This window comes from Adiantum capillus-veneris, chromosome 9, assembly GCF_014529385.1.
Source record: "Adiantum capillus-veneris isolate H3 chromosome 9, ASM1452938v2, whole genome shotgun sequence".
NCBI lineage: Eukaryota > Viridiplantae > Streptophyta > Polypodiopsida > Polypodiales > Pteridaceae > Adiantum > Adiantum capillus-veneris.
Genome location: NC_140939.1, coordinates 44,030,366 through 44,102,454, shown reverse-complemented (window position 1 = coordinate 44,102,454; position 72,089 = coordinate 44,030,366).

Below are 72,089 nucleotides of genomic sequence, written 5' to 3'. Positions count from 1 at the left end.
AAATTCGAGCCAATAAACATGTATTCTCCACATCCCAAAAGTCTGTTTGGTGGACCATATGACATTACCTTTCCTTATGCTTCCAAAGATGACTCATTGATGCCTTGTTTTAGCATGATGTATACCCATGACTCACCTTGCAACCATCCAAGAGAAGATGATGATAGAGATATGCAAATATAACAAAAATAGAAAATAGGAAATAACATATAGAAAAATGAAGGGAAAATAATTAGTGATGAGATAATAAATAGTAAAAATACTAGAAAAATAGATAATGATGTGGAAAGTGTTCCTCACTTTTATTAAGATAAATATGATGGGTTTTATTTATTTTTGAAAGATAAAATAGGAAAAACAAGCCAAATCTACTAGTAGGAAAAAAATGCTAAAGATAGAAATGCTAGAGGTGGTTCCGTACACTAAAAGCATTTGGCTTCTTTGGAGAGGATACACATGAAAAATACCGAGTGGGGGGTGTATGCAAAAAGCCACCATCACCAGCAGGATTCATCTATCCTGTAGAAAACTCAAAGTGGGTGTCACCCGTAGTAATGACGGCTAAAAAGAATGGTAAGTGGAGGGTCTGCGTTGACTACAAGCCCCTAAATGTAGCTACAAAGAGAGATCACTTTCCTCTCCCGTTCTTGGATGAAATTTTGAATGAAGTAGCGGGTTTTGAATTCTACACCGTGTATGATGGTTATTCTGGATATTTCTAAATACGCATAGCCTTGGAAGACCAGCTAAAAACCACTTTTATCACGCCATGGGGTTGTTTTTCATATAGAGTTATGCCATTTGGTCTCACAAATGCACCTGCGACATTCCAAAGATATGTCACATATGTTTTTCAACCGTTCTTTGGAACATTCATAAGAGTGTTCATCGATGATTTTTGTATATATAGCTCTCGCATTTCACACTTAGAAAAGGTAATTGAAGGTTTGGCTAGGTTGCAAAGCCTAGGCGGGTAATTAAATGTGGATAAGTGCCACATTGGGGAGAGTAACATCATTTTACTAGGCCATGAAATCTTAGCAAAAGGTATCAACGCCGATCCAAGTAAGATATATGTACTCATAGCCCTACCTTCACCAACAACCGCACGTTAACTGGTCTCTTTTCTACAAAAAGTGAGGTACTTGAGTAGATTCATACATCTACTATCACAACTTGTTCTACCGCTGCAACAGCTCATTCCAAAATCAACTTTCATTTGGGACGAGGAAAGTGAACATCACTACAACAAGGTAAAGGAGGTCTTAGCCACCCTGCCAACCATCTCACCACCTAAGTGGGATGAAAAATTCTATGTCACCTCAAGTGTGGGTGATGAATCATTCGGGGATGTGCTACTCCAAAAGGATACAACGACATCTTTCATGAAGCCAATCTATTTCTCTAGTTGAATGATGACAGCAGTAGAGAAAGGTTTCACCCATGTGAAACACTTAGTCCTAGCTCTTAGATTTGCAACAACAAAGTTTAGGTCATATTTGCTGCCTAAGAAATTTGTGATTCTAACCATGGATGAGATGTTTCCTTATGTTGCACAACACATGGATGTGTCTGCTAGGATTACTAAATGGCTAATTCTTCTGCAAGAATTTGACTACACGGTACAAGTGGAAGCACGACAAGGGCAAGCCTAGGAGGACTCATGACCTACCAAGGCTTTGAGAGGAACGAGAAGCAATCTAAGAAGGAAGAGATTCGATCACTTCCAATACCACCGATGTAGGAGCACACTCTCTCTACTTTGATGGAGCTTACAAGCAAGCATCCGACAAGGCAGCTCCAGGCATAGTGGTCTTTGATGACAAAGGGGTAAAGGTATTTTTTCTTGGCCATTTGTTAGATTCACATTCTAACAATGAAGTTGAGTATGCAGCACCATCCAAGGGTCTACAATGGTGCGTCTCGCAAGGGGTACAATGCCTTAATGTATTTGGGGATGCTCTACATTTGGTAAGGCAAGTAAATGGAGTATGGACATGAAAGAATCCTAGCTTGAGGACTCATTTAAGTGGTGTAAAAACCTTGTTGGGTAAGTTTGAAGAAGTTCAAATACACCATATCCCAAGGGTTCAAAACCATGAAGCAGATGCTCTAGCGAGTGAAAGATTGCAGGAAGTGTTGGTTGGGGCCATAAAGCTAAAGCTCCCTCTATTTCAAGGTAGTGATGCCTTACCTGACATCATGTATTTTTTGGAAACAGGGGAATGTCCATCGGATTTAACAAAGGGACAGAAGCAATGGTTGGCGCGGAAGGACACAAAGTATCGGCTCATCAATGACGGTGTCGGGGGACAATTGTGCGAAAGGTGAGCCGGGAAGGCACCGGGCCCCTGGCTGTGAGAGGTGTGGGGAAAAGAGGTGCAGCAGACACAATTAACAACAACAGTGTTCAAAACAAATAGTTTGCCTAATTCTAGTTAATCAGCAGAATCCATGGTTAATCAATCACTAATGGAGGCTTCATGCTCCTTACAAGATGGAACCTGGCTTAATCCAGGTGTTAATCAAGAAAAGTGATAATGACCTGCTTAAATCTGCCTTCTGCTTCTTCTCGTTATGGCTTAGGAACTTCCTCTTCCAATGGCCATCTGATTTGTCTTCCAGAATTGAATGGGTTTAGGCTTGGCTAATGGTTTTAGCCAGGTTTCATCTTGTAAGGAGCATTACTTCATTGGCGGCCATACGTACTGTAAGAGAATAATATTTGGCATAAATGCTGAGCAAGCATTGTCAAGAACAACATCTTTCTCTAGTTGTCATTGATTAGCAATATCATCGTGAATTTTGATGTCGTAAAATCTTCAATATTGCCACATACCCGCAAGAAGCAAGTGTAAGTGATTGCTTTTGGAGAGTTTTCCCATCAAGGCTAGACATATTATAAAAAATGCTTCCGCATCGGCCCTCATTTTTCATACACATCTGGCACCACACTCCATTAAGCCAGATGAATGTGACTGATCAGGGTGACCAGGGCGGTTCGAACCGGGCCCCCGGTGATACTTAAACTGACCATATCTTGCCAACCAAAACCCCGATTGACGAACTGGAAAGACCGACATGCTCCTGGGAGTGAGCACTTCGGACCCATGCATTTCTTTGATCTTTGACCTTTTATTAGCAGGTGCTCAATCCGGTACAGATTTTCTACATACTCAACTTAAAATTGTCATAACTTCTTATCCGTAGCTCCGATGGACGAGCCGTAAAAATAGGCATGTAGAGATTTTTGAGTACTTCAACTTGGATTAATAAAATCCCAGCTATGACCACTACAAGAATACTCATTGTTTAGCATTACCAAGACATCTTCTGGTCCTTAGAGCCGCATTTGGCACACTTTTAGCTTATAAATTGGCTTGTTAGCAATCCCTTATAGCTATTGATTAACCATGCAGGATTCAAATACTTTTGATCAGCATTCCTTTGCTCATTTTTTTGTCATGGGAGCGGAGCGGCACGACATTCACCCCCTCTGAACTTGCAGAGCCTTCGGTCTGTGACAACCGGTCTTCAAGCTGCATCTTCTATAAATACCTTAAGCTACTTGTCATCAAGCTCACGTAGTTGATAAAGCTATGTAAAACAAAAAGAAGGTGTAAATCATAACATCAATAGTCTAGATCAATTATCTAGTAGCTGTCCCATCACAAATCTTTGAACCGTAGTGGTCGTATCTCCAAAGCATGCAATTATGAAAACCTGGATAGTGAACCCCGCCAGACTCAAGTGCTCCAATTACTTAGGCACACGGCTTGACCATCAGCTCTCTTTAGGGAACCCTGTCAAGCTCAAGTATGCCTTACTCTATCTGCACACAAAATGGCCATCAAGTCCTTTACTTCAAGTTCTGGTAGCAGAACCATCTCAAAAAATGTGAAGATAGGATACCAATTATCCAAGATGTCAACTGGAAGCTAGCCATGTAATCTTACTGATCATATAACCAAAAATACGCCTGTCTTAGCATACATCGAAAAACAAATCTACTGCCAAGTAACCTGCTACAGGAAAATAAATCAAGTCTTTGAATCTGCCAGTTGCTCTTCAATAGCTCCCACGATCAAATGGGATAATAAGGAATTAGTGGAGCAACATAATATCCACATATGCACACACATTCTGAATCCATCAACTTCAATAATTTCTGCTCCAAATATGCTATGCCAGCATCTGGCAGAAAGAAACCACAATGTAGACCCAAAAACATAATGAACCTACTTTTGAAGATCTTTCGAATCACTTGGATCAAATACCATTAAAATCACATAGCATTGATGGCCTCCGCAATATACTAGAGCTTCACCTAAAGCATAGTGCAACAGCCACATCTCATAAACTTTTGGTAACTTAAGGTCGTTACCAGCAAGAATTAAAGAATTTTGACTCCCTTTTACTGGTAGCCAGGACATCACTGACATAAGAATTAGGAATAATATCCAAATCCAACCACATTTGGCACATCGTCCAAGAAAATGAAAAATCCAATGCACTTTATGTAGTATCAGGGATGCTAAAAAGGGATGATTTAGCATCATCACCCCCTCTAGCTTCACAGCCATTACAAAAAATCTTACGACTTTCAGGACCTCTATCATCAGAGAAATTTTTACCTAGCTCTTCAATTTAATAATGAATAATAGCATTGTCCTAAAAATATTCATCCATAACATCCTTGGGAAAATCACCCTTGGAAGTCTCATCATTCAACAAAGCTATAGGAGTCGGCTCCTCTTGTAGCCCGTATATAGATGTACAATCTATGTCAATATCCTGTTCGCGATCAACATGATCTAGGAAATCTTCAATATCGTCCTCTGCTTCCTCATTTGCATCCATGATACTGAGCAAGCCATTATAACTTGAAAAATTTTCATCAGGCACCCCTTCTGAAGGGGTACATGCATCACAAAGCTCTCCCAAACTGTTATAACCTTCTCCTTCAGATTGGGCCAAAAACCCATCAAGTATGGAATCTGCTTCTGTGATAATTGAATCGGCAAACATATTGCCAGAAGCAACCATAAGCTCCTTGACATTATCAGGTACATCCTGTGTCAGGTTCATGGTCTCGGACACTTCATCAGCTATTGTATATATAATAGATTTGTTTCTGCAATTATCTGTAATAAATCTGTTGCCCTGCTCAGCTATAGTGCCGATAGAACCACTAGAAGCCTGTAGTGGCTCATCTTCTTGATAAACTTGTTGAGAGCATCCCATGCCAAGGTCAATAGCTTGAAAAAATTTTATTGCACAGTCTAGCTCTTCACTAGAACCATTATTCGAGGTAACTTCCATACGAGCAATCTTCGAAAAAAAATCATAAATTTGTGTTTCAGCAGTAAATTCATTATGTACCTTTGCTTGGTTGCTCAAAATATGGTCCTTTGTCATTGAATCTGCTATTTCCAAAGCTGTATTTGCCTTGGCTTGACTTCTTGCATAAATATGGTCCCAAAATTGATCATAATTAAGGAACTGCATATGATCCCCTTCTTTATAGAAAACAATCTGGCTTTGTTCATTAATCTCCTTCATTGATAACTCGATAATTTTTTAGCTTTGATGAACAAAACCATCTGCAAAATAGTCCTACTGTGTGGGGTATGTCTCTGCCCGTTTTCGGACCGTATCTTTAAACTCAAAGGTTACCACTTCTTCAAAGGTTGAAATCATCCGATCTTTTGGAATTCCTCGGCTCTTCATCTCCGCTTGATAGCATGCAAGGAGTCCATCTGGATCATGCCCTTGAAAAATCCCGTACTACTCATGCATGGCATCAAGTGCCATCTCCACTGCATCATCAAGCTGCTTTTTCATCTTCATAGCTTTTACTTCTTGCAAGCATCCCTGAACTAAGCCCAACATTTTTGGCAAATCTGCTGCTGCTAGATTTTTGTCAAATTTATTGAGGTTGTAATCTTCAATAAAATGCTTCAAATCTCCATCCTGACCTCCCACCCCGGCTCGTTTCGCGTCGGGTTCACCAAGAATGTCGGGGGATAATTGTGCAAATGGTGAGCCGGGAAGGCACCGGGCGCCTGGCTGTGAGAGGTGCGTGAAAAGAGGTGCAGCAGGCACAATTAACGACAACATTGCTCAAAACAAATGGTTCTCTTAATTCTAGTTAATCAACCGTAATCATCATTCACCAATCATTAATGGAGGCTTAATGCTCCTTACAAGATGAATCCTGGCTTAAACCAGGTGCCAATGAAGAAAATTATCAAAGACCTGATTTGTCCCGTCTTCTGCTTCTTCCCATTAAAGCACAAGAGTTTTTCCTTCTAATGGCCGTCCGATTTGGCTTCTGCTACCCAATTCAAATGGCTAATGATGGCTTAGAAGCTCGGCTTAGGTTAGGCTCCGCTAATGGTTTGAGATTAGGCTTGATTTAGAGAGCTTTTGATTCATGAATTTGAGAGATTAGGCTTGGGATTAGATTTGATAATCCGGGCTTAATCGTCTCGCTTGAGTTAAGCATGCCAATCACCTCCGGAGAGAAGAGGCTTTCATAAGATGAGGAGAGGTTAGCTTAGAGCTTAAGAAATTGGCTTGGCCTAAAGAGCAATATTAGAGTTCAAGCTCTCTTATCAGAGCAAGGGCCTTCGCCTATGTTGATTCCGGAGAGAGATAGATAGAGAGCTCCCTTAGATGAGGAGGATTCCCCATTTCAAAATCACACGAGTCCCTTTTTGTTTAGTTTGCATGCCCCCTTGGTATTTTTGGCCTACCCATTAGCGACGTCGCTAATGGGTAGCCACCCTTATAGCGTGGCAAGCCGAGTTTCGGGCTGCTTCAAATGCAGTGTGGATGGTACCAAATCAGGTCGCCGGGAGTCGCGTGTCATATCCTGCTTCATGGCCGACCTCAACCATCCATCCCTTTGCGCGCTAGGAGCTCAAACAGCGCTGCACATTTTCTTCCTCGCTGCCGCCACGCCTGGCTTCCCCCATTTTCCATTAGCTTTCACACCTTTTACAATTAGGGTGCCCCTTAATTGACTGGGCGGCCCTTTTTTAATTGCTTATGGCCTTGGGCGGCCGGCCTTCGGGCTCCACATTAGGTATACATATTGGCCAAGGCACCACCAAACTTATATATTGGGCGGCCACTGCATTTGTAACGGCACCACGTTTAGTATATACATCGGTCGTAGCCTTGCCAAACACAACATTTTCCCCCGCCAAAGCTTCCTTCATTGGCGGCCATAAGTACTGTAAGAGCATAATGTTTGGCATAAATGATGGGCAAGCATTGTCAAGCACTACATCTTTCTCTAGTCGTCATCGATTCGCATTATCATCATGAATTTTGATGTCGTAAAATCTTCAATATTGCCACATACCTGCAAGAAGCAAGTGTAAGTGATTGCTTTTGGAGAGTTGTCCCATCAAGGCTAGACATATTATAAAAAATGCTTCCGCATCGGCCCTCATTTGTCATACACATCGGGCACCGCACTCCATTAAGCCAGATGAATGTGACTGATCACGGCGACCAAGGCGGTTCAAACCCCGCCCCCAGTGATACTTAAACTAGCCATATCTTGCCAACCAAAACCCCGATTGATGAACTGGAAAGGCCGACATGCTCTTGGGAGTGAGAACTTTGGACCCATGCATTCCTTTCATCTTTGACCTTTTATCAGCAGGTGCTCAATCCGGTATGGATCTGCTACAGACTCAACTTAAAATTGTCATAACTTCTTATTCGTAGCTCTGATTGACGAGCCGTAAAGACAGTCATGTAGAGGCTTTTGATTACTTCAACTTGGATTAATAAAATCCTAGCTGTGACCACTCCAAGAATACTCACTATTTAGAATTACCAAGACATCTTCTGGCCCTTAGAGCCGCATCTGGCACACTTTTAGCTTATAAATTGGCTTGTTAGCAAGCCCTTGAAACTGTTGATTAACCATGTAGGATTCAAATACTCTTGATCAACATTCATTTACTCATTTTCTGTCATGGGAGCGGAGCGGCACGACAACGGTCTGTACTGTAAGGGTAAGGACCAAATACTCAAGAAGGTCCCCCTCTCTCATGAAATCACGGGAGTAATTGCTAGCTGTCATGATGGGGTCTGTGATGGTCACTTTGCCCTAGACATAACAAGTAGGAAAATCTTGCAGGCTGGCTTTATATGGCCTAGCCGCAACCCAGATGTACACCGCTGGTGCAAGACGTGCAAGCTGTGCCAAAAGGCAGGCACTAGGTCACCTATGCCTGAACCACAGGCACCTATTCTTTCATATGGACCATTTGAAAAGTGGGGTATCGATCCCATAGGACCATTTCCTAGGGCCAACTCAGGAAAATTTTACATCATCATGGGAGTCCACTATATGACTAGATGGGCGGAAGCTGTAGCCACCACTAGAATCACAACAGTAGAGGTAGCTAAGTTCATCTACAAGCACATATGTTGTAGGTTTGGCACACCATTAGAGATAAGAAACCTAGTATTACAAGGAGGCACTCATCACCATATTACCCTCAATGTAATGGCCTAGTTAAAAAGGTGAATGGAATGGTTTCTAAAATTATTACCAAGCAGGTAAACAATCATCCTAGAGACTGGGACAAGTACCTACTACTAGCTTTGTGGGCCTACAGAACCTCATTCCGTACATCCTTGGGATTCACACCGTATCATCTGGTATTTGGTAAAGAAATAATCTTGACCATTGAAGTGCAACTACAAAGTCTCAGAGTAATGGCAAGCCAACTTCAACAACCTAACCTGCATTTGAGAGATCACATCATCAACTAGGAAAGACTACAGCTGGACAGAGAAGAAGCAATAAACTATTATGCGGCACAATCAGAGCACAAACGGCTTAGCTTCAACCAGCATCTGCGACAAAAATAATTGAAGAAAGGAATGTTGGTACTCCACTACAGCAATCGCTTTGACACGCGCAAAGATAAGGAATGTTGTTGCTCCGCTATGACAATCGCTTCGACACGCGCAAAGATAAGAGACTCCTACTCCGATGGGAAGGCCCGTTGATCATCAGGAATAAGTATGCCAATGGAAGCTACCAGCTTATGGAAGCTGATGGAAAACTGCATAAAACCAGGGTAAATGGTTGGTAGATCAAACCTTATTTTCTTTGATTCGACCAGACTCCACCTATCGAAATTTCAGTCGGAGGATACACCATCAACCGCCACCTCCGACGACAATAATCAAACAGATGACTTAGAGGCATGAATGCCCCTAGCCTAAGGGAGTGGGCTAATGATGTCGGGTTGTCTGCACCGCACTCTAGCCTGGCCAGAGAGATGCCATTCTAGGGAACAAATGGCGAACACTTTTTTTTTTTAAAAAGTCTCCCTCTCTTTCATCATGATTTGTACTCTCTCTCTTATTCCCCCCCTTTTTCTTCTTTACCCCACACACCTCTCTCTCTCTCCTTCCCCTTGTTTTCTTTCCACCAGCGGGCCGAGCTCGACACCCCCCCCCCCCCCTCCCCCCCATTTTCCCATTTTCCCCCTCTCTCTATCACCTCTTTCCCTTCCCCCTTCTTTCTCTTTTTTTGTTCCTCTCCCTCGTTGTCTCTTACAGTGTGTGAAAAACCCATAAGGGGAGCCTAATAATACATCCTTTTTTTACATATATATTCCACCTTTGACTACATTAAGAACCCCCCCCCCCCCCCCCCCCCCCCCCTTCCTTGCTCAAGCGGCCAAAAGCTAGCCTACCCCCCTCACCATCTCACCCCCCTTGCGCGTCCTCTCGGACCAGGCCATAGGCCACACGGGATGACCCCTCTCCCTCAACCCCCTCACCCTCTCCCTCACCTTCTCAAGCCCACCATCGCTCACTCTCTCACACTCTCTCTCTCGCTCTTGGCGTCGGCGCAGATAGGACAGCAGGCGTAGCCATAGGGCGCTCACACACACTCAAACACACACACACACACTCTCTCCCCCCACACCCCCCCCTTCAGCGTTGCCGCCGCTCGTCCCTCCCATCTCCCTACATAGTAAAACTGTATATATATATATACATATATTATTCACTTAATTAAAAAAACCCCACCTCCTACTCCCGTTCCCACACACTCATACAAACACACCATTTATTCACACACATTCACCCGCATACACACACAGAAAACTATACATACACATACACATACACCATGCATACACCCATACATGTACACATGTACACATACACCATGCATACACCCATACATGTACACATGCATATACACACTCACAACAAAGAAGGAAAGGAGACTATCGACACCAACATGAAAGGAAAGAAGGAGGCCAACTCGTGCGTCGCCAACAACAAAGCAAGAACTGGCACCGAAGGCATGCCCCGGCCAGGACCAAAAGGAGGTAACTCAAGACATCTCGGCTTCTCACGACAAAAAACGACTCTGGCAACACTAAAACCTCACATCAACCACCCGAACCATCGACAAAACCCTTGTAAATACCCTAAGACTCCACTCTTCCCTAATAACCTAGACATGGATAGTGGATTATTTAAAAAATCTACCCATCCCACTCTTTCCTATCTCTATCTCTACCTTCTCTTGCTATCTCTCTCACTAGAGAGGCATCTAGGCCTTCTACAGAAACCACAGGTTATTTGCAATGACCAATGGGTAAGGACCACCTCTCAAGCCTATATAAAGAGGCCTCCGCTTAGCAAAAAACAAGGATACACAGGGAAGAGGAGACACCCAAGAGAGAACACTCAAGTGTAGGAGGAGCATGCTAGCTCCATGCACTCTACATTGTAAGCACCACTAAGCACGTTGCTGCATCCAAAGTTGGTCCGAGCTACGAGATGGTCAATGCCAGGCAAAGGCGGCATGTGAGTGCAGTGTATAAGGCTAGGGCAGGTACCAAATCCCTAGGCAGCGAAGGGATAGCGGAGGTGTCTGTTCGAAGTGGTTTTTTAAGCCAAAGGTGTGCTGCAAAGAGCCAAGCAGTATGGTGGCCTACTGTGCCCGAGATGTGGGTTTTATGTGCGAGAATTTAGTGTTCAGTGTGCTTTCCAAGCCGGTCCAGACAGCTCGTCAAAAGGAGCCCTGATGCTGCCCCGATGAACAGGGCAGTTGGGCACAGGTGGCCCAGGCTGGTGTCAGTGTATATGTGTGTGTTGCTCAAGTTGTGGAGAATGCCTGTCTTTTCGGATCGTAAAACGGAGCTCTGGTTAGCAAGATATGATCAGTTGAAGATTTTCAGGGGGCCGGGTCTGAGGCCATCTGATTGCATTGGAAAATGCGCCATCTGGCGTCTTTTGAGCCTCGCCAAGGTTCTCAGTAGAAGTGTGTGTTGTGTGGAGTCAGCACAAATCGACGGCATGTCAAACGAACACTTGGTCAACAGGATACGGTAATATTAAGTTGGGAGCATTTGGGCAGTGAACAGTTGCAGATGGTTTTTCTTCGTTTTCGAGGCCTTAGTTCGAGGGCGCCGAGGGATCGAAATGCAGAGACGGCAGGTGAAGACGGGGCCGGGAATGTGGAGTTTGAGCGGGTTTCTTCTGCTTAGAGATCAGGTTAGTAGGCTACTGGTGGTAGCTTGACCAAGGTAGACCAAAACCTGGCAAGGTAAGGAGGTTTTTTTACAAAGGGTAATGAGGTTTTTGGAGGCAGCTCACGGATGGCTGCCATGTGGCAGTATAACCATCCCACATGTGAACGTGCAGGTAAAGAATCCAGAGTATATAAGCTGGGACGAGCTGCCCTCATTGACATCACAAAGTGGAGAGGGAGCTTGGAGCTCCGTGGTCTGGTGGATATGGCGCAAGGCGCAGGCGGCGCCAGTGGCGCTGCGCTGGGCGGAATGCCGGCATTTTTGGCGACAGTTGACGAGTGGCGGTAGCGCAGGTGGCGCGCCCGTGCATGAGGCAGTTGACAGTGACGATGACGTGGCGCCCGCGTCGGTGTGGTGTCGACGTATGATGTGGCATGCGGCAGTTCACATGGCCCTAGGGGCCACAAAGGTTTGAGAAGGAGGGAGAGGGCAATAGCGATATCGCTATTGCCTCCCCCCCTTAGGTAAGGGGAAGGTCCCACAATAGCAAGCAAGGGTCAAAGAGATAGAGTCGGAGCTCGAGGACGCCAAGTGGGCCAAGTGGACAAATCAAAGCCGGGCAAAGGCATGGACCAAAGAGCAAAAGGAGCTAGAGAAGAGTCGGATAGAGAAAAATGGGAGTCAATGTCAAGCATGTGGAGTAGTGTAAGGTTGAGGCCATAAGGGCAAAAAATGAAGAAGATAAAAAAAATAAAGAATGACTAGGGGGCAATAGCGACGTCGCTAATGCCCCCCCTCCCCCCCCCCCCCCCTCCAAGAGCAAAAGAGATAAGGAGAGCAAATGAAAAAAGGCAGTGCCCCCTTCCCAAGAGATACCAAAAAAAGGTGCCCCATGCACCAATCAAATGGCAGTTTCCCAAATTGAACCCCCCACCCTATTAAAGTCAAAAAATGATCAAATTAGGGGCTTCTTCTTGGCTTTTGCTTGGCTTAAGGAGCCCGTTTGAAGCGTGAAAAGGGGAGCTGTTGGACAGAGGAGTGTGCCTGTCAAGCCCTTTGCATTTTTCTTGAGTAAATGGCCAAAGAGATGGCAGTGTGAGTTTGTACAGGTGTTGGGTGGAGTGTAATCGAGTCGTTGTTGTCTCCTATGCTGTTGTTTCCCATTTCCCCCTTGTCTTTCTCTTGCTTTCATGTTTCTCCTCGGTGCCGTCTGTGTGGAAGTGTGTGCCCCCCCAGACTGACGGTGTTTGGTGTGAGAGAGTGAGATTGAGTGGTTGTGTGCGTGTGTAAGGGTGGAGACAGGCAGTGGTAACAGATGTGCGTCGTGCGGTGTGTTTGTGGAGTGTGTGAGCAGGGCTAATCGAGCAGGCGGTGGTATGCTAGTGTGATTTGTGTGTTTGAAGGTGTTTTCCAAGAGGATATGGGTGTCGTGAATACCCTGAGCTATAGAGAGGCCCTTGTGTTTGTGCTGGGCGTGTTCCCCCATTCCCCCTCTCCATCTTCTGGTGCCCCCACTGAGGAGTATGCTGATGCTCTTAGTTGAAGTCGAAGCGGTGATTTTTGTGATGCCAAAGGTGTGGCCTTTGAAGAGCAGGTGCTGCTAGTGATGGCTTGGGCAGGATTTCCGATTTTCACTAGGGTTGAAGATGCGGAAACTTGGCTTCAAGACTACGGGTTTCTCGTGTTGGAAAGCGGTTTATCGAGAGAAGATGGTGCGGTATAGGTGTTTCCGCTCTTGGTTCATGGTAAAGCAAAGCTATGGTTCGATAGCCTTGGTGAAGAAGTAAATACAGATTGCGAAGCCCTGGAGGCGGCTTTTCGAAGCAGATTTGTAGCAGATGCACAGCTAGATGAAGTAAAGCGGAAGCTGGATGGTTTGAAGCAGAGCTTGGTGGGAGATTTTCAAACGTTCGAGTGGGAGTTCGAAGCCCTATGGGGGAAGTTAATCAAGGTAACTGCTGCAGAAAATGCCAGTTTTTTGAAATTGTGTAAGTTCATGGATTGCCTGCATGAGGAAGTGTGAGATAAGGTGGATTTAGATGGACCAACGTCGTATGAAGAAGCGGTAGCTCTAGCGAGAGGGCGAACCAAAAATATTTTAAAGAAACACGAGGCTAGGCGGTGTTTGCAAGGTGCAATGATGCCAAAGCAGTGTGATGCGGTGATAGCCGAGCCAAAGGTGGTGCAAAGAGAAGTGCAGGTGCGAGAAGAACCAAGGGTTCTTTGGCTACAAAGAGACAGAATGGTTCCTATGCCGAAGATGTCGGCTAGAGCAGTTTAAATTATGGAGGAAGTGCAGGTGGTTCCAGAGTGGACAAAGGAAGTGCTACGAAATTCGAGTGAAGCTGTTGAATCTCCATTAAAGTGCGGTAAAGAGCAAGGAGTGCGGTTTGCAGACAAGGTTGGAGCGGTGAAGCTAAAGGAGATTCTTGAGCTTGAAACCTAGGTGGAGACTCGGTCGAGTGACAGTAGCTCTATGGACACAGATACGAGTTGGGAGACCGAATCATCCCAATCCAGGTATGATGAGTTCGACCTCTTACATGTGAGTGGAGAGGCAGTGAATGTGTGTGAGGAGCATCATGAAGTGCAAGCCAAAATGTTTGGTGAGGACCAAGTGGAGCTGTCTAGGCCTACATGTGATGAAGAGCAGGTAAAACTGGTGTGCAGTGCCATGCTAATGGCCATGTTGATGAAGGTAGCAGTAGAGTATGCCATGGTGGTGCAGCAGGTGCAAATTTTTTCCAAGAGGGTTAGAGAACCGGTACCTATGGAAGAAGATGAAGAGGATGCGGTAGAGAACGAGTTTCTCTCTTCCTTGGCAGAGCTTGAGGATGCGGTGGTAGAAGAGCAAGTAATCGCAGTGGATAAGAAAGCGGTGCTTATTGACCTTGAAGGGACAATTGACGAGGAGGAGCTCGACGATGCTGGAATTGAGTTCATGGGAGGTGATAAGGACGATGTGGAGTCAAAGTTAGAGGTGCTTCCTATGCAGTTGGTGCCCTCTATGACAGGTGATGTGGATTCTAAGGCGGTGTCCAAGCTTTGTAAGGAGGTCTGTGAGTGGTGGCTGCAAGGAATGGTGGTAAAAGCGGCTGTGCAGTATGCTGTTGAGCAAGTACAAGATCTGCTAGATGAGGATCTAGCTTTACATGGATGGGAGGGCAGGTCAAATGTGTTAGGTTTTCTTGGTGCGAGTGATGGTACAAGCAGGTCTTTGGATGGTGAGCACGAGGATGCTCTATTTGGTGTTCCTGGAGGAGCTTTGTTGCGAGAGGACAGGTTGCCAACGAGGGCTTGGGGTGGTAGAACCATGTGGATGGCAGTTTGGTTATGCAATTGGGTATGTGCCTTGGTGTGGCACTATGCAAGAGTGTTACAGGTGGATGGAGAAGACCAATGCAAGGTGTTTGACCCAGGCAGTTGGTGACTGGAAAAGCAAGGGGTTGGGCAACCCGCATGAGCAAAGACAGTGGGTAGCAGGTGTTGGTTTTGTACATATGGTGGGTGTTTTTGCAGTGTACAGAGAGTCAGTTTTTGGTGTGCAGGTTTTTAGTGCAATAAGGCCATGTGTGGTTGAACATAAATTTTCAACAAGGGGGTGGGCAATGATGGTGCAGCCAAAGTTGGTCCGAGCTAGGAGATGGTCAATGCTAGGCAAAGGCGGCATGTGAGTACAGTGTAGAAGGCTAGGGCAGCTACCAAAGCCTTAGACAGCCCAGGGATAGCGGAGGTGTATGTTCAAAGTGGTTTTTTAGGCCAAAGGTGTGTTGCAAAGAGCCAAGCAGGATGGTGGCCTACTGTGCCCGAGATGTGGGTTTTATGTCCGAGAATGTAGTGTTCAGTGAGCTTTCCAAGCCGGTCCAGATGGCTCGTCACAAACGGAGCCCTGATGCTCAAGATATTGCAGTTTAAAGTTGAAGAGTGTAGCAGAGCCCCGCCGAACAGGGCAGCTGGGGACAGGTGTCCCGGGCTGATGTTAGTGTATATGTGTGTGTTTCTTGAGTTGTGGAGCTTGCCTGTCTTTTCGGATCGTAAAACGAAGCTCTGGTTAGCAAGATATGATCAGTTGAAGATTTTCAGGGGGTCGGGTCTGAGGCCATCTGACCGCATTGGAAAATGCGCCATCTGGTTTCTTTTGAGCCTTGCCAGGGTTCTCCGTAGAAGTGTGTGTTGTGTGGAGTAAGCACAAATTGACAGCATGTCAAACGAACACTTGGTCAACAGGATACGATAATATTAAGTTGGGAGCATTTGGGCGGTGAACAGTTGCAGAAGGTTTTTCTTCGTTTTGGAGGCCTTAGTTCGAGGGCGCCGAGGGATCGACATGCAGAGACGGCAGGTGAAGACGAGGCCGGAAATGTGGAGTTTCAGGGGGTTTCTTTTTCTTGGAGATCGGGCTAGTAGGCTACTGGTGTTAGCTTCACCAAGGGAGACCAAAAACTGGCAAGGTAAGGAGGTTTTTTTACAAAGGGTAATGAGGTTTTTGGAGGCAGCTCACGGATGGCTGCCACGTGGCAGTATAACCATCCCACATGCGGACGCGCGGGTAAAGAATCCGGAGTATATAAGCTAGGACGAGCTGCCCTCATTGACATCACAAGGTGGAGAGGGAGCTTGGAGCTCCGTGGTTTGGTGGATATGGCGCAAGGCCTAGGCGGCGCTAGTGGCGCTGCGCTGGGCGTAATGCCAGCGTTTTTGGCGACAGCACAGGTGGCGTGCCCGCGCATGAGGCAGTTGACAGTGACGATGACGTGGCACCCGCGTGGGTGTGGTGTCGGCGTATGACGTGGCATGCGGCAGTTCACACGGCCCTAGGGGCCACAAAGTTTTGAGAAGGAGGGAGAGGGCAATAGCGATATCGCCATTGCCCCCCCCCCCCCCCTCAGGTAAGGGGAAGGTCCCACAACAGCAGACAAGGGTGAGAGAGAGAGAGTCGGAGCTCGAGGACGCCAAGTGGGCCAAGTGGACGGGCAAAGGCATGGACCAAAGACCAAAAGGAGCTAGAGAAGAGTCGGATAGAGAAAAATGGGAGTCAAAGTCAAGCATGTGGAGTAGTGTAAGGTTGATTCCATAAGGGTAAAAAATGAAGAAGATAAAAAAAAAAAAAGAATAACTAGGGGGCAATAGCGACGTTGCTACTCCCCCCCCCCCCAAGAGCAAAAGAGAGAAGGAGAGCAGATGAAAAAAGGCGGTGTCACCTTCCCAAGAGATACCAAAAAAAGGTGCCCCATGGACCAATCAAATGGCAGTTTCCCAAATTGAACCCCCCACCCTATTAAAGTCAAAAAATGATCAAATTAGGGGCTTCTTCTTGGCTTTTTCTTGGCTTAAGGAGCCCATTTGAAGCGTGCAAAGGGGAGCTATTGGATAGAGGAGTGTGCCTGTCAAGCCCTTTGCATTTTTTTTGTGTAAATGGTCATAGAGATGGCAGTGTGAGTTTGTACAGGTGTTGGGTGGAGTGTAATCGAGTCGTTGTTGTCTCCCCTGCTGTTCTTTCCCATTTCCCCCTTCTCTTTCTCCTGGTTTCATGGTTCTCCTTGGTGCCGGCTGTGTGGAAGTGTGTGCCCCCCCGGACTGACGGTATTTTTTGTGAGAGAGTGAGATTGAGTGGTTGTGTGCGTGTGTAAGGTTGGAGACAAGTAGTGGTAACAGGTGTGCATCGTGCGGTGTTTTTGTGGAGTGTGTGATCAGGGCTAATCGAGTAGGAGGTGGTCTGCTAGTGTGAGTTGTGTGTTTGAAGGTATTTTCCGAGAGGAAAAGGGTGCCGTGAATACCCTGAGCTATAGAGAGTCCCTTGTGTTTGTGTTGGGCGTGTTCCCTCATTCCCCCTCTCGAACGTAGTGCACCCATGCTTTAGAGCTAACGGCTCATGTTTTGTTGCAATCTTTGGGCATTTTAGTATTGGCAACATCACCATTCCCCCCCATGATTCACCACACCACGTTGAGTCACTAATCACAATCACTCTATGCACATGAAGTAGTCCCTACTCTCCACCAAGCAACATGAGCATGCTTGGATTGAAGGCATCGCTCCCAATGTTGGTGATTGATGTCGCTAGTGGATGCATCATCTCGTTATTTTCCCTCAACTAACCCTCCCGCTAACTCAAAACCTCGACATGCACCATATGGCGCTCGTATTCCACATTACATCCCTAATGCCAAGAGCCAGGTTTTTAGTCATCAAGACCATCATTTGTAAGTATCTCCATTGCCAATAAAGGGTGTAATGTTTTCTTGATCTTTTGAGTCCATTCTTGATTTTGGTTTCCTAGGACTACGGGATGTTTCGCTTCTTGTACATCACCCTACTCGTGCTCCATCATGTGCAATCTCTCCCACCCATCAGTGTGCTCTGTTCCAATCTCTTCACATACCTCTCTTGTGCACACACTAATGATTAATGATTAGGCATCTTTTTCTACACGTCAACGGCTACCACACCACCATTTCATGTTGATTACCTAGAGGGCATTTCACATTTGCTACCCTAGGGCATGTATGTTTGCGTCATAGCCACATTTACGCTAGGTGGTGCCCCTTCCTATCCATAGGATCACTCCCACCTCGAGATGATGCTTGGGGATGTTCAGGCTATGTGTGGTGTAGAGACCACCCCATATGGCATGTCATTTCTGGCCATCAATAGACGTCTGTATCGATGACCTGTTGCTTTATAATACCCAAGAGCTCATTTTCTGTGTTTTCTTTCTTCTCCACACCGCGAATGCCTCCCTAGCTCCTCCCTAGCTCCTCCCCATCTCCTCCTCCCTCCTTGTAGACCTTCATGGAAATGCCTCTCTCGACTTCTCATCTATGCTTCCACATATTTCTACACAAAGAAGGTACATTTTTTTGTTGTATTTGTGTGAGAAAATTTGTGTTTGGGTGTGTTGATAACAAAAGCTTATGCTTTGTTTTTGTAGGTATTTGCTTGACTCTTCGTATATCTTGCACACTCACATTCTTTGAGTGTAAGTGCTCCTTCTTTTTGTTTCATGCACACACACATACACATAAATATTTGTGTTTCTATGTGTGGGTAAAAATGTTTATGCTTTGTTTTTGTAGGTATTTGCTTGACTCTTTGTTCATCTCGCACACTCACACTCTTTATCATGCACACACATAAGCACACACGTGCATGCGCATAAATATACACACATAACTACACACACATAAACTATTTATGATTATGATTAAGCTTATGATGCACATAATGAAAATCTTTACGGTTCTAACAATACCTTTATTGTTATGCTTATGCTTATGATAATGCTTATGGTCATGGTTTTTTTTTTGCTATGTCACTAAAAATGGTTATTGTTTATTGTTTACTATGCTACCAACAATGGTTATTGTTTTGATAACTCTTTTATGGTTATGGTTATGGTTATGTTTATGCTTATACGTATGATAGTGGAAATGATTATGGTGTTAACAACGGTTTTGGATATGTATTTATATATTATGTCAGTGGCAATGGTTATGGTTTTGATACCCTTTTATGGTCATGCTTATGGTTATGATAGTGGCAATGGTCATGATTTTGTTTATGATTATGTCATTGGCATTGGTTAAGGTTATTTGTTGTTTATGGTTAAGGTAACCAATATGTTTTAATGCAAGGTTATGGTTTATCTTACGGTTATCATTATGGTTATACTTATAGTTTTGTGTTTATTTATGGCAATGGGAATAGCTATGGTTACCATGGTTTTGATTATTGCAATTTCTAATTTTGTATTAATGGTTGATTTCTTAACAGTTCTTTATTTTTTTATGATGCACTATCAATCTATCTTAATAAAAAGTGCGATTCCATTTTCCTTCTTGTTTTGAGTAGAGAGGTTGTGCCTTTGTTACTGCAGCACATGTAGTGAGGCGGTCCGGCACGGGGCAACAAGAAGAGTGGCCTCTAAGCACCCTTCTAGGCTCCCGTGCTGCTCAATTGGGTTGGGGTTGGAAAAAAAAACAAACACACACACAAACCCACAACCTAACCCTACACAAATTTGGGGCACCACCTAGTTTTGGATGCGAACTAGGATGCGTAGAGAGAGAGAGAGAGAGAGAGAGAGAGAGAGAGAGAGAGAGAGAGAGAGAGAGAGAGAGAGAGAGAGAGAGAGAGTGCTCGGGCTACTTTGAAATGTATCGGTCGTGATCAAGCAAACACAATTATATATGTAAGAAAGAGAGAGAAGGGGGAGGGGGTGATTATTGCATTAATACCTTCTTACAAATCTGTCATGACCAATCAAAGTGAGATTAGTATTTGTTCAACATAGCTTGAGTAAATTACACCACAACACATCACAAGAAAAGCCACCCCAATCACTGTCTTAAGGCCAGGGGAGTCCATTCCACCATGTCGCCCTCTTACAGTATGTGAGATTTATGGCTAAATTGATGACAACACCCAGAGACAAGCTATCAAGAACTTAAAGAAAACACCAAGACACTTACACATCATTGTTGTCCATTACTTCACGTTGGAAGAGAGACAAAGTATCCAAGCTTAGTCCAAATCCACCCTCCTTGATTCAACTAATGTTGGGCTTACACTAGTAGGAGAAATGATAGATTTCCTACTCTCAATTGAATGATCACTCTCTCTTACAATCGCATAGAGTTCCCTTGCTAATCACCCCTAATAAAACACATGCATATGCATAAGACAATGAGCTTCCACTCAAGAGCTCCTTCTAGAGAGGTTGAGCTTGGCTTCTCAAGCTATAGCATAGTGCTCTTGCTTATGGCTCCCCCCCTTCTGTGCTAGTACACCCTCTTTTTATAGCAATTTTGAGGGCTAGGGTTACTCCTCGAACCATGGTTGGGTTAGATTTTCAGCACTTATCTAATTTCTTTTTCTTGGAATTATCAAGAAGTTGGTGGGGATAGATGAAGAAGAGAGAGAGGAGAGAAGTGGAGGTGATAGGACTTTTCATAGTAGGTTAGTGTTAGTAAACTAGTAGAGTTAGTATTTTTATTGATTTACAAATGGAATTGGATATTTACAATGGGAGTATCCATGTAGGGTACAAATAAGGAAGAAAAAAATCTTAATAGGTAAGAAATTATGGATTTATTACAATGTTGATGCTCCAAGTGTCTTGAGTAGGGCCAATTTTGACGCTTGTTGACGGTCCACTAGCTTTGACGGTACGTTTTTCCTCCACTCTTGACCTTCCTTGAGAGCCAAGGTGATTGAATATGAGTAATCAATCAACATGGTGTTGTCTTTCAAGAGAAGAGGCTGAATTTTGTGGTTTTCTTGATAGATATGGGTAATATGGAAGAGGAAAAATGAGACTAGGTGGTCAATTTTGGAATGGAAGTGTGTGTAGGAGACATGAGTTCACCATGGTTTCTCTTATTCTTCAAGGTTGAGAAGAAGGTGAGTAGGGTGCAGAGAGGAGTGGTGAGAGAGGTGGGGATGATGAGTGGAGAAGTGTGTGTAAAAGAGGAAAATGATAAAGTGGAAGTGGGAGTGTGGCTGCATAGCATGGGCAAGCTGGGGTCCACCAATAAAATCATAGCTCACAGCTCGTAGCTCAAAAAAATATGAAAACATTTGAGGTAAAAGTTCAGCCCACGAGCTACAACGTTTGTATGTATAACCTTTTCAAATTCGGAGAGCATGTGATCTTTAAAAATTCAGTAAAACCGACTATTTTTTTCCACTGCACAAAGTCCTTGTGAGGTCCTTCTTTGGATGATTCTTTTGAATACCTATAAGAGTGAGCCCCCCATAGTGCATGCATGCATGCCACATATCCTTGACCTTATTTGGTAGGTCTATAATTGAAGATATTGTTGAGATCTTGATATAAGTGAATAGTACAACTAAGAAAATCAAATATTGAGGGGTCTAAAAAAATATGTACATGTCAAATATAAATAATATAGGTGGAAAAAATATAAAGGGGTCAAAATAAATCTCTCTCATTATAAGTCTACCATAAAAAGATGAATATTTTTGGTGGTCTAATTTATGAGAGTAATAAAGAATAGATGTAGGAAGGAAAAAATCACAATAGTGAAAAAATATAGAACTAGTTTTTTTGGATTTTTGTTGGGATGGAGTCCACCAAAAATAAGAGAATCTTGCATGAAATTATTTTTATATGGAATAAAGAGTATGCAAAATGGTAAGAAAAAATATGGTAATGGTGAGTCAGTGTACATAGCATAAATAACACACCATAGGTAGAAATATTTAAATATATACTAAAATAATTATGAAAATTCCTTTTATTTAGACCCTATATACAATGAAATATTTACACACAAATGGGCCATAATATACTTATAATTCTACTTGCTATGTCAACTTTTGCAAAGGGTGAATGAAGCGGGACATATACTTCACCTTTTGAATGAATGAGATGACCTCCTTAAGACTCTTTGGTGATGGTAGCTCAATGAGAGCTTTTTCCTTTGCTGGATCCACCTCAATACTGATGCATGGTTTTTAGGACCCCTTCTGAAGATGCAATAAAGTCACAGTCAGTTGTTGGGGAGATGAGGATACTCTAGTCCAAGGGATCTCGAAAGAGAAGAAAAATCTACGTCACAAGCACCAAAGAGTAAAAAGTGCCATGGACAGAAGATACGTGGGAACGAGCTCTTATGCATGCCTACAACCCATATCTTACAGAATAGCCCATTCTAGGTGTGAATTTCTAGTGAAATTTACACGAGGATGTTCGTGTGGACTCACAGCACAGCATACTCTGTTTTCACTTTTTTACTGACAGTAAATATCTTTTACCACAGTAAATATTTTTTACCTACAGTAAATATTTTTTACCTACAGTAAATATTTTTCACCTACATGGTAAATACAAATCACTTTTTACCTACAGTAAATTTTTTACCCATGGTAAATATTTTTTACTGCACCGTAAGTATTTGGTAGGTAATAGTTCACTATTACTAGAAGCAGTGATTGGGCATCAACAATGCAGTTACCGGAGGAGAAAAGGGGAAAATCTTATGGTAAAGGTGAGTCAACAGGGATAAAGACTTTTGAGTTGAAAAGAGACATGCTGATTTTTTCAAAGAACACATGTCAAAAGAAGCCATGGTTGAGGATTTTTTGAGAATTTGATATTCAGGAGGACCCAGCTGCCACCTCCCCCCCGCAGGTCCCCCCTTGACATGTGCAGAACCTCCAGTTTCAACAGCCACCTTACCTGCTCTTAAATGCTGGTCAAGGCCTTATCCCCATGTGTCACAATCAGAAAAATCAGCATTTACCCTCCCCTCTCACATCACTCTAGAGAATATGTTGATGGTGACATATCAGGTGACCTCAATCTGTTGACCACCCTAAGCAAAAAGTAACCCCAATCAGCGGATTTAAGCATGTTTATCCCTAATCCTAAACCCTCTCAGAAACCTATATAAGGAGGCCTTCTCTCACTCAAAACCAACACTTCACCCACTTCACCAAGCAACGAAGCTATGACGACATTGCTCACAACGAGGAGCTATGGATGGAGCTCTACTCTCTCTCCCTCTCTCTCTCTCCCTCTCTCTCTCTCCCTCTAGTATGCTACATTACTAGCCCTAAAACCTAAATAAGGAGTCTTCTCTCATGCTCCATGGCCACCATCCTCGCCGTCATTCTCTAAGGTATTGATGTATTGCTAGTAGGATCATACCCACTTGCTGGGTTGATTGTTTTTGACAAGGGATTATGCCATCCTTGGCTTGCTTCTCTATATCCTTGTGATGTATGATCAGATACCGTTGTATTGTTAAGCTGATGTCTTGTGTATATATATGCTACATAAGGTCCCTAAGCTTCGTTTCTATGTGTTTTGCCATATGTTTTGATGCCATCATAATGCCAGAAGTCTCACTTGCCTATGTGCACTATGTGTGAGGTCCCTAAACCTCTTAATTTAGGGTGGTGGACCCTTTGTTTTGTTCTTTGCTTGTTTGCATGAGGCGTGGTTTGTGGAGTGTGCACGAGTACAGAGGCCACCCGATTGCACTGCTGTTTTTTCTGCTATCATTTTGGTGCCCCCACTGAGGAGGGCTACACAGACCTTCAGTCCACAAGCAATGAAGATGTGCAATCTACAGCATGGACGAATGGCGTGAGGAGTTTGCAAATTGGAGAACAGAAGAGGAGGAGGCTTTAGAGGCCTTAAAAGCTTTCATCGAGGTCTTGTTACCAGGTTGCAGTGTCATTGAAATTCAAGAAGTAAGTTCTTCTACATGCCTTGTTCGTGATCGTCGCCAACGAAGGAGAGTAAGAAGAAGAGCTTGATATACCTCTCCTCTCAACCTATGAGTGCTCCAGAAACCTCCAACGCACACAAGCTTGAAATATTCTACATCAACATACACGAAGGTACTGTGACACACATTAAGGGAAGAGAAAGCATCACCAGACCTCTCTTTTCTGAGGAGCTGACTAAGAGGAGGAAGATCACCTCTACACCTAAGTGGCCCAAGGCCGCAGCGCGTGCTCAAGCGTAAGGTAACATTTGGCTTAATCTCATTAATAAGGGATTACATGACCACTACAGGCAAGAAAAAGGCTAGTGAGCAACCAACTTCAACCTCCAACTTGCAACCACGACTCTCACCCCTAAATCCTCCTGAAGCAAAGAGGCGAAGGCTTGCCTACAAGATTGGCGCCTGTCTACGAGTGCTCCCAGTGCACTTTGTGAATCCAGACACCACCAATCCCAAGCCAACCTCCTGTCCGCGTGAAGATCACTTTGAATATTGTCCAAAGTGCTTTGGAGACCGGGTGAAAAGCCTCCCTGCCCTACCTTTGCTGCTAATTTTCAAGAAGTTATCTCAATCTAAGGAAACTATCTTAGTTGATGATGTGCTACACATTAATGGTGTCACTTTCATTCGTCATGCTGATTATGGTAATAGCATCCAATTGTTGCTTGCTAAAAGGCTCACCATTGTACAAAGTGTTGCCATCACGCCTTACGTCTTCACAGATGCATCAGGAAGAGTCGAAGTTATCCGAGGTGCTGACCTTCTATGGCTGATCAGGCTCATTGGTCCCAAGGTGGTGCAACTAAGCTAGGCTCTTATATGTAAGTATGGATGCCAATAATGAGAATGATGATCCCCGCATGTTTCCTTTCCATTTTGTGCGTCATATCCGTGTGAATATTTGTATTGATAGAAAAATCTTTTATCAGCAAAGAATAGCCCTGTTGTTTGGAGCCGAGAGAATTGGGGAAATCTTGCGCTCTCCTCATCCTGTCATTCTACCCTTACTAGACTATTACCATTCCTTTGATGTGTCAATATTCATCCTATTTTGAGCTAAGTTGTGCTAAAGCTCCAAATTGTAATTACCATACTCTATTTTAAAATAAATTGGAGCTGTTTGTGTAATTGTTTACTCTCTCACTTATGGCCTTCCCTAATTTTTATGGTAAGCCTGGGGAGGTTGCTCCAGACTTTTTGGATAATTTGGAAATGGCCTTTCTGGTATCGGGAAGGGATGACAAAGCTACTAAGTTAAGGGCCTTTCCATTGGTCTTGAGGGAAGGTGCAAAATTATGGTATCAAACTTTGGCACCTGAAGAAAGAAGAGACTGGGAGTCCTTAAAGATGGCCTTCATCGAAGAATTTCGCCGCCATGAGCTTCCAGAGGAGATATGGAGACAGCTCTTAGAGCTACGCCAAACATCACCCAATGACTATAGAAGCTATGAAGGAAAGTTTTGCAACATGTGGGAGAAATGGTGTGCATCACTAGGTGAAGGAGAAAGGGTGCCAGAATGCCTAAAGAAGGACTGTTTCCTGGCAGGGCTTTACCCCATCCTTCGAGAAAAGGTAAAAGGTAAATTCCCAGATACCTTTGATAAAGCTATGACTTATGCAAGGGAGAAGGATAGGAAGTTAAAATTCCAAGCTCAACTACAAGGGGGAATGGAGCCTCCACCGCTAGCTCAACCTACGGCAAGGGTAGTAGCAGGGACAGGAGAAACAGACCAAGAGTCCTCTCAACAAGAATTACTTCAACAAATCACCAATCAACTAGAGAGCCTGTCCATCAATCTGGTTCAAGGTGTAAGGGCTCCCCAGCTAGAAAATGAACGAAATAGACAAGAAGGACAAAGGCAAGCACGTGAGTACATTTTCTACAACTGTGGAGAGGTAGGTCACGGCATGTATTATTGCCCCCATCCACGACGCTATCAAGGAAATGGTAATTAAAGACGGCCTCCTCACCAGCAAGTCACTCCTCCTCGAGCTAGGCCACTAAATGGACAAAATGCACACGTGACTCCACCAATCCAAATATTGAGACCCCCTCCTCCACCACCACAAGCACCAGCAGAGATCCCTCCACTACCATCGAGAGGAGAGGACAGGGCTGTCTCTGTCATAAGTCTTGACAATGGTAAGGATAAAGGGAAAGAAAAAATGGAGGAAGTTGTTTCCATGCCAATAAAGAGAGTTAGGAGACAAAGAACTGATGAAATGGAAGCTTCAGAGCCGGATAAAGGGAATGAGGGTTCCTCCCAAGTGATAGGAGACAAGAAAAGGAAGAGTAGGTCAAGGAGGCACATAGGAGTAGAAGACTTTCCACTTGGGGTAGGATCCATACCTTACGACCTGGTAGCAGATGTGAGTAAGCAAGGACCAAAGATTTCATGGTAGCAACTCCTCCACCTTTCCCCAAAGATGCGTAGAACCTGGTCTAAGATGGTCAGCACGAGGAGGGCTAAGGCAAAGTCAGTTGGGACTATTAGTGCAAGAGGCATGAAGGATATCGTGCCAGTCATTGATGCAGAGATTAAGAGTCAGCGAGTCTCCAATGTGTACGTAGATGGTGGAGCCGAGATTTGTGTTATGACAGAGAAATTAATGCACAGGTTGGGTTTGGAAGTAAACGAGCAAACTTCCTTACAAGCTAAGATGGCAAATAATGTAAGGGTGGCTTGTGTGGGAAAGGTTAATGGAGTGAAGGTTTCAACTTTTGGTGTTGCACTCTCAATTGATGCTTATGTGATCCCAACTAAGGGGGAGGGCTATCCGCTAATCCTTGGAAGACCTTGGCTTATGGCTATGAAAGCTAGGCAAGATTGGGAGACAGGTTCCCATTAGTTGCGACCAAATCATAAGGTAGGTGGCAAGCAACAAAAAATTGTGTATGACATGAAGCAGGGTAGACAACAAGACCTAGAGATGGAGACTTCTATGGATGAATGGAGCATAGGCAGCTGCTCTTCATCTGAGGATGAGTCATCTGAGGAGGATGCTATCCCTTTGGAAGTCATGGGTCAAGACTCTCTAAACTAGGAAGAAGCCACAGGCTTAGAGGAGATGCTAGCTAAGGACCTACTAGAAGAAGAGAGAGAACCCTATTTGCAGGTACTAAAGAAGCATGCTGGCCTCTTTATAGCTGATTACGAGCACATTAAAGGAGTGACGGTAACTCAACACCATATCCAATTAAAGGAAGGTGCCAAACCAGTGGTGCAAAGGCTAAGGAGATTAGGGCTAGTGCAACAAGATGCACTCTTAAAAGAAGTAAAAAGATTACTCAAGGCAGGATTTATCTACCCAGTGGAAGATTCTGAGTGGGTGTCTCCAGTTGTGGTAGCACCAAAGAAAAATGGGAAGTGGAGGGTATGTGTGGATTACAAGCCTCTAAACGCAGCCACAAAAAGGGACCATTTTCCTTTGCCTTTTCAAGATGAAATACTAAATGAAGTGGCTGGTCATGAAAGGTACACAGTGTGTGATGGATACTCAGGCTACTTCCAAATCAGAATTGCAGATGAAGACCAAAGAAAGACTACCTTCATAACACCTTGGGGGTGTTTTGCTTATAGAGTTATGCCTTTTGGTTTAGCTAATGCCCCAGCTACTTTCCAGAGGTTTATAAACTTGGTGTTTCAACCTTACTTTGGTAAGTCCATACGAGTCTTCATTGATGATTTTTGCATTTACAGCTCTAGGGAAGTACATCTGTCCAAGGTTGATGAAGGTTTCACCCGTCTGGCCCAATTGGGTGGGCAATTGAATAAAGACAAGTGCCACATAGGTGAGAGCAAGGTCACTCTACTAGGCCATGTTGTGTCTCAAGATGGTATTGAGGCTGACCCTGAAAAGGTAAAGACATTGTTAGCTTTACCTACTCCTTCAAACGTGAAGCAACTAGTCTCCTTCATTCAAAAGGTTCGCTACATGGGACGATTCATACATCTCCTTTCGCAGGCAATCTATCTTTTGCAGCAGCTCACTTAACACACTACATTGACATGGAGTGAGGAGGGTGAAAGGTGCTTTCAAGAAGTTAAAACCATTTTGAGCTCATTGCCTGTCGTCCTACAACCCACATGGGGTGAATTATTCTATGTAAATCCTAGTGTAGGTCCAGAAGCTCTAGGAGTTGTCTTGATGCAAAAAGACCCAAAGACATCTCTCATGAGACCAGTCTACTTCTCTAGTAGAGTGATGACAGCTGCTGAAAAGGGTTTCAGCGCAACTGAGCAATTGGTGCTAGCTCTTAAGTTTGCAGTGGAGAAGTTTCGGGCTTACTTACTTCCGAGACAATTTGTGGTGATCACAACTAAGGAGGTTTTTCCATATGCCCTACAACACATGGAATTGTCTCAAAGAATAGCAAAGTGGGTGGTGCAGTTTCAAGAGTTTGACTACACACTACAAGTAGAGGATTCCACCCGTGCTTGTTTGGCAGATGTCCTCACACAAAGGTGTTATGAGAAGGCCAAGAAAGAGGCACCTAGTAAGGTACTGCCTATCCCGGAGCCTGAAGTTCCACTGGGAGCACACAGTCTGTATTTTGATGGGGCTTACAAGAGGACCAAAGACAAGGCATCAGCAGGCATAGTAATATTAGGTCCAGAGAAGGAGAAGATCTTTGCAAAAGAGGTTCATTCTAACAATGAGGCAGAGTACCATGCCCTTGTTTTAGGGTTGCAATGTTGTCTTTCTCAGGGCATCACAAAGCTAAATGTTTTTGGTGACTCCATGTTGATTGTTAAGCAAATGGTTGGTGTATGGGCCTGTAAAAATGACAAATTGTCTGTTAAGATGAGGGAAGCAAAGGCCTTGTTGAAGGGTTTTAAAGAAGTTCGAGTGCACTTTGTACCTAGAGATCAAAATTGAGAAGCAGATGCCTTAGCAGGTGAAGAACTACAAACTCTCATAGTAGGTGCTATCCTTGTGAAAAGTCCTTTATACCAGGGAAAGGAGAAGCTGCATGATTTACTTTACTTTCTTGAGCATTGTGAAGCACCCTCTGGTATGAGTAAAAGTGAATGTAGGTGGTTGGTAAAAAGGCTACCAGCTATAGCTTAGTGAATGAGGACTTGTATTGTAGAGGGAAAGATGTTGTCTTAAGGAGAGTTCCTGCATCCCAAGAGATAAAGGATATTTTGTTTAGTTGTCATGAAAGTGTGAGTGGTGGCCACTTTGCACAAGAGATTACTAGCAGAAAGATTTTACAAGCAGGGTTCACGTGGCCAAGCCTCCATCGAGATGTACAACATTGGTGCCGCACATGTGAGGTTTGCCAAAAAGCTGGACCAAGGCGTCTTACCCATGAAAATCAGCATCCAATCAAAACCTATGGGCCATTTGAAAATGGGGGATAGATGCAATAGGGCCACTACCTTGCACTCAATCAGGGAAGGAATACATCATTATGGGGGTGGAGTACATGACCAGATGGGCAGAAGCTCGTCCCACAAAACGCATCACAGCCAAGGACGTGAGTGATTTCATTTTTGAATGCCTTTGTTGCCGTTTTGGCACACCTTTGGAGATTCTCTCGGATAGGGGACCGAGATTTCGAGCTGATTTAGTCGGGCAATTGATGAGCAAGTTAAAAATCAAGCGCAAGCACTCTACACCATACTACCCTCAGTGCAATGGTCTTGTGGAAAAGGTAAATGGTCTTATATGTAAAATCATCACTAAGTAAGTGCATTTACATCCTAAGGCATGGGACAAACACCTAGATGCAACACTTTGGGCCTACAGAACATCCTTTAAAACATCCTTGGGGTATACACCTTTTCACTTGGTTTACGGGCAAGAGGCACTATTGCCTATAGAAGTGGAGCTAGCGAGCCTCCGAGTTCTAAAAGCACATCAAGAGGATAGTCAAGAGAAGCAGGTGGAAGGAAGAATCATCGATTTGGAGAGGTTAGGGCTAGATTGAGAGTCAGCAGTGAAGTACTATGCAACCCAGGTAGAGAAGAAATGAAAGAAGTTCAATCGCAACCTTGTCAAGAAAGGTGTCAAGGAAGGTTCTTTAGTGCTCAGATACGACAATCGCTTTGATCGCAGGAAGGATGGTAAGTTCTTGCTAAAGTGGGAAGGCCCTTTTGTAGTAATAGAGAGGTTCTCAAATGGTAGTTACCAACTAGGTGACCTAGATGGTAAGGTACATCAGACCCCCGTAAATGGTTGGCGATTGAAGGCCTACCAATGTCGCCTTTCACATCCATATGCTGGTGAAATCAATGCTAAGGATGGTTCAGAGGAGAGCTCATCATATTCGAGCTCCAACTAAGGTAACAATCATGTACATAGTCGTTTCAAAAAAAAAAAAAAAAAAGGAAAAAAAGAGAAGAAAAAAAGAAAAAAAGAGAATGCTACCAGTGAAAGCGGATATTGACAATGGATGGGGTATGGCTTTCAAGGGTCTAGGAGACCAGTTGTTAGTCATGGATGGATACAATTATTCATCAGAAAGGACTTAACAGGGTGCATCAGCCAAGAAAGCAGTAACATAGCAAATTCAATTGGTACCAGGTGGGTAAGTATTCAAGAGAACCCTATTGTAGCACAACCTACAGCTAGAGGCATCAAATACCTCTAGCATAAGGGGGAGGGCTATATGATGCATGGTTTTTAGGACCCCTTCTGAAGATGCAATAAAGCCACATTCAGTTGTTGGGGAGATGAGGATACTCTAGTCCAAGGGATCTCGAAAGAGAAGAAAAAGCTACTTCACAAGCACCAAAGAGTAAAAAGTGCCATGAACAGAAGATACGTGGGAACGAGCTCTTATGCATGCCTACAACCTATATCTTACAGAATAGCCCATTCTAGGTGTGAATTTCTAGTGAAATTTACACGAGGATGTTCATGTGGACTCACAGCACAGCAAACTCCATTTTCACTTTTTTACCGACAGTAAATATTTTTTACCACAGTAAATATTTTTTACCTACAATAAATATTTTTCACCTACATGGTAAATACAAATCACTTTTTACCTACAGTAATTTTTTTAACCCATGGTAAACATTTTTTACTGCACCATAAGTATTTGGTAGGTAACAGTTCACTGTTACTAGAAGCAGTGATTGGGCATCAACAATGTAGTTACAGGAGGAGAAAAGGGGAAAATCTTATGGTAAAGGTGAGTCAACAGGGATAAAGACTTTTGAGTTGAAAAGAGACATGCTGATTTTTTCAAAGAACACATGTCAAAAGAAGCCATGGTTGAGGATTTTTTGAGAATTTGATATTCAGGAGGACCCAGCTGCCACCTCCCCCCCGCAGGTCCCCCCCTGACATGTGCAGAACCTCCAGTTTCAACAGCCACCTTACCTGCTCATAAATGCTGGTCAAGGCCTTATCCCCATGTGTCACAATCAAAAAAATCAGCATTTACCCTCCCCTCTCAAATCACTCTAGAGAATATCTTGATGGTGACATATCAGGTGACCTCAATCTGTTGACCACCCTAAGAAAAAAGTAACCCCAATCAACGGATTTAAGCATGTTTATCCCTAATCCTAAACCCTCTCAGAAACCTATATAAGGAGGCCTTCTCTCACTCAAAACCAACACTTCATCCACTTCACCAAGCAACGAAGCTATGACGACATTGCTCACAACGAGGAGCTATGGATGGAGCTCTACTCTCTCTCTCCCTCTCTCTCTCTCCCTCTAGTATGCTACATTACTAGCCCTAAAACCTAAATAAGGAGTCTTCTCTCATGCTCCATGGCCACCATCCTCGCCGTCATTCTCTAAGGTATTGATGTGTTGCTAGTAGGATCATACCCACTTGCTGGGTTCATTGTTTTTGACAAGGGATTATGCCATCCTTGGCTTGCTTCTCTATATCCTTGTGATGTATGATCAGATGCCGTTGTATTGTTAAGCTGATGTCTTGTGTATATATATGCTACATAAGGTCCCTAAGCTTCGTTTCTATGTGTTTTGCCATATGTTTTGATGCCATCATAATGCCAGAAGTCTCACTTGCCTATGTGCACTATGTGTGAGGTCCCGAAACCTCTTAATTTAGGGTGGTGCCCCCCTTTTTTTTTTCTTTGCTTGTTTGCATGAGGCGTGGTTTGTGGAGTGTGCACGAGTACAGAGGCCACCCGATTGCACTACTCTTTTTCCCGCTATCAAATACCTTTATAGGAAACCTTGTGACCAAGCAAGATCACTTCATCCTCACCTATGTGACACTTGTCAAGGTTGAGTTGACCTCCCATGTCGTAAAGTTTTTTTAAACCTTCTTCTACCTTTTGTAGATGCAATGATTTTGAGCTATAAATGCGGAAATCATCAATGAACACCCTGATTGACTTTCCAAAGAATGCTTGAAACATCATGTTCATGAAGCGTTGGAAAGTTGCAAGAGAATTTGTCAGTCCAAATTGCATGACTCTAAAAGCATAACAACCCCGAGGAGTGATTAAGGTTGTTTTCAACTGATCTTCAAATGCGATACCTATTTGAAAGTAACCCGAGTAGCCATCACACACAGTGTACTTCTCATGACCAGATACCTCATTTAGTATCTCATCTTGAAATGGGAGGGGAAAGTGATCTCTTTTTGTTGCCTCATTGAGTGGACGGTAATCCACACACACCCTCCACTTTCCATTTTTCTTAGGAGTGACAACAATGGGAGAGACCCACTCTGAATTCTCCACTGGATAAATGAAACTTGCTGCTAGAAGCTTTCTTACCTCCTTGAGTAAAGCTTGCTCCTTGATGACTCCTAGCCTTCGTAGCTTCTGAGCCTTAGGTGTGGCCTCTTGCTTTAACTCAATTTTGTGTTGAACAGCATCTACTCCACGCACATCGGTGTAGTCTTTAGCAAAAAGCCTAGGAAATTTCCTTAGCACACATTTGAACTCCTCTCTTTCGTCCTTTGTAAGTGTTGTAGACAACATACCTTCTAACATTCCTTCATCTTGTACATTTTGGTTCTCTTGGGAACCTACCTCTTCCAAACCTAGGCAAGAGGTCTCTTGGTTGTTTGGATTAAACCTTACCCCCATGACTTCGATGGAAGACTCCTCTTCAGTAATGCTTCCGCTACTTCCTCCTTCTGAAGTGCTATCGGTCCCGCCTTTCTCCGTCTCACTTTGAGATGATTCTTCATGGAGCTTCTCTTGGAGTTGCTCCTTCATGTCAAAGACAACCTTCTTATGATTGTCATTCCTGCAAATTAGCTTTCCAATCTCCCAATCCTGCAAATCTCGCATTTTCATTAGCCATGGTCTCCCTAGGATAAATGGGTAACCATTTCCTTTGGTAGACATGACATAGAAATCCACTGCCTTCTTAATGCCAAAGGCCTCCACAAAGACATTTTTACAAATGCCTACGCACCTAGCTTTGCTATTGTTTACCATTTTGACTTTAATTTCAAGTGTCTCATGGATGTGCATGCCTAGTCTTTGCATGAGTCCTTCTGTCATGATGCAAATTTGTGCACCCCCATCAACTAGACCTTTACTAACCAATCTTCCTTCGATGTAACAATCTAGCACAAGTGTAATATCCTCATTCATTTCAGCATGTGCAATTTTTACAACAGGAACACTCTCTTTTATCTTTCTCCTAGTGCTAACTGCCTTTGTTAAATCCCTCCTAACTTGTGAGCATAATGCAAGAAAGTGAGGCCATGAGATATCAAGACCCTTACCTCTCATGTCTTCCAATAGGTTGTATGGAGCCATACCATGTCCAAGAGGGAAGTTTTGGAGATTGATACGACGTCGAGTCCTCTTAGCTTCCTTGGTCTCCTTTGCCTTCTTGCCTCGTCCATGGTCACTCTATGATGTGACACCTTCTTTCTCTTTACCTTTTCCTCAGCCACGCTTAATGCCATTTGCTTCCATGTCAACAGCATTTGATTTTGTCACCTCTACCACATGCACATTTGGATCTGGCAAAGGTGGAACTCCTTCTACACCTAAAGGAGGTGGTCTTGGTCCATTTGGTCTTTGTAGAAGCCTTGGTTGTTGACCAGTTCCTTCACTTGCATTCATCACTGGGTAATTCAAGCTAGGTCTCCCTGGCTCCCCACGGGGCCAAGGAAAATTATACATCCCATGTCCAGACTCTCCGCAATTCCAACATTGCAATACTCTCCTAGGTCGTGGATCTTGCTCTTCAAACTTCTTTGCTTGTCCCTTTGGACCTACAGCTTGTGCAAGGTGAATTGACAAGCTGCTTAAAGATTCATTTAACTTCTCAATCACTTCCGCCGTTACCTCAGGAAGCTCCCTAGATGTTGATGCTTGTGACTTACCTTTGGGTCTAAGACCTTCTATTGGAACCTCTCCCCTTAGGCACTTGAGTTTTCTATATTTCTGAGCAGCCCTAGTTTCAGCTGCATCAAAGGTAGCAGGTGCACCCACCTCAACTTTTATCTTAAGGTCAAGAAAGAGTCCGGCTATGAACCTCTCCTTCTTTAGGAACTCTGCACCATCACCAGGGTTAGCAAAATTTCTCACCCATACAGCCCAAAGACGTAGAAACTCTTGCTTGTACAAGTAGTAGTCATCTAGGTCTTTTTGCTTATGAGAAACAATGTCTTGCCATAGTTTTTGAGTGTTTTGGGGATCAAAGAAGTATCTCTTGAAATGATTCACAACTTCCGTATAATTTCCTTTAATTTCCTCAGGCAACAAGTCAAACCAAGTGCTAGCATCTTTCCTAAGGACCACTTCAGACATCTCTACGCGTTCTTGATCAGTTACTATCCTCCTGATACAACAAGACATCTTGAAATTTGCTAAAATTATTCTGCATCCTCTCCAGGCTCTCAAAGAAAAGAGGATATCCAGACATTTGGCGTTGTGCCTGTATTGAATCAGTTTTCAGGTGACAACACGTTTTTGTTTGTTTTTTTTTTTATAGATTTACACAGTAATATTTTCTAAATTGCAATCTATTCTACAACAAAATAAAAATATTCACATCAAATGACCTATGATAATCAATAAGAGGCAAGATGACAAGGTTTGGTGATGCCATAATTTCTCCTACTCTTTGGGCACCAAACATGAAGACCATACGTTGTTGAAAGTGGATCTTCCTACTAATTGCAACGTTTATTCTAATGTGTGGAGTGAAATGGAATGGAAAAACCTCTATTCCAGGGCCATTATCCATGGTCTATTCATGACCTAATGCTTAAAACAAAACAAAAATATAGATGTCCAAACTAAGGTCGTACCTAATGAGAGGCAAAATAAAGGGATTTACTAATGCGTTTATCTCTGCCAACCTAAGGTGTGAGGTCCCTACCCCTTTTTTAGAGGAGCGGAGTACCTTTGATAGGTCTCCAATCCTGAAAAAGAAAAACCAATGGACATTGCCTTAGCTACTACGTAGCCACGAGCATGAACCGTTAGTGAAAGATTGGTCCTATCTCGCTATGGCGGAGCGTGAACATCATAATCCTATCTAAAAACTATCTATAATCAATTATACCTAAAAGTATAAATCTTAGAGTGACCAACCAGTGCGCTTTTTTCCCCATGTTTCAAAAGCACAACCACCAAGGTTTGTCTCTTTTAAGATTTATGACTTTAAAAAAAAAACAATTTCTAGCGTTGGAAAGTTACCTGACTCATCGGGTCAACCCGTCCATAGAACGATACCGTCGGGGTATCATTCTCCCACTTTCCACACCACACTCACCCTTCTTTTGTTATCTAATTACTACCACACTGTTTAAACATACATGTTCCTTTACTTTATTTATGATACTGGTTTGTTAAAACAGCCCTTCAAACAGTATTACAAACAATAGTCAAACAAGAAGTTGTCCAATTTTAAACCAACAACCCTTGGATTAGGTTCACTCAAGAATCTCTACTAGTGCTATTATGTCCGATCGGTATATACATTATTATAAAAACCCTTGTCCTCATCAGCATCCCATACCGCTCGACAAGTACTCGTTGTGCTAATCTAGACGTACTCCCGTCACAGCAACAACGGTGTCAATCTGGGCGTCATCCTCTTGCCACGGTAAAAAAAAACTGCAGTATTCAGCTGGGCTAATCTGGGTGTACTCCCACCACAGCATCAGCGGTGCCATCCTGGGCATCATCTCACGCCTCGGCAACTGCCACATAATACCAACGCTAATAAGTAGAGAGACTTGAGAGAAACCATACCGAAGGTTTTGGACAAACATTATTTCCTATAGCAACCAATTCAACCAGACATTCTTTCCTACCTATCAAACATATGCCGAGTTTCTTGGGGTTAAGCCCCATGGTTTCGGCCCGTGTTTTCTTTTCATAAGGTAAATAATATATTCCTATGGTCTCGCATATGCAATGATGCATAACTTGAAATTGCAATACTAACCTGTACCATAGCTTCGATTGGCCCGATTGGTGGAGACATAGCATGTTCCGCACGAGTTCCACCGTTACTTGTACCAGCTTCATGATCATTAGCGCCTTGGGTTCGAGCACGCTTTGGAGCCATTTTTTTGTACTACACTTATGTTATACACTTAGAATTTTAAATTGGTCAATTTTCCTACTAATCTCTTGTTTCCAAAGAGAGTCTGTAATTTGAACCCTCGCCAACTCGGATTCACACTTAGTGTTGTTGTTCTATATCTAATTTCTATACATCAAATATTTGCTAATCGTAATTAATAAAAAATTAAGTGTGTAAACTACGAGTGAAAGTTTAGGACTGCATTACTTTTATGCATGACATTTCTAATCCAATTCTAACTTCCATTTCTATACTTCAACTAAATCAATTTTTAGTATTATTCAAAATTCTACTTAATCTAATTGACAATAAAATTGGTGAATGAGAATTTCATAATGTATAATAAGAATATGATGAGTTCTCTTATGTATTAACTTTCAATTAACTATACATAAGTTAATAGTGAAGTTGTACTAACTAGAGAGAGTAGGTATACTTAGAGAGATTAGAGTAAGAGAAAACATCCACATACATCTTTTCTAAAGTTAATTGAATCTTACTAATCTATTAGAGAAATTAGAGAAAGAGATAGCACACACACACACACACAAACACACACATATCCTTCTTAAAACTATTTGAATCTTACTAATCTATTAGAGAGATTAGAGTAAGAGATAGCACACACACACACACACATATCCTTCTTAAAACTAATTGAATCTTACTAATCTATTAGAGAAATTAGAGTAAGAGATAGCACACACACACACACATATTCTTCTTAAAACTAATTGAATCTTAGTAATCTATTAGAGAAATTAGAGTAAGAGATAGTACACACACACACATATCTTTCTTAAAACTAATTGAATCTTACTAATCTATTAGAGAGATTAGAGTAAGAGATAGCACACACACACACACATAGCTAATTAAATCTTACTAATCTATTAGAGATATTAGAGTAAGAGATAGCACACACACATCATTCATAAAGTTAATTGAATGCTTAATTGATACGCATCTTATTAGTCCACTAGAGTTTTTTCTCTCTTAGTGGTTTGTGACAGCCTTCTCTCTAAGAGAAGTGGCAGCACTTCGTGAGCGCTATAGAGGCAATCTCTATGTCTAAAGTGTGAGCATGGATGCTCTATTTATAGCAGAAAAGAAAACGTCCAACTTTTTTTTCCAATTTTTTTTTTTTAAAATTTAAAAAAAAAATATATATATATATATATTCCAAACATCATACCCACATTTTTGGTACCCTTGTGGTACCCATCAGCTTGACCACATTGTCATTATCATCAAAAGAGAAGGCCACATAGCCCCCCCTCATTAAGATTAGTCAAGACTAGCTTCTCCTTTTCATGTGACAGTGTGTCCCACTTTGTCCCCTCATATGTGAGTCCAAGTGAGTCCATAATCCTTCATTTGTCATCCCTGTGTATTCTTTTGTCTTTATAATTATTTTATTTATTTCCTTAATGATAATTTACTTTACATTTTTAAGTTAAACTTTACAGTCTTATATTAACTTTACAGTAGTAAAAGAAAATTCTACAATCAGTAATAAGTCTTGCAATAAGTTAGTTAGTGATTCATATAGCTAAACATGTCAGAATTTTGTAGCGTAAATTTTAAATTTTAGATTTTCTCAACCTACGATTCATAATTTGAACTCGAATATCTTAAATAATGACTGATGGTGGTTAAAAAAAATTCAAATGCGTAATAGAACTTGTGTGAAATTTGAAAGTAGAGACCTTACAATCTCCCCAACTTAGAATTTGAGATGCCCTCATCTCAAGAACAGTGAAGGGTAATCCTTAAGAAGGAATGTCTCATCTTCCCAAGTAGCATCTTCTATAGGGAAATACTTCCATAAGATAAGATATTGTTTGATGGATCTATTCCTAAGCTTTCTCTCCAGAGTTTCTAGGATAGTATCAGGTTGGAGTTGTAGAACATCTTGAGTAGGTAAAATGATTTGCTCATCATCAAGGACATGGTCAGGGTTATATACATAAGGTTTTAACAGACTTACAAGAAATACATCATGCACTTTGAGATGAGAAGGGAGTTTTAGTCTATAAGCTTGATCACTTACATCCTTGATTATTTCGTAAGGTCCACAATATCGGTAGCTAAGCTTCTTATACCTTCCGAGAGACAGATTGCTCTTTTTGGGATTTACTCGTAAGAAAACTTTGTCACCTTCTTTGAAAATCCGATCAGATCTTTTTAAGTCAGCGTATTTCTTTTGTCGATCTTGAGCCGCTTGAATATCCCTTCGAATAACTTTGGTTTGAGCTTCCATTTATTCAGGCATTTTCTTTGAGGCTTCTACCCTTATAGTGGGGTCAGAAAAGTTAAATCGGTGATAAACATTCTTGACCATAAAGAGCATTAAAAGGTGTCATTCTAGTACTTCTATGAGTAGAGGAATTGTATGCATACTCTACCAAGGGTAGGTATTGAATCCACTTGCGAGGTTCTCTATTGCAGTAGGCTCTGAGGATGTCTTCAATTACTTGATTAACTCTTTCAGTTTGGCCATCAGTTTGAGGATGATAAGCAGTACTAAAACATAATTGGGTTCCAATAGCTTGAAACAATGATACCCAAAACTTTGAAGTAAACTTGGCATCACGATCGCTGGCAATCCTCTTGGGTAAACCATGAATTCTAAAAACCTCCTTCACAAACAGACGAGCAATATCTGAAGTTGTAAAGGTTGTCTTAACTGGGATTAAGTGAGCCACTTTAGTAAGCAAGTCGACTATGACCATGATTGAATCATAGCCATCTTCAACATAAGGAAACCCGGTGATAAATTCCATGCTAATACATTCGCATTTCATTTGGGGAATATCTAAAGGATATAATTTACCTTGCATCTTTAGTCTCTCTGTCTTAATCCTTTGCCAAGACAAACACTGCTTGACATAGCGAAGGACATCACCCTTCATACCTTGCCAATAGTAACTTCTGTGAATTGCATTGATGGTTTTGGCATAACCTGGATGTCCTGAAGTTGGGCCATCATGTGCTGCATATAGGATAGCATACCTTAGGGTAGAATCCTTAGGTATGCATAGTCGATTCCTATACTAAATTTTCCCATATTCTAAGGAGTAATGTAGAGGTTTAGGCTGATTTGATGATACCCTCTCTTCACGTAGGATACTAGCAAGCATCTGGTAATTTGCATCTCTGACAGCAGCATCCGAGACCTTGTCTAAAATAGGGTTGTTAGCCATGGAAATTGTCCCCAGAAAGGCTTTACGGCTTAGGACATCTGCCACAACATTATCCTTACCTGGTCTAAATTTAATATCAAAATCATATTCGTGCATGAGCTCTATCCATCTCCTCTGTCTCATGTTAAGGTTAGGTTGGGTAAAAATCCACTTAAGACTCTTGTGATCTGTTACCAATTGGAATTTGCGTCCCAAAAGATAATGTCTCCATAGCTTGAGAGCGTGAATAACTGCTAGCAATTCTAAATCATGTGTAGCATAATTCACTTCATGAATCCTAAGCTTCCGAGAACTATAAGCTACAGGCCTTCCTTCTTAAGTAAGGACTCCTCCTAATGCAAGGTTACTAGCATCTGTGATCACCTCGAATTCTTGGGTGAAGTCTGGAAGTTTTAAGAGAGGTTCTAAAGCAAGATACTCCTTAAGCTGTTGGAAGCAAGATTCATGTTTTTCTTCCCAAAGTATCGTAGCTCCTTTCTTTAGCAAGTCGGTTAGTGGCGCAGCTTTAAGAGCATAGTCCTTTACAAAGATCCTGTACCACCCTGTGATACCTAAGAACCCTTTGACTTCGGTTTGTGAAGTGGGTTGAGGCCATTCTACAATATCTTTGACTTTGTCAGGGTCAACAGAGACTCCTTCAGGTGAAATGATAAACCCTAAGTAACAGACCTTAGGGGTAAAGAAGGTACATTTGCTTTTCTTTCCATACAACTTATTTCGGCGTAAAAGCTCTAACACTTTCCTAACATGTCCTTTATGCTATTGTTCTGATTTGGAATAAATTAAGATATCGTCAAAGAATACTAGGACAAAATCGTCCAAGAATTCTCTAAAGATATCGTGTATCAGACGATTGAAAGTTGTAAGAGCATTTGTAAGTCCGAAAGCCATCACTGTAAATTCGTAATGACCATAACGAGTGTTGAAAGATGTTTTGGAGATATCAGCCTCCTGGATTCAAATTTGATGATAGCCAGATCGAAGATCGATCTTTGTGAATATTTTGGCTCCATGTAATCTGTCCAGCATCTCATCAATACAAGGAATTGGATGTTTATTCTTGATGGTAACCTGATTTGAGCCCCTATAATCTATGCAAAGTCGAAGAGAGCCATCCTTTTTCTTTTGGAAGATAACAGGTGCACCCCATGCAGATGTACTAGGTCGGATAAACCCTTTCTCAATCAATTGCTTGAGCTGCTCCTTGAGTTCTATAGCCTTTAGAAGTGACATCTTGTACGACGCTCTTGAGACTGGTTCACTACCTGGAAAATTTTTGATTTCATGGTCTACCTCCCTAGGTGGTGGTAGTTCAGAAAGTTCAGTGGGGAAAACATCCAAAAATTCTTCTAGCCACATTGGTTCAGGGTTGGAAGAAGATTTTTCTACTTTGTTTAGCTTGACTACAAAATTTTTTTGACCCTTGCGTAACCCTTTCAAAAGACGATTAGCTTTGACCAAGTAAGCTTTTGATCGTCCATTCTGGCCTTGAATAGTGACTTCTTGACCTTGGTTGTCCACAAAAGTAACACTTCCTTGGGCACAATGGATATTGGCATTATGACTGGCTAACCAATCCATTCCAAGAATTCCGTCATAGATTCCTATGGGTAAGGTTCGAAAACTAGCAGAAGTAGAGTATTCTCCCAACTTGAAATCTATTTTTCCCACAGTGTACTGAGATAACACCTCCTTTCCATTGGCTAATTCAACTCTCATCTTTCCTGCAGGGTGTTGATTAAGTCCTAACCTCCGTAAACATTTAGGTGACAAGAAAGAATGAGTATTGCCTGTCAAGCCAAGGGCAAACCCAGGCGAGTAGGACTCGGGCCACAGGGCCAACGGCCGACCGGCTGCTAAAGGCAGATATGGGGATTCTGTTATAGTGGCCAAGGGATATATAAAAGGGTGGTTGGGTGGAGAATCCTAATAACGCAGCTCCTGGGTCTTAGATTGGTATCAGAGCCTCAGGCTATTCTAGGAAAGAAGGAGGAGGGCGTGGTCTTAGCATGCTCATGCAACATGGCGGGCATGGCTGCTTAGGCGGGAACGAAGTCGAGCAGGTTGGAGGACCATGGGAAAGCGCCCTTAGTCGAGATGAGGATCGAGGTCGACCTCGGCAGAACCCTGCATGCGTAGGCTTGTCAGATACGCAAGGCGGAGATCATGAGATCTCGTTGCTTCATGGTGGTGTGAGGAACCTTGCAGAGCGCAAGCTCTCTCTCTTTGACTCCTCTGCGCTGCTGCCTGCGGCCGCCGTGGCTTTCAACCCCCTCATTCAAATTCGTCCGGCCTGTGGGCCTTGAGTAAATTGGCCATCCCCTTGAAAGGGGGCCTTTCCCACCCGCTGCCAACAAGCCAGTCCACCCACATGCACCACAAACACAACCATATGCATTTGTGCGGGGATTGTGCGACCATGTGAGGATGGACGATCCTCAAGGCTGCAGGAATTAACCATGGATAGTCGAATTGGGAAAATCTACGGATGTCCAAACTTTTGAGTTGTTAAGCTTTCAATATTTAGCAAGGGTTTCACTGGATTTGGAATTGACATAGCAAGAAAAGTGCAAGGCCTACCAAGCATACCATGCATGACAAGGTCGTAGTTTCAAGGATTATGTTTGTGGCAAAAAGATTTCGAGAGCAAAAGCAATTCCAACAAGGATTGATGAAGATAGTCGCGATGTTTGCCATGCTCGACTAAGAGCAGGAGCCTTCCACTACTATGATGCCTTCACAGATTTTCGACATGATTCTAGGCACAACCTGGTCTATTTGCGGTGACACTACTGCGCGTCAGATGTTGCTAACAAGAACATCCATAATACGACAACATGGTTCCATCGCTTGAAGAGGGCTAGTATTCATTGGAACCTGTGATTGCTAACATCGGGCAAGTTATTGAGCAAGGCTACTCGGCAAAGACGATGTTACCTCTAATCGAGCATCCCGGCCATGTGATCAACACGGCAAGTTTATACAGGTAAATTATGAGGTAAGCATTCACTTTTACTTGTATTTATCAAACTATTCAAGTACCTGTTGAATAGTATAATATTCAAGGGCTATGAGTGATGCCGTGTAACAGCGCATGTACTAGACATGTATATGCATCCACAAGCAAGGCTTGTCCGAAGCATGATTTTTCTCCATCATCAGTACGATCAGGCATGCATGGCATGTCTTGAAAAATTATCGTGCTATGTCTAGGTCGGATGTTTTCAGTCAATCCGGATTTGCATATACCTTTCCCATGCTTCCCTGGCCAGCTTGAATCAAACATGGCTTGAGTATGACATGGTTCTGATGTTTCTAATAGCAAGGCTGTGTATTGCTTAGGAAACTCGAATCAAGCACGGCTTGAATCCCAACCACTTGGCTCCGAAGCACGGCTTCTCAGTGGTTGACTTTGATGCAAAAGCATAGCAAATTCACGATTCTTTAGAATCTCAAGGAGATTGGCACATCCTACTGCTCGACTTGATGCGGGGGGGGATGTTTCTCGGCATGGCCGACTTCGTGTCACTGTTTCTCGAAGCGGACAGAGGATGTTTGCCACACAAGACTGGTTACTTTCAATTGAAATCACTCGACAAGGTCGATGCTTTTTGTCATGATATCTGTGTCTCAACAGCCGACTTCGTCGTCTAGTATCACAACATTCTTTATGTGAAGCAAGGCTTCAAGCCAGGTATATTGCATGAAAAATTTCCACGTTCGGCTTATGCTATGAGCATACAAACTTGGGAAGGATTTGGCAAAATACTTCCATCTTATTTCATTACGTGACAGACGAGCGTATATGATACAAGGGATGTATATTTACATCCAACAGCTCCCATCCGTGCAGCAGATATGGCTACGAGCCATTTTAAGTGAGTTTTGTTCCACGGACTTTTGAGTCAACTAGTGACCGCAACGACCAGGTTAGCCAATTTTATGTTCTTATTATTTTTCCATGTTTACACTTTACTTGGCAATTACTGTCATTGTGCAAAGAAAGTGCTTTGGAAATTTTACATGAAGCACAGCTTCTCCCTTGTGCCAAGGAACTGCCCAATGACTTGTCATCAAGGGCCGTGGCACACAAGTTTGCAAAAACTGGTAAAATAGGGAATATCACCTCACAGAATTCCTACCAATTTAGATTGTGCAAGGCACTTATGGTTTTGGTTCTCACGCTTGAGACCGTTATAGTAGCCAAGGGCTTACGTTCTTGCATGCAAGGCATGTTAAGTAGGTGGCATGGATTCCACCACTTTATGCATTATGCTTCCGCTATCACACTCGCAACTCTGTCAAGGACAGACTAAGTGATGGATTGTTGAACCTACTCGTTGGTTGCTATCAACACCCAACAACACTAAAAGGAACCTAAATCTAGGACTTATTTTACAGGCAAAGAGCCAATGCTAAGTCATTTTCATACAATCACGACCCTGCAAGGCAGGTAGATCAAGATGTGGTTGTGTTTTTCTATTACCTCTCTCAAAGAGAGAGTCATAGCAGAAACTTGTTGCATGCTTATAGGATATGTTGCACGTTAGGAATAAGATGCACACGAGCATGGCAATCAACTATACAGGTCATAGTCGTTCAAGGAAAGTTCCACAGCCCAGCATGCTCTTCTTCTCTCTCGTTCCCTCTCTTTTAGGGAATAATGACAATCTTCTAAGAAGCGTTTGATACGTGTTTTGCTCGTGAGTCAGCCTAAGCCAAGGTGCTCTAACTCTCAGCTAGCACGTGGCTAAGATGCTACTCAAATTAGTCTTCATCGGTTCGTCCATTGAACACTCATTTGCAGAAGGGCTATGAGCCACACACGCTACGAGCCATTGTCATGCCAAGGGTAAGACCCACCTATTGGCATTCTTTGGGTGATTGTTTTCAACAGTGAACAGATCTACCCAGGGACGTAGACATCAACGTTAATGGAGGAGCAAGGGTCTTGTCATTCAGGATGTTTACAATGTCATTTTTGCACTACACAGTAGCTGATCTCTACAAGGAAGTATAGATGCAGCAATCAGTTGAGACATCATGGCTGTCCACAAGAGCTAGGCAGTTCACTTGTGTGGATTTCTTGCTCTCTCTATAGCACTACGGAGTGTTTATGGACATATTGTTTTGGGGTAAGACCCGATAGGTGATTTCTACATTACCCAGCAGTATTAAGGATCACAGTTTGATCTGCATTGAGGATCACAGTTGATCTCTCCCAGTTATACTTTCAAGGAAAGAATTCCACAATCTACCACACGATAGCGGACGAATTCAACTTTTTGAGTTGATTCCAATCATTATGTACACAGTTAACTATGTTGGTTATCGTTGCCTGCTAGTTGAGCAGTTTCTACATACGGTCTTACCAATTGACTACGTAGATGATAACAAAAGGGGTTGGATTGCACAGGCAACACTCACGGTTTCCAGTCCAAGTTGTATACGATTGAATTTTTCAAAGCCATGACAAGGGAAAATTGGAATAGAGTATTTTGGACCGTAGCGTCCACTATACCTTATGCTGTTACGAACCTAGTTGTAGGGTTCGATTTGGCACATGTTGTCACATGGGATACAACATGGTCTAGGAACTCAAGGAGTTCAGTTTAGCCAGTGTGGAGCATGATAATGAGGGTCCCTCTCACTCTTGTTGGGGAGTGTTTGTAGTTACCTCCACACACAAGTACCAGCTCGTACTTGATGGATGTCTCTTTTCTTGATATCCTTGTTTGATACATATTCCACATGTGGAGAATATGAGTCTCTTGGACTGACACTGGCACCAAATTTTTACCAATGTGTCGCGACGAAGTCCCTAGGTGCTGGTCGCATCCATTGGTTCAATCATTTTAATCACATAATATCAGGAGCAATTTCAGTGGCCAAAAATTGTCGGGTACTAAGTACAAACTTGTTACGATTACAAGTCCCGTGAAACCACCTTAACGGAGGGTCGTTTCTACATGTAGCTAAGTATGCTATGTACTTGAGAATGTCTCATGGTTGGTACCTAGGTGTGACTGGGTTGTCACATTCTATTATGGTCCAAATTTGTTGCAAGACTTTCACGTACGTACCGTGGAAAGTCTCGTAATGGAATTGCGGTTCGGATATGTTTGTGTTAAATGCATGCACACTAGGTGTTATGGGCCCTAGTGTTTAACACAAATTTATTCGGAGCGGCATGCAAATTCATGGACATTATTGTTTCTGCAATTTTTTGCACTGCCAGTGCAATCTCTCTTGCAGATTTAGTATGAGTTTACACCCTGTCATACAAGGTGATGGCTGAGTATGGGTGTTCGTGATTCGTTTCTTGAAACTCCAATTTGCTTCCAACCTAGTTGGTTGTCTCCATTCCATATCGAGTATATGGCTGGATACTCAATGGCTGAGTCATAGTTTGTCGTGAGTCGTGGACGACTGTCTGTAAGTGGTTGGGGGACAACACCTCACTCTTACTGTTGCTATGCATCCCGCATAGGATGGGAAGCTTACAAGCATTATATTTAGTACTAAAGGATATGCAAAGTGCATACGTTAGTAAAGCACGCTACAGGATATGCTAAGTGCATACGTTAGCAAGAAGTGAAACAACTAGATCGGTTACCTTTCTAGTTTGGAGTTTGCTTCATATGATGAAAGGCATGTTACAGCTAGTTCTAGTCTCTGCCTGTTATTCTCAAGTTATCAACCTTAATCATCAGTTTGGATGAGGTTGACTATTGGCAAGAAACCACCGCAAGTCAAGGACTTGGTTGCTGCTGATGAGTATGTCAGCATAGTACTTTCAAGGAAAGATGAGCCGAGGTTATATTGCACATTCCAGTACCTTCAGAAAGTCTGAAACCTGGGTATGCATTTAAACACCTCTTAGTTGTGATAACTCGTTTAGCATTCTCAAGTGAGTTCTAAATGGAGCCTTCACGCTCTTTTGATTATGAGTCGGTTAACCAAGATGGTTGCACAGGGACAACAATGTAGAAAATCAAGTTTTTACTCTTGATTTCATTGAACCTCCCAATGAACCGGTTTCCGATTCAATGAACCGTTGGATCCATGAGGGATGCCACCGTGGAAAACATTAGTGTTATTATGAAGATACCACCACTTGTGTTTTCGAGGAGGAAAACGCTTCTCCAAGGGGAGAGTAATGTCAGGCCAAGGGCAAACCCAGGTGAGTAGGACTCGGGCCACAAGGCCAAGGGCAGGCCGGCTGCTAAAGGCGGATAGGGAGATTCTGTTACAGTGACCAAGGGCTATATAAACGGGTGGTTGGGCAGAGAATCCTAATAAACGCAGCTCCTGGGTCTTAGATTGCTCTGATACCAATCTAAGACCCAGGAGCTGCGTTATGAGGATTCTCCGCCCAACCATCCGTTTATATAGCCCTTGGACACTATAACAGAATCCCCCTATCCGCCTTTAGCAGCCGGCCGGCCCTTGGCCCGAGTCCTACTCGCCTGGGTTTGCCCTTGGCCTGACACTGCCACAATCAATAAGAAGCTCAAATTTTTCACCTTGGTGATTTGCAGGTGTTTGAATGACAGTATATTATTGTCTTGCTCTTGGGTTATCAATCGCAGCATGTAGAGTTGCTCTTTCCTCTTCTTCTTCTCCCAATTTTGGTTCTCCTATGATAGCATTGACTTTGGCATCCATTCCGCGCCCTCGACCTCGTCCTATATTTCTTCCTCCACGATTTATTATTTGGCCTCGTCCTCTAGCTCGATTAGATGTATTTGTTGCGGAGACTCGCCTAGGACATACATTCCTGAAATGTCCTAGCTCGTTGCATTCATAGCATCTAAGATCTGCATTTTGAGCTCCATTTGTTGAAGCTGCAACTATTGGATGAGTTTGGTGAACTGAGTGAACTTGCCTTTGGTTCCACATCATAGGCCGTCCTCTCCTTCCAGTGTTCCTTAAATTTCCATTTCGTACCCTTTGAGAGTTTGATATCTCTTTAGCTAAGGGTTTAGCTCTTAAAAGAGCATCTTGCAAATTTATAGGCCTCATGGCTTCTAGACGTGTATTTAAAGGAGCATTTAGCCCTTGGCAGAAACGGGCTACTTGTTGATATGCGGTCATTGGTGGAGCATAGCGCCTAAGAGTTAAGAATTTGGAGTAGTATTCTTCCACTGTAAGATGAAACTGACGTAAGTTGAAGAATTCATTCATCTTAAGGGATTCGTGTGCAGGTGGAAGATAAAGTCCTTTGATAGCATACTTAATATCTTCCCAAGTTTGAGTGTTTTAAGATACTTGATTATCTTTGCAGTGTTGTTTCCACCAAAGCTTGGCATCCCCCGTGAGACGAAACATAGCCAACATTGCTTGGTTATCGGGAGTAGTACCAGCAACAGCAAAATAATCCTCCATCTCTTCGAGCCACACTTCTGCATCGCGCTCAACTAGGGATCCTTCCCCTTTGAAAGAGGGAAGTTTAGCTTACATGAGAAGTAGCTTTTTCTCTTGAAGTTTAGCTTACTTGAGAAGTATCTTTTTCTGTTGAAGAGATGTGTACACCGCACTCTGTGCAATATAGATTAAGTGAAACTTTATTGGATACTCTAACTTTAATCCACTTTAAGGAAAGACTTGATCGGACAATAATACAAACAAAAGATAATATTAATCCAAACTTTATTTATATACACATTATTTTCTACCAAGGTTGGTAGTCTTTAGGTACAAGGATTGTAATGTCTCTATATTTTGAGTTTAGTGACTACAAAAGGATAGGCTAAAGGATCAAAATAATAAGTTTATTTTCACCCTTGAAATCTACGCGATACACATATGGGTTGAATCCTACCACCATGGATAACTTTTGTAACTTGGTTATATACCCATTGAGTCTGAGATATCTTTTCTCCTCCTAAGGTAATGGTAGCATCCGGATTCTTAGTACCAATGAAAAGATAAACTTCGATGACTTTTAACTCCTCTTCCCATCGAAGTTTCTTGAGGTTGGTATCCATGCACCATATCTTGTCAGCATCGATGGTATAGATTCCTCCAGATGGACTCCACTTGATGCCCCATCCTCTATGCACCCTTGGGATAGGTGGTGCAAACACCCTATCAAAAATCATCATCACCCTTTTTTGAAACTGATAATTTGGTGATTGGCATGCATTTCAAACATGATGGTGAACACCTAGAATTTCTGGTAGGCTGAACGAACATTTTCCTGTACCAGGAAAGTTCAGTCTTCAATACCATATAAAAACTCAAAACAATTTTTCTAGGTTCTTCTAATATTTCAAACATTTGCATCCTTCAATATCCAAACATCAATCTAAAAATCTCCCCAATCTTTAACCTAGGCTCTGATACGAGTGTGAGGTCCCTGCCCCTTTTTGAGAGGAGCGGAGTACCTTTGATAGGTCTCCAATCCTGAAAAAGAAAAACCAACGGACATTGTCTTAGCTACTACGTAGCCACGGGCATGAACCGTTAGTGAAGGATTGGTCCTATCTCCCTATGGCGGAGCGTGACCACCATAACCCTATCTAAAAACTATCTATAATCAATTATACCTAAAAGTATAAATCTTAGAGTGACCAACCTGTGCGCTTTTTTCCCCGTGTTTCAGAAGCACAGCCGTCAAGGTTTGTCTCTTTTAAGATTTATGACTTTTAAAAAAAAAATTATGCATTGGAAAGTTACCCGACTCATCGGGTCCACCCATCCATAGAATGATACCGTTGGGGTATCATTCTCCCACTTTCCTTACCACACTCACCCTTCTTTTGTTATCTAATTACTATCACATTGTTTAAACATACATGTTTCTTTACTTTATTTATGATACTGGTTCGTTAAAACAGCCCTTCAAACAGTATTACAAACAATAGTCAAACAAGAAGTCGTCCCATTTTAAACCAACAACCCTTGGATTAGGTTCACTCAAGAATCTCTAATGGCGCTATTATGTCCAATCGGTATATACATTATTTATAAAAACCCTTGTCCTCATGAGCGTCCCGTACCGCTCGACAAGTACTCGTTGTGCTAATGTGGACATACTTCCGTCACAGCAACAACGGTGCCAATCTGGGCGTCATCCTCTTGCCACGGCAAAAAAAAACTGTAGTATCCAGCTGGGCTAATTCGGGTGTACTCCCACCACAGCATCAGCGGTGCCATCCTGGGCGTCATCTCACGCCTCGACAACTGCCACATAATACCAGCGCTAATAAGTAGAGAGACTTGAGAGAAACCAGACCGAAGGTTTTGGACAAACATTCTTTCCTATAGTAACTAGTTTAACCAGACATTCTTTCCTACTTGTGAAACATATCCCGAGTTTCTTGGGGTTAAGCCCCATGGTTCCGGTCCGTGTTTTCTTTTTATAAGGTAAATAATATATTCCTATGGTCTTGCATATGCAATGATGCATAACTTGAGATTGCAATACTAACCTGTACCATAGCTCCGATTGGTCCGATTGGTGGAGACATAGCATGTTCCGCAGGAGTTCCACTGTTACTTGTACCAGCTTCATGATCATTAGCGCCTTCGGTTCGAGCACGCTTTGGAGCCATTTTTTTGTACTACACTTATGTTATACACTTAGAACTTTAAATTGATCAATTTCCCTAGTAATCTCTTGTTTTCAAAGAGAGTCTGTAATTTGAACCCTCGCCAACTCGGATTCACACTTAGGGTTGTTGTTCTATATCTAATTTCTATATATCAAATGTTTGCTAATCGTAATTAATCAAAAATTAAGTGTGTAAACTACGAGTGAAAGTTTAGGACTGCATTACTTTTATGCATGACATTTCTAATCCAATTCTAACTTCCATTTCTATACTTCAACTAAATCAAGTTTTAGTATTATTCAAAATTCTACTTTATCTAATTGCCAATAAAATTGGTGAATGAGAATTTCATAATGTATAATAAGAATATGATGAGTTCTCTTATGTATTAACTTTCAATTAACTATACATAAGTTAATAGTGAAGTTGTACTAACTAGAGAGAGTAGGTATACTTAGAGAGATTAGAGTAAGAGAAAACATCCACACACATCTTTTTTAAGGTTAACTGAATCTTACTAGTCCATTAGAAGATTAGAGTAAAAGAGAAGACACACACATCCTTTTCTAAAGCTAATTGAATCTTACTAATCTATTAGAGAAATAGAAATTAGAGTAAGAGATAGCACACACACACATATCCTTCTTAAAACTAATTGAATTTTACTAATCTATTAGAGAGATTAGAGTAAGAGATAGCACACACACACACACATATCCTTCTTAAAACTAATTGAATCTTACTTATCTATTAGAGAAATTAGAGTAAGAGATAGCACACACACACACACACATATCCTTCTTAAAACTAATTGAATCTTACTAATCTATTAGAGAGATTAGAGTAAGAGATAGCGCACACACACACACATAGCTAATTGAATCTTACTAATCTATTAGAGAGATTAGAGTAAGAGATATCACACATACATCATTCATAAAGTTAATTGAATCCTTAATTGATATGCACCTTATTAGTCCACTTGAGTTTTTGCTCTCTTAGTGGTTTGTGGACGCCTTCGCTCTAAGAGAAGTGGCAACACTTCGTGAGTGCTATAGAGGCAATCTCTATGTCTAAAGTGTAAGCATGGATGCTCTATTTATAGCAGAAAAGAAAACGTCCAACTTTTTCTCCCAAAAAAAAATATTTTGAAAAAAAAATATTTTTTTTTTCCAAAAATCATACCCGCGTTTTTGGTACCCTTGTACCCATCAGCTTGACCACTTTGTCATTATCATCAAAAGATAAGGCCACACAGCCCCCCTTCATTGAGATTAGTCAAGACTAGCCTTTCCTTTTCATGTGACAGTGTGTCCCACTTTGTCCCCTCATATGTGAGTCCAAGTGAGTCCATGTTCCTTCATTTGTCATCCCTGTGTATTCTTTTGTCTTTATAATTATTTTATTTATTTCCTTAATGATAATTTACTTTACATTTTTAAGCTAAACTTTATAATCTTATATTAACATTACAGTAGTAAAAGAAAATTCTACAATCAGTAAATAAGTCTTGCAATAAGTTAGTTAGTGATTCATATAGCTAAACATGTCAGAATTTTGTAGTGTAAATTTTAAATTCTAGGTTTCCTCAACCTACGATTCATAATTTGAACTCGAATATCTTAAATAATGAGTGATGGTTAAAAAAAATTCATATGCGTAATAAAACTTGTGTGAAATTTGAAAGTAGAGACCTTACATAAAGGGACCTAAAATTCTACGAATTACACGTTGAAATTGCAACTTAGTACTAACAATTATGTATACCTTTTGCCTTGCAATCGGAATGAAAGGATCATACAAATTCTCGTGATTCATGCAAACTAATTGACTATTATAAAGATTGATCCTACACAAAAACATACACAAGTTGGTTCCTCAGTGGGGGCACCAATTTGAGGCGGTCCGGGGCTGGCAACAAGAAGAGTGGCCTCTAAGCACCCTTCTAGGCTCCCGTGCTGCTCAATTGGGTTGGGGTTGGAAAAAAAAACAAACACACACACAAACCCACAACCTAACCCTACAAAAATTTGGGGCACCACCTAGTTTTGGATGTGAACTAGGACGCGTAGAGAGAGAGAGAGAGAGAGAGAGAGAGAGAGAGAGAGAGAGAGAGAGAGAGAGAGAGATAGTGCTCGAGCTGCTTTGAAATGTATCGGCCGTGATCAAGCAAACACAATTATATAGGTAAGAAAGAGAGAGAAGGGGGAGGGGATGCTTATTGCATTAATACCTTCTTACAAATCTGTCACGACCAATCAAAGTGAGATTAGTATTTGTTCAACATAGCTTGAGTAAATTACACCACAACACATCACAAGAAAATCCACCCTAATCACTGTCTTAAGGCCAAGGGAGTCCTCTCCACCCTGTCGCCCTCTTACAGTATGTTGGATTTATGGCTAAATTGATGACAACGCCCAGAGACAAGCTATCAAGAACTTAAAGAAAACACCAAGACACTTACACATCATTGTTGTCCATTACTTCACGTTGGAAGAGAGACAAAGTATCCAAGCTTAGTCCAAATCCACCCTCCTTGATTCAACAAATGTTGGGCTTACACTAGTAGGAGAAATGATAGATTTCCTACTCTCAATTGAATGATCACTCTCTCTTACAATGGCATAGATTTTCCTTGCTAATCACCCCTAATACAACACATGCATATACATAAGACAATGAGATTCCACTCAAGAGCTCCTTCTAGAGAGGTTGAGCTTGGCTTCTCAAGCTATAGCACAGTGCTCTTGCTTATGGCTCCCCCCCTTCTGTGCTAGCTACACCCTCTTTTTATAGAAATTTTGAGGGCTAGGGTTACTCCTCTAACCATGGTTGGGCTAGATTTTCAGAACTTATCTAATTTCTTTTGCTTGGAATTATCAAGAAGTTGGTGGGGATAGATGAAGAAGAGAGAGAGGAGAGAAGTGGAGGTGATAGGACTTTTCATAGTAGGTTAGTGTTAGTAAACTAGTAGAGTTAGTATTTTTATTGATTTACAATGGGAGTATCCATGCAGGGTACAAATAAGGAAGAAAAAACTCTTAATAGGTAAGAAATTATGGATTTCTTACAATGTTGATGCTCCAAGTGTCTTGAGTAGGATCAATTTTGACGCTTGTTGACGGTCCACTAGCTTTGACGGTACGTTTTTTCTCCACTCTTGATCTTCCTTGAGAGCCAAGGTGATTGAATATGAGTAATCAATCAACATGGTGCTGTCTTTCAAGAGAAGAGGCTGAATTTTGTGGTTTTCTTGATAGATATAGGTAATATGGAAGAGGAAAAATGAGACTAGGTGGTCAATTTTGGAATGGAAGTGTGTGTAGGAGACATGAGTTCACCATGGTTTCTCTTATTCTTCAAGGTTGAGAAGAAGGTGAGTAGGGTGCAGAGAGGAGTGGTGAGAGACATTAAGAGATTTCGGAGGTCTTTTGGAGGGCCTTTTGGAAGAGAGAGGAAAATAAGCTCCTCCAATGAGAGAATATCCTACGTTACGTAGAAAAATAGATTAATATTAACAAAAATATAAAAGGTGTCCCTCTCCTTATTTAATAATCTAGTGGTCCTTGAAGACGATCACTCTCTTTCATTTAATGCGAGCACCTTTTTCAGAAGGTAGATGTGGTGCATTTGATACGGCTTACATCATCACTAGAATTCAAAAAGTTACAAAACTATCAAGTGGTGGAAGATTTTGAAACTTTTGATACTGTCAATGCGTCCGGAACGCCCAAATATCCTAGAAATGAATGTCCAATTGCGTAGCTCCGACATCCAAAGAGGCAAAGAATATCAAAAACCCCTAAAAGAACATTTTACTAACGGCGCGCGAGGGGGCATTCCAAAATTTTGGAATGCCTCATCGCGCGCCGTTAGTAAAAAGCCCCTTTTTTCTTCTTTTAGAGAGCTTTTTGAGAGGAAAATGTCAAAAAATCTCTAAAAAGGCCTCCATCTATCACATAGGTTTTTTCTTCATCATCTTAGCCTTAGAGATCATAATTTCGAGTCTATAAGAGTGAGCACACACACCCATTGTTACAATTCTACAAAGTGCATTTTGATCACACACACACACACACACACATACACACACACACAGAGACAAACAAATATAACATACACACAAACACACAGAGACACAAATATAACATACACACACAGAGACAGACACACACAGAGACACACACACTCACAAACACACAGACACACAAATATAACATACACACACACACACACACAAACACAAAGAGCCCCTCTCTCTCTCTCTCTCTACTATAGGCGCGCGTAGAGAGGCACAACCAGTGTGCATGTCTCTATGCACGCCTTTAGTACTGTGCATCCACCAGTGTATGTGTTTATGTTTGTATGTGTGAGTGTTATAGAGAGAGGAAGTAAGACGGGGGAAAGAGAGAGAGAGAGAGTCTTTCTGTTACCTTATACTAACGGCGCGAGGAGGTGTTTTTTGAGGTCAAAACATGCTCCACGCGTGCCGTTAGTAATGGGAGTCTCTCACTCTCTCTCTCTTTAAATATGATAAGCTATAGAAAAGAGAGAGAGAGAGAGAGAGAGAGAGAGAGAGAGAGAGAGAGAGAGAGAGAGAGCATGGTGCAAAAGTGCAATAGAGAAACATGGGTAGGCTTTCTTGAAAGATAATTGTCCAAAAATCACTAAAAGGAGCTTTGTACTAAGGGCGCACAGAGGGGCATTCTAGCATTTTAGAATGCCTCCTCGCGCTCCTTAAGTAAAAGCCCATTTTTTGGGGTTTTTTGATATTTTTTGCCTCTCTGGATGTCGGAATGAGACAAGTAGACATTCATTTTTAGGGTATTTTGGCGTTCCGGACGCATTGGTGGTGTCAAAAGCCTCAAAATCTATCACTATTTGACAGTTTGTGACTTTTCAACTTTCAGTGATGACGTAAGCTGCCTTGAATACGCCGCACCTGCCTCCTGAAAAAGACGCTCACATTAAATAAAAAAGTGACCATTTTCAAGGACGATTGGGAATATAAATCTACTGTTTAAAGTGTCTGGTTGTCCTTTTGGACGTACTCACAAGGTGCAAGTGCATTTAAAAAAAAGTTTCTAGAGAGAGAAATACAATTTCTTACAAGGCTCTCCAAATGAGTGGAGAAGTGTGTGTAAAAGAGGAAAATGATAAAGTGGAAGAGGGAGTGTGGCTGCATAGCATGGGCAAACTGGGGTCCACCAATAAAATCATAGCTCATAACTCGTAGGTCCAAAAAATATGAAAAAATGTGATGTAAAAGTTCAGCCCACGAGCTACAATGTTTGTTTATATCACCTTTTAAATTTTGAAGGGCATGTGATCTTTAAAAATTCAGCAAAACCGACAGTTTTTTTTCACTGCACAAAGCCCTTGTGAGGTCTTTCTTTGGATGATTCTTTTGAATACCTCCAAGAGTGAGTCCCCCATAGTGCATGCATGCATTGCACATACCCTTGACCTTATTTGGTAGGTCTATAATTGAAGATATTGTTGAGATCATGATATAAGTGAATAGTACAACTAAGAAAATCAAATATTGAGGGGTCTAAAAAAATATATACATGTCAAATATAAATAATATAGGTGGAAAAAATATAAAGGGGTCAAAATAAATCTCTCTCATTATAAGTCTACCATAAAAAGATGAATATTTTTGGTGGTCTAATTTATGAGAGTAATAGAGAATAGATGCAGGAAGGAAAAAATCACAATAGTGAAAAAATATAGAACTAGTTTTTTTGGATTTTTGTTTGGATGGAGTTACAACAAAAATAAGAGAAGCTTGCATGAAATTATTTTTATATGGAATAAAGAGTATGCAAAATGGTAAGAAAAAATATGGTAATGGTGAGTGAATGTACATAGCATAAATAACACACCATAGGTAGAAATATTTAAATAAATACCAAAATAATTATGAAAAATCCTTTTATTTAGGCCCTATATACAATGAAATATTTACACACAAATGGGCCATAATATACTTATAATTTTTTATTTTTTTATTTTTTTGGCTCAACTAGACCAATGACTAGCTAATTGAGGGTTTTTAAGAAGAAATGGGAAAAGTCCCCTAACTCACACACACCTATATACAATGAAATGGTAGGGATAGCCACAATGTTTGCATGATTTTGGTAGGGTGGGTTAACTCACTATAGCAATTACGGAGAGTCGAAAAACGGCTATCAGTAGCAACAAATGGCACTACTCTCTACTCAAAAAAAAATTGCAGGTGTAAATGTCGATATGCGCGTCTGTATAGGTGTCTATATAGGTGTCTCTACAAGCGCCAATATAGGCATCTGTACAGGGGCCTATACAAGCATCACTATACACATCGATATAGAAAGTGATTATACCCACGTGTAAATCGACGATACGATTCCGATGCGCATATGGATGTTTATTCCGATGCATTTTAATTTTAGAACATGTTTATTTGAGTTGGTATAAACGTCGAGTTTTGTGCAATATATTGTAGTGTGTATACAACAAAACAACATCAAAAGAAGATGAAGTCTACCACAACTCTTAAGAGGATACAGAACAAAGATTGATCTCAAAGAATCTTTCTCTTGGACAAGGATTCTACATAGGTTATACAAATATTTGGCTACCAGTAAACCACAAGCCAACTACAGCTACACCAGACATGCATGAAGATCTCAAAAACTCAACAAGACCTAGAGCAAAGAAAGTCAACAAAGGAGATACAAAGGTCGTTAAGAGGATTCCTAAGTCTTCCAATGCTTCTAGTCAAAATTTAAATGCAAATGGTAAACAGAGGCCTACAACAACATCAAAGATTCCTATCAAAAAGAATAATTAAAGAATCAAAAAAATAATGGAGTCTTCACAGTCAAAGAAGAACAACCCAACCAATGCGAATGCAGGTTCAAAGAAGCTAAAATAGGTATGGCAAATAAAACCTTGAATGCCAGATTGGTCCTTCACTAATCCTCTTTTTGAGGATTCAAGCTTACTTTTACCTGAAGAAATGTTTGTAGTAAGCACAAGAATGTAAAAAGTCAAGTCATCAGGGTGCAAAAAACACTCTTTGGCATAGTCTGAGTCGGCGGGCTGTTGAACCATTAAATGAGCAAAGCATTAGTTCCAAAGCTTCAAGTCATAATAAACTCTGTTCTAAGATTCGTAGTTATTAGACTTATGCTCAAGCTGGAAGAGTTTAGTTTATCTAAGTCATGTCCCTCATGCTAGATGAGATGAGCATAAGAGTCGATTTCTATTAACTTACAACTGATGGAGTGTCGTAGAGTCCAACACTCATGCACAGTGCACAGTAAGATGAGAGTACATATCCTCAACAAAAAAAACCATTCTTAAAGGGGTGCCAACGTGAAAATCCATGTCATGTGCTTTTATAGCTACCCCATCTTTCTCAAGAACCCCTCAAAATATTTCTTGCACATCATATTGTTTCTCATGTATTTCTATGTATGCATATAGGATGTCCCATCATCGGACATATGCATTAGAAACGTTTTTTTTTTCTTCCACCTATACACCTTGAGTGGACTACAGCAGGCAAACAATGGTCCATCATGCTACCTTCATATATTTGTTGCCCTCTTATATTAATATCTATCAGCAAATAATCCCTTCAGTACTTTATTAATATTTTCCATGCTAATGAGTACTTCATGATGCGCTTATCCCAAAGGCACTTTTCCCCACTGGGTTTTTTCCCTTTTGTCCTCCAGGTATTATACTCTAATTTAGATCCTCATTAATCTACTTCCCTTGTACATAATTTTCATAAATAAACAGTAGCCTCATCATCTTTTATACCCTAGCCAACAGTATTTTATACCTTTTGAAACTTGCAAAATGCTGCTCACACGTCTCCACGTTTTTCATGAGCCTGAACAAGCAGGAGGTTTGTGGATGTCTTTTGTAGAAGTTAAATAGGGTCTATGCTATGAATTAAGTGGGAAACCTTCAGAAGAAATTCTTTACATCTTCTATGCCAGATGCATGTTCTTGCCACACTACAACATAACTCAAAGTTATCGATGCCCTATATATCGAGGCCCGTGCCTTTCCGCGTCCATATCGACGTTTTTACACTCCGTCGATATGTGCGTCGATATGCCCGTTGATATTAGCGTAGAAAGGTAAAGTTTTCCACGCATATATCGACGCACATATCGACGCTAAGAATTTGGGGGGAAAAAAGGCGAACCCGCGCGAAGGGGCCATTTTCTCCCTCAACGTGTGCGTTCTCAGATCTTGGCCGAAACCTGCGCAGCAGGTATTATGGCACTCTCCCCCCCCCCCCCCCCCAACCCCTCTCTCTCTCTCTCTCTCTCTCTCCACATCGTGTGTGTGTGTGTGTGTGTAGGAAAGAGATAGAGAGAGAGAGCGGTGTGTGCATGTGTGTGTATATGTAGGAAAGAGAGAGAGAGAGAGAGAGAGAGAGAGAGAGAGAGAGAGGTGTGTGTGTGTGTAGGAGAGAGAGAGAGAGAGAGAGAGAGAGAGAGAAGTGTGTGCGTGTAGGAAATTAAAGAGAGAGATAGAGAGAAAGAGAGAAGTGTGTGTGCATGTAGGAAATTAAAGAGAGAGAGAGAGCGAAAGAGAGAAGTGTGTGTGCGTGTAGTAAATTAAAGAGAGAGATAGAGATAGAAAAATGTGCGTAGGAAATTAAAACTAAAGAGAGAGAGAGAGAGAGAGAGAGAGAGTGCGTAAAAAAATAAAATTAAAGAAAGAAATGAAATGAAATGTTATATTAACTCTTCAAAAGGCCAAAGTGAGCTATGAGACCAGAAAGTTACAATGTGGTAGACTGATACAAAGTCAGAATAACAAGATGACAAAATGAAAAAATAAAAAATTATGGAATCCTAAATTGCTGGGTGTGGACTAAGCAGCTAAACCAGCTAGCTGGGATAGGTAGATCATAGGAGATCCAGCATCTGTCGTCGCTGGCGGACCTCATCAATCTCCTCCATGGTCAGTAGTCTAACCAGGCGTTGTGCATGTCGAGCCAAAGTGACCTGGATCATCTGATGCAACCTCTAACTTTATTTGACCAGCTCAAAATACATTCGAAGCTCAACTCTCACCTTTACACATGAAAGTCCTCTAGGGAGCAACAACAGCGCCGTCGTTGCTCTTAGAGACAAGCTTCCTCCTCAAAAAATATTGGGCGGCGACATATAACAAGCCGTAGGGCAAACGGATAGAAGAAATGCCCAAAATACAAGCTGTTTTTGAAGTCCGGTTGGGTTTTTCTACGGAAAAACGCAAGCGGACTTCATAAACGGCTTCTACGCCGTAGGTCAAATCCGGTTGTGTTTTTCTACGGAAAAACACAAACGGACTTCGGGAATGGCTTCTATGCCTACCGAAACCATCCGTAGTCCATTAGGTAGTCTTAAGGCAATGTCAAGAGCGTGTATGGCAAGCCGTAGGTCAAACGGACAGAAGAAACGTCAAATACACAAGCCGTAGGTCAAATCCTATTGCGTTTTTCTACGGAAAAACGCAGACAGTCTTTGGAAACTGATTCTATGCCTACTGAAACCATCCGTAGTCCATTAGGTAGTCTTTAGGAAATGCCAAGAGCGCATATGGCAAGCCGTAGGTCAAACGGATAGAAGAAACGCCAAATACACAAGCCGTAGGTCAAATCCGATTGCATTTTTCTACGGAAAAACACAGACGGACTTCAAAAACTGATTCTACGCCTACCGAAACCATCCGTTAGTCCATTAAGTAGTGTTAAGGCAATGTCAAGACCGTGTATGGCAAGCCGTAGGTTAAACGGACAAAAGAAACGTCAAATACACAAGCCGTAGGTCAAATCCAGTTGCGTTTTTCTATGAAAAAACGCAAACGAACTTCGGAAATGGCTTCTCGTAGTCCATTAGGTAGTCTTTAGGAAATGTCGAGAGCGCGTATGGCAAGCCGTAGGTCAAACGGATAGAAAAAACGCCAAATACACAAGCCGTAGGTCAAATGTGGTTGCGTTTTTCTACGGAAAAACGCAAATGGACTTTGGAAATGGCTTCTATGCCTACTAAAACCATCCGTAGTCCATTAAGTAGTCTTAAAGAAATGTCAAGAGCATGTATGGAAATCTGTAGGTCAATGGGTTTGAATTAAGGCCAAATACTTAGTCCATTCTCCATACGTTGTCGTACTGGGGTGATCTACTAATTAACCATTTGCTGGATCCAATGCATATATTCAAGAATGTGCGAGAGCTCCTCTAGAAGACAATCATGGGAATGAAAGACAATCGAGCTTCACGAGATGATTTGCAATCAGTTGGAAAGATGCCAGAGCTGTGGCCTTTCACCAATGCAGCTAGCCAAACAAAACTTCCAAGAGCGCCATGGGTATTGCTAAAAAACGAAGAGCGACACGTTAAAAGGGTGATTTCAGAGTTCAGGACGCGAACAAGAGATATGCGATGTCTCAAGACAGCATTCATCCGTGACGATCAACTGTCAGGACTGAAATCGCACGACTGGCATAAGTTCTTGCAATTCATTCTTCCAATGGCGATCAAGGGGTGTTGAACAGAGGAAGTGCGGACCTGCATTTACAAGATTTCAGAGCTAGTGCGATGGATCTCTTCCAAGGAGATACGAGAGGAATCTATTGCAATCGGAAGGGATAACTCCATTGAGGCAATTTTCATGATTGAGAAGTATCTACCCACGAGCTGCCTAACTATCCAAATGCACTTGCTCGTCCATGTAGTAGATGAGGTTGCAGTGGCAGGTACAGTCCACAGTCGTTGGATGCTCTTTCTAGAGCGGTTCATGAAAACACTTAAGGGTTTTGTTCACCAAAAAGCGCGTCTAGAGGGGATCATGGCAGAAGGATGGCTTGTGCAAGACTCTCTTGTATTGACAATCGAATTTCTATCCGTTTCTGACCCAGAAATGCCTCGACTGTGGAGCGATGAGGAGGATGCAAGACTGGTGGGAGAGGAGCCGCAAGGGCAAGGGGTGCCAAAGAAAATGAATGACACCATGCGAGAAAAGATCATGAAGTTATGTATACTAAATTCAGCGCCGATGCAAAAATGGCTTGAAAGGTACGAAGAAGAGAAAGAGAGACGCAATAGGGAGCGACAGGATTTCAGGCGAAGCCGAACGACTAGAGGTTTACCCTTGCCAAACTATCTCGCTCCTCTACCTCAATTCCCTACAATGGCATGGTTGGACAACAGTGAGAGCAGCTTGAAAGATCGGAGAACCCATATCTCTAGAAGAGGAAGAGCTAGCTATTGGATGTGACTGGAAGTATCATACATACATGGCACTGTGGTGACATGGAAAGCATTTTAGAACACAAAAAATTGACAGCAGAAGAAACATGTTTGACAATGGGGTAATGGTTAGTTTCATGCAAAAGAGCAGGGCAAGTTCCAGAGACATGAATGAGAGCACTAGCAACCTAGATTACTGTGGTCTGGTGTCAGATATCTTGAAACTAAGCTTCAGGCGGTTTGAGATGTTTTTGTTGGATGTGAAGTGGTTCAAGGTGATTACTTCTGCTTGCAATGCAACGGTACGCAGAGATGGAAACAAACTTGTGCAAATAGATTCTACAAAGGTTTGGACAGATACGAGCGACACATTTGCTCTCCCCGAACATTGCGAGCAAGTGGTCTTTGTACCGGACCCTCGAGAGCGAAAATGGTGGTTTGTGGTTCAGGTTGCTCCAAGAAACCAAGAAATAAACAAGTATTTGAAGGGCAAGATCTCCTGGAGAAAATTCAATCAGAGGACGTCCATACTACTGTGACATTAGATGAGATGGACGAAGGTATGGCAGAGGAAGCTGACAGATATACGAGGGATGATGCAGACGATCTAGAATTGACACTTGTAGATGAAGATGCAATGGATGAAGACAATCTGCCAGAACGAGTTGGGGCAGAGTTATGTTTGCAATTAGAGATAGACGATGGTACGGTGCAAGATCTTATCGATGATGCCTCACTCGTCCAGGACTAGGCCTATAAGTGTTTCTGTGAAGACGTTGATTTAAAATTAATCTTAAAGTTAATTTAAACAACTGTTCTGACCCTTTATTTTACTTTCTTTGTGCAGGACTTTAGTATGGCTGACCAGTTTCCAGATCCTACTTCTATGAGTGCAGATGCATTCATGGGCTTCGTTACACGGATGACGCCTGCTCAGATGGCAGAGGCTTCTCAGTACTGGGTAGCCAGAGGCATGGGTACTACACCTCCGGGCTTCACACCTGAGGGTCCGATGCCTAGGGGGGGGACACCTATGGGGGGGGGGATGCCTATGGGTACAACGCCTGCTTCTCCCATCACGGCCGCTTTGACACCTAGGGGTGGGGCAAAGGCGGGTACGTCCTCATCTCCGCTGCACAGGCCTACTCGGCCGATCTCGGCGATCGTCAGGTGGAGGTGGTGGTTGTTGTGGAGGAGGGTCCACAGATGCTTCGACCCCTCCTCGCTTACGACCCCCGTCCTACCCAGGCACACCTCTCGACACACCTCTTGACACACCTCTTGGCACACTTTGGACACCTTGGGGGGTAGACGATCCTAGTGCATCCAAGCTCTATAGTGTACGGGCAGATGGTTGTGTTGCTGACATGGATAGATTCGGGAGTGAGATGAGACAACGGATTCGACAGCTCGCGGAGCTACAATTTTCGACCAGCATTCTGACGTCTTGGGGTGAGCAGAAAAAGGACAAAGTCACTTACAAAGTGGAGACCATCCTGAGAGAGTACTAGCCTGCTCCGGGTTCTGACGTTGTTCCAAGGAGGTGGATCAAGGGTGTTGCACGGGACACCGTGAAACATTGACGAGATGCAGGTCGGAAGGCTTTTAGGACCGGCTCGCCGAAGCCTTCGGGCATCCCACACGAGACGTGGCTACAGATCAGGGATGATGAGCGAGCACCGGGCCACGCGGTTCAGACAGCAGCGTGAGGCTGCGCAGATACGACAGATGACCAAGGGAACATCTCATCTTGGCAGTGAAGGCTTCGACACCTTTCGCTATGAGTTTGTGAGTTTCTAATCCAATCTTAACTATGGCATTTTTTAAAACGCGATGAATCATGTATTCTTATTACTTTGATTTTTGTATAAACGCAAAATCTTGCGATGCATCGAGCCCCGACACGTCAGGAGGAGTCAGATGGATATCGCAGAGGTATCTATGAAGTATTGAATGATCTTGATGCTTCAGGAGAGCCTGTAGACTGGGAGGCCTTACAGTCTCGCTGATCGCTTGAGGTGAGACGTTAATATGTGTGAGTTGATTTAATTAAGTGAGTATATGTGAAGTAATATCAATACTAATTTTGTGAGTTGTCCTATGTGCAAGTTGTGACGCCTAGTCATCAGTGGACCGGATTTCGTATATATGCTTTGTGAGACACAGACACGCTTCTGTGTCTCCGTTTGTATAGACATATATATATGGTTATGATTATTGTTTAGAAAGTTATTGTTTTCCTTATGGTTATGGTTATTGTCATTGTCATTGTATAGACATGGTTATTTCTCCTATTCTTGTATAGACATAGTTATGGTTCAGGTTTTGTTTATGGTTATGTTTAAATTTCTGGTTATGCTTATGGTCATTGTTAATTTTTTTTCTGGTTATGATCAAAGTGGTTATGGTCGGTTATGGTTTTAAGTTATGGTTATGATTTTAAGTTATAGTTATGGTTCGTTATGGTTATGGTTTTAAGTTATGGTTATGGTTCGTTATGGTTATGCTTTTAAGTTATGGTTATGGTTTGTTATGGTCATTGGCCTTAAATCTCATGTGAGATCCTACATGGATAGCATGTAGGAGGCGTATACATGATATAATTTTTTTGAAAAGTTTATGTAAAAACAAAGGGAACTCTACCGAGCACGGTTGATTTTGGTGCCGCTCGCTTTCTTGGGCAGAGGGCAAGAAGTCTGGCTGTGGTGGCTATGTCCATCCTTTCACTGGGCACAGGCCAGGCTACTTGCCCTCTATCCAAGAAAATTTTTTCTGTTATGGTCGACAATATCCGCGCCGCTATCTACATCTATATTAGCGTCTATATACGCGTCGATATCTACGTCACCAATAAACCCTTTCCACGCGTATATCGACGCTCTTTGCGACAGTTTCACAGGGACGCATATAGCGACGCGTATAGAGACGTCAAGCGTCGCTATATACGTCGATAACACCTTTTTTTTGTAGTGCCATCGAGCAATATGTTGACATTCAAAGAAGCCTTTTACACTGGGTTCTTCACATGGCGTATAAAAGTTTTTGGACCAATGATCAACAATTTAATTGTGCGAGGTTTGTTGGATATTCAACCATAGAATTAAAGAATAGAGTTACTATTCACTTCTTGCAAGTCCTTGAGAAAGAACGACGCGTCCAATATAAAAAATCTCTTCAAGCACTTAAAGACCGCCTCAATAGCCGTCAACTTGAAGGCTACTTCATTCCATGAAACTCTGTCAAGGGACGACACAGTACACGAGGGGGAATGTTAGCAGCAAGATAACCCATGTAACATTCTATGGGAGCTTCATTGTAAAAACACATATTCTTTAGATAAATGCGGAATATTGTAGCTCCTATTTGGCGAGAGGATATTGTAATCTATGAGCCGGAGATATAAGATTCCGGATTGTATCAACTAGTCCTTGGTTAGAGCTCCCAGATGTTTAGTTTTTGACCTAACAAACCTTGGCTAAGGTATAAAAGCCAACTTTGTAAAGTTTTTGGATAATAAATACACAGCATGAGCTTATGATGCTCTCCTCTCTCCTTCTCTTGCTTCTATCTCCCTTGGCGGTTGTCACATTGCAGTGCCATCTGTTGCGTTGCACCCACAAGTAAGAGCTCTATGCATTGACGTAAACATAGCATGATAATTTGTAGCTTTTGATGTCACCGACGAGCGGCCTAATTTCATCATAAGTAGTAATTTAAGCTAATAAATCACAAAGTAAGTATAGGTGGGGTATTGGAGCGTCATTGTTAAGCATTTAGATGCATTCAAGGTCGAAAGCAACTAGGTCAAAATCTTACTACTGTTAATAAGTGCATTTTTTGCCCATCATTGAAAGTGAGATTTGAGACCATAAGCATGTGTGCTTAGGTATTATGAACTTGTCCTAGAAGTTTCATAGTATTCCGATGTCGTTTGATGCTGTAACAATCATGGTTTTCTTGTCGATTAGCGACTAGCTTTTGATGACTTAGGTCATTCGAGTGTAGCTTGTTTTAGATGCAATTTGTATGTTGTTTTTCAAGGGCTTGAAACCCTCTTGTAGCCTCCAAGCACTAGTCAAACCAACTTCATCCCATGGATTGACAATTATGTTTGTGGTTCTTGCCATGTCTTCAATAAGATAAGAGTGAGGTTAGGAATCCCATCCACAAATACAAACTGCTTTGATTGAAAACCAAATCAATAGTGTTGCACTCATCAGTCCATGATTATTATCAAGGCTCCAAACTCTTTTGGAGTAAGAAACCTCAATTACCTCAATCAAAGTCTTATTACTGTCCCAAACGATCACAACGGTTCCACTAAGGGTAATTCCTTTGTACTCCCATGGCTTGACAGCATGTGAGGTAAAATGTATGTTATAAATGTAATATCGAATGATGTAAGAGTACATTAATTGAAGTGAGAGAGTGAGTTTAGTGCAAAAGTATTTTTAAAAAACATTTAAAAATTCCTGTATAATCTTTTATTTGATTCCCAGAATTAGTTAGCATGATTCTTTTTCCTTGATTTACTAACGTCATTATGCATTCTCATTCAATACATATGATGGCTTTATGTTTCCCAATTGGACAAAGAACGTATATTTTGCAGTATCCTTATTTGGGTTCACAAGCAGCAATGTACACATCATCTTTAACCAGAAAAATATTTTATCTATAATCAACGTTTCTTGTTAAGTTATTCTATTTACAGGTTAGCAAGAGGATCTACAACAAGGTAAGAGTTTCTCTGCATATTCATAACAATACAATGCAATGATTGTTCTATTTGTCATCACATTTTTCTACTTTTAGATTTTGTTATATGTAAGCACAAATGACATTTCCTTCTATATTTGTGTTTTCAAATAATTTTATGCTCTCAAGTTTTTGAAGTATCAATTTGGATTCAAAACATATGGCTCCTATCAGCAGATAGATTCTTTTAGAACTTCAAAGTATGTAATTTATTGATAAACTTTACTTAGTTTTTATGTTGACAACTCCGTTTTCTATATGTATATGACTTGCATGACATACATACTATATCATAGTAATGTTTATTTTATTTTATCTTATTAGATTAATATTCGCACATTATATACCATCTTTTACAATATCTTGCTATTTGATAGCATACATGTCTTTGAAGCCTAAACCAAGTCGCTCGTGTTTTTTGTAAAAATAGTATATCTAGAAACTGTTATTGTATTGCATGTCCAAGTATTTTTCAAAAAAGTGTCAATGTGCTTTAAGGGTTTTTAAGGGATCTTTATGGGATATCAAAATTTTTGAGCAAGTTTTTCTTTATTGTACCTAAAAGATTGCCCTTGAAAAATACTAATTTCATATGTTATTGTTTTTTTCTAATTGTTTTCAACTACCTACGTACCTTGAGCACAAATCCTTGAAAGGTTTTGGTGAGGTTTCCTATGGTTCGTGAGAACAAGAATTTACACAAGAGTTACTTAAAGCCACTAAAGAGGTTGATGTTCACACAAAGCTAGTGTTAAAATGATCAATCATGTCAAGAGTACTTCCAGTCAATTCAAGTACAACACAATGTTAAAGATAGTTGATTTCAACGACCAAGTAGGTAAGTAGAAGGCCGTGTATTCTAAAAGTGACTGGTTGTATTGTCCCTTGTTGAGAAATTTCTTAAGTGTAGCCATTTAGTTATATCTCGGTGAAAGTATGAATAGGTGGAAAGCTATATATGTGATACAATTAAATAGCATAGCATGACATTGGGGGTGTGGTCACTGTGCCATATTTTAGAAGTCCAAATTTATATTCTAAAAAATGTTATACTGAAAATTTCAGCCTTCACACACCCACTTTGTTTCATGAGTAGTTGGTAGTTTGAAACGCCGTGCCCCCCCCCCACCCCCACCCCCACCCCCCACCTCTCTCTCTCTCTCTCTCTCTCTCTCTCTCTCTCTCTCTCTCTCTCTCTCTCTCTCTCTCTCTCTCTCTCTCTCTCTCTCTCTCTCTCTCTCTCTCTCTCGCGCGCGTGCTCAAGGTCTATTGTGCTTAGAGATTCTACTGTGCAAGCTTGGCTGCTTCAAGGACGATTGCAGTAACTGCCCTCTTCTCTTCGAGGTATGTCTCTCCCATTGAACATGTACACTCTCTACTACTTGAGCACGCGCGTCCCACCTTGGATCATTTGGAGCTGCATGAGTGCCACATCTTGCTCATTTGCAACAAGAGGCGAGCAAAACCTAATGCTACTGTTGGCTGCATGAGAGGACATACACTCTCGAGGTAATTTGCTAGTCCACAAGCTGCATGCAATCTGGGGGCAAATCCCATACCACATCACCTTGAATGCCCTGCTTACAAGAGCAGGCCCATGAAGTTCTTGTTTCTTTTTAGCAGGGATGATAAGCGAGGGCACACCTCGTCTCATGAGTTCATTGGATGATGTGCAGGTATATAATTTGAGACTGCATCATGGCACCTTCCTCAAAGCATCTTATTGAAGAAAGCAGTAGTCTAGTTAGGAACATTGAACTACCTCTACATACGAATTTTTGTCGTCTTGCCGAGGAATTTCATATGGAGCGTGGATAGCCATTGGAGGGAGTTGATCCGCGTAGCTTGACAGGAAACAGTGACATCTCTGAGGAGGACTGGGAAGCTATCTTTATATGCCCAAAGCCTATTCTGGGTAGCCAGAAGAAAGTGAAGGCATACCATGCTCGGTCGGAGTTCTTACAAAAGCTTGTGTGGAGACATTGGGATGTCTACCAGGAGGGTCCCTTCATGTATGAAGTAGGGACTCAATTTGCAAAGGCCTTTGCATTGGAAAACTGCAATGAATCTGGCAAACATCAAATTTCTTGGGCTATCTTTGCAGAGAGGGAAATGAGAGCCTCAGAAGAAAGACACAACTTGCAAAACAAGATCAAGAGGTGGGAAGATTAGATGAGTGGTAGAGGGAGAGGTTCCAAAACCACTGTTGCCTCTACCATATCATCATTGAAAACAAAAGGTACGTCTGTACCATTGTCAAGCGTGCCTACAAGAGGATGCCTGGTACAATTGGTAGAGGAGGATAGTAGGGCACTTGCAAAAATGAAGAATATTGCAGAGGGCAGACTGCAAGACTATAAGTCAAGAGTTGAGGGTGCAAAAAAGCAGGTAGAGGATCAAGTCAAATAATTGCATAGGGCTGAGGGTGCTCAAAGCTCAAACACTTTGGCCATAAAGTTGCAAATGGAGATTGATTGCGTGCAAGACCCTGTAGCTCCACAACGCCTGATTGATTTGATTGGACAGTTCTCGAGTACTACTAGAGAGAACGTTGTTGAATTAGAAGCCAATGTGGCTAAAGAAAAGGTGCATACCCTGCTACTTGTGCTTCACTTTGTTTTGGAGTATGTGGTTCACTTCCATGTGGTTATGTGGTTAGAGTGTTATGGATTGTATGGTTATGTACTGTATGAGCATATTCTATTTCTGCTATGTGCTATATAGCACAAAATATGTGCCATATGGTCACAACATAGCCATCATCTTCATGGAGTGGGTGGTTATATGCTATAAGTGGTTATGTGCTATGTGCTTTATAGTTCAATCTAGGTGCACCATGTTCACAATAGTACCCTCATCTATTTGGAATGTGTGTGATTCTATGCTATGTGCTCTGTGTGGTTATGTGCAATGTGATACATAGCACAATGGACATGTGTCATACGTGCTATATAGCATACCTGTATGTTATATTCTCACAGTATAGCCCTAAAGTGTGTTAAATATTGATATGTGCTACATAGCACAATCTTTTTATGTGCTATGTGCTAAATAACACATTTTGTGTGTTATATGTTCACAATATAGCCCTAGAGTGTGTGGAATAGTGAATTGTGCTATATAGCACAATCTCTATTTTTGTTATGTGCTACATAGCACAATATTTGTGCTATATGCTATGTGCTATGTCTCATATAGCCCACTGCATATCATATACCCAACAAGCTTGTGCTATATAGCATATAGAGAAAATGTTTGGGCTATATCTGGTATTTTAAAAAGTCTCTCTGCTATGATCTACAGTGCATACTCTATGTAGCACTTATAGCACATTATACTTGGATTGTGCTATGTGCTATAGAGCACAGTGCATATCATATACCACATCAAGCTTGTTTTTATAGCATATAGAGTAAGTGCTTCTCTTATATGTGGTATTGCAAATAAGGGATAAGATTCACGCTGCATATTCTTTTCAGCAATTTGCTTTTGTTGGGTTATTGAGACTTAAATTAGATGTGTTGTCTTCTTTGTTTCACAGGCACTACTTGCAGAAGTAGAGACCAACATAGCACAGGAATCAGAGCACTTTAAATTTTGTGTTACCATGGAGAGGACTTCACATAACATGGGAGCCAATTTGATGAAGCCTTTTCCTCCTGTGGATTTTAAGCAGAGCATTAGCAAGGTGGCACTTAATGGGTTCTACCATTGTGTAGGATGTGGATTCCAGTTCGATGCCAGAAGCTTGGATGTATTCTCCCTGCCTTGCACCCATGTGTACCATATTCTATGCTGTGCGCATGTATGTAGGGACTATGGCTATTGTGTTGCACTAGATTGCAACATGTCTGTTCCCCCTAGAGCTAAGCATATGATTGGTCTGAAGGTGAAGAGTGAGATGAAAGAATCAAGTGCAGGTAGTCACTGTGTCAATTATTTACTACTACTATTGTAGGCCCATTTTCCATTGGTAGTTTAAACTCTTGCATTTAATGAAATCATTTGCAGGTACAGACATCGCAGCAGAGACCAGTATACAAGAATCATTGAGGACAAAAACAGAGAGATTCTCTACACAGGCCATTGGTAGGTACCAAAATCAGTATTTATGTGTGTATTTTGGGATACTCCAAGTGAGACTTTGTAAATAGCTTGCTTTGTAGAACAACCATCTCATGCTTTCTCCAACAAGATGATGCATTCCACAAGGAAGAATGGCGTGATTACCCCAGGGATGCAGCCAGGCCTTGAAGCGGAGTCTACCCGAGGGATGCAGCCGGCCCTTGAAGCGGCCCTTGAAGCGGAGTTTGTCGTAGGGGATGCAGTACGTGGAGTAGTTGAAGACATCTTGATGGAAAAGTCTTCTGCAGTCAAATCACCTAGGCAACAACTAACTCCAAGAAGGCTGTTGCGTTCTCCGTTGAGTGCCAAAGCATCACCAAGTGTGGACACTAGAGATGAAGCATCAGATGAGGCAGTTGCAGATGCGGTGAAAGCAACACCCCTTCTAGTGGAGAAGAAGCCAACACTGAAGCGCAAGAAATCAACTCCCAAGAACTTAGGTGGAAGTCCCACAATGGATATACCTCTTGATTCATGTAGGAAGAGAAAGAAACCAAATTCAAAGCAATGAGTGTGTTTTTGTTGTAACTTCATGCAATTAGAAGATGTCTTTAGAAGGCATGTGCAATCCATTGCACCCCTATTGTATCCATGCTCATTGATGAATCAAGTGTTGGAACTTGTTAGTGACATGTCTCTTAATTCTTTTGCATCGAGTAGTTGCAAACTATTTGATTTATTTTTTGTACATGTTTAGTAATATGTTTCTACTTTCTCTTGTCGTAGATAATCAAGAAGCTGAAAAAAGAGGAACTTGCATGAGACGCACTCGCTCTTCATGGTTTCTAGATGAGGGGTCTATAGAATCACTCGCTCAGTCTTATCCTGTGAAGAATCCAAGAAGGGGTGCTACAGCTTCCAGGGGGGTTACAGGCAAAAAAAAGTGTCTTTTGATACAGTTGATCCTTGCACACCTACTAGTACTGCTGAATTTGTTCCAAATGTGCCTAATGCAATTGATGTGCAGGTTGTGCATGATGATGTGCATACAGATGTTGACCGTGCTAAACTTGAAAAGGGTACATTACCCACCCCCACCACAGTTGAATCTAGCACAGATGCCATTGATGACGCTATGGTAGTTGATGCCTGCACAGATGCCATTGTTGATGCTACGCTAGTTGATGCCTGCACAAATGAGATGGTGGATGCTATGGAAGTTGATGCTCGCACAGATTCTGCTGTTGATGGCAATGTTAATGATGGTGGAACAGAAAGTATTGTTCATGCTATCATAGATGCCCTTCTTGATGCAGTTGTGGCTATGGGTACAAATGCCACTGTTGAATCTGGCACAGATGCCATTCATGATGCTACCACAGTTGATTCCTACACAGATGCCATTGTTGATGCTATGGTAGTTGATGCCTGCACAAATGACATTGTGGATGCTATGGAAGTTGATGCTAGCACATATGCTGCTGCTGATGGCAATGTTAATGATGGTGGAACAGAAAGTATTTTTCTTGATGTTATAGATGCCCTTCTTGATGCAGTTGTGCCTATGGGTACAGATGCCACTGTTGAATCTGGCATAGATGCCATTGATGATGCTACCACAGTTGATGCCTGCACAGATGTCATTGCTGATGCTACAATAGTTGATGCCTTCACAAATGACATTGTGGATGCTATGGAAGTTGATGCTAGCACAGATGCTATTGCTGATGGCAATGTTAATGATGGTGGAACAGAAAGTATTGTTCATGCTGTCATAGATGTCCTTCTTGATGCAGTTGTTCCTATGGGTACAGATGCCAGTGTTGAGGACACCAGAGGCATGGGTGAGGAGGTCCTCATTGAGAGAGAAGCTAGAACACGTGAGGCAGTGGGTGCAAGTGATGTCACAGCCGAAGCCGAGGTGGTCTGTCCAAGTG